This window comes from Lutra lutra, chromosome 16 (assembly GCF_902655055.1).
Source record: "Lutra lutra chromosome 16, mLutLut1.2, whole genome shotgun sequence".
Taxonomy (NCBI): Eukaryota; Metazoa; Chordata; class Mammalia; order Carnivora; family Mustelidae; genus Lutra; species Lutra lutra.
The window spans coordinates 22,301,077-22,357,728 of NC_062293.1; the positions used below are offsets into that span (position 1 = coordinate 22,301,077).

The following is a 56,652-nucleotide window of genomic DNA, read 5'->3' on the forward strand; positions in this document are numbered from 1 at the left end:
TCACTCTCTCGGTGACCCTGGACACTTCCATTTCCCTCTCCCGGCCTTAATTTTTCCCTGGAACTGGATCTCTGAAGTTCCTTCCAACGGAGACTAAGCCTAGCCTCAACCCCCAGGCTCCAGCCAGGCCTTTCCTCTAACTCCAGAAAGAAGAGGAGAGAAAGAGGGTCCTGTGCTCTCTCCCTTCTCTCCCCATCACACTCAGGCACTGAGGGAGGTGGGGCCCTGGAAGCAAGGGTTATGGCGGCCTATGATCTCCCCAAGTGGCCACGTTGTAAACCATTCTATGAAATTCCAATCCTGGCCCACAGGAGTCTGGGGGACGGGGTGGTGACAGTGGAATTGTGGCCTCCGAAAATGGGCACGGAGCCTGGGTCTTAACTCCCGGCCCTGGCCTCTCTTAGGTTCTCTGAATTCTGCGTGGACTCAGACACCAGATTCCCGGGTTGGGAGTGCCCAGGCGAGGATAGCGAAGGCCAGGCGCAGGGGGAAGGGGTGCGGTGCGAGGTGGGAGCTGAGGGGGGTGTGAGGGGAGGGGCAGCTGCACTTCTGAGAAACAGCTCGGAGTCTCAGCAGCCCGCAGCCTAACCCCCTGCCTGCGGCTTCACAGCTCGCTCCTCCTGCCGCCCACGCCGCTCGGGGCCTCTCCGGGGGTCGACAGCCCCCGCGGAGGCGGCTGCTGGGGAGGAGCGGCAGCTCCGGGGACAGCGTGGTGGAACCCGTGGGGTGGGGGTGGAGAATGCAGGGAGGCATGGGGCGCGTGACACCCGGGGGTAAAAAGCCATCCCCCCTCTGGGGTCCTGAGCGCCAGCCCTCCGCACGCCTGTGTGTCTCCCCCCAACCTCCACCCCCACCCCAGATGCTGTCCCTTCACACCGGGGTAGGATCCAGAAGTGAAACTGCTCCGGGTCACAGCCCAGCGCCGCCGCTGCGCCCCGCCCCGCCCTTCCGGGCACTGCAGCCCCGCAGGATCTCCCAGGGCTCAGGCGACTGCCGGGAGGAAACTGGGGGAGGGGAAGGGGAAGTGCCCCGCGGGGCTGTCTGCAGAGCGCGGCCTTCTCTCCTGGGGGTGCCCGCGCGTAACCACGAGTGGGAACCTCGAGAGGCGTCGACCTGCGCGGCGGGAGCCAAGGGGCGGCGCCTGCACTTCCCGCCACGGCCACTGGGTGTCACTGCCGCCACGCGGCTGAGAGGCTCGGGCGCCGTCAGGAGGCGGGGGCGCGGGTCCCGGGGAACCAGAGCGCCCGGCCCGCGGCGCCCACCAGGTCCTGCCCGGCCTTCGCCGTTGAGGCCCGGAGAAGCTTGGCTGCGGCGCTCAGGCCTCCCTCCCCGCCTGGCGTCCGGAGGCCCCCCACGCAGCCCACCAACTGGAGTGAAGAACAACCTAACTCCGTGCCCCGCGACGAACGGGCCCACGGCTGTGGCGCCACGCGAGCCTCCTTCCTTGGGGACCGGGGACCGAAGCGCGTACTCTGCGGCCCCCGAGCGCGCCCCCTGGAGAAGCGGGCCGGACTTACCCCGCGCCCTTAGCCCCTAGACGGCTCGGCGCCCTTCCGTCGAGCAACCGCGCGCAGGCCGCAGAGAGAAGGGAGCCCAGGGGCGGGCAGCGGGGGCAGGGCCAGTTCCGCACGTGCTGGGGGACCCGAGCGACGGCGGGATCCCCACTCCGACTCCTGCCTCGTCCGACTCAGGTCTCGCTTTACTCTCGCCTTACTCGTGCCGCTGCCCTTCCCACCACCACCGCCAGGTCATTCCTTAGCTATTGTGGGACGTGGTGGCTCAGCTGGGAGGAAGAGAACCAAAAGGTGGGAACCTGTATCGGGACTGATGGGTGTAAGAGGGCTGGGAGGGAGGAGATGCCCTGGCATCCTTTGAAAAATCGTTCTCGTGTCTGGTAGGAATACCAACTTCTATCACGTCCTGGATCTACCTCGGGGACGAGGTGTTCAAGTAAACGTAGAGGAATACGGCCTTCGCAGCAGTTCTGTGGAGGTGCAGGTGACCTCCCAGCCTCCCTCAGTCTCCCCTAAACCACTCCAAGATAAACCTGATCCAAGTAAAAGCAAACTTCCCACCATGAAAATGCAGCTCCAGCTAACACCCCTCCAGGTACCTAGCAGAGAAAAACCTGCCTCTTCCTCAGACCAGATGCAGCCCTCCTCCCATAGGGCGCTAGCTACCATCACAGCTCACCCCACAAGGGGCTGAATTTCAGACTTCCTTAAGGCCGGGTAGGGCACAATCCATCTCAGCCTAGATAGTACCCCCACTTCCCAACACCCCTACCCATATGGAGATCTTGGAGAACCCCTGGGGACCAGCCTCAGCCCCCAGGGACACCCATTCTGTGGCTCTAGACTCCAGTCTGCAACACCAACTTCCCCAAGATCCTGATGTCTTTTCCCTCCTTGCTCAACTCCCTGCCCCACCTGGAAGCTGAGAATCCTCTGTCCTAAGAAGTCACACTGTGCACCTCACTCCCTAGCCCCAAAGCTAAGGTTCTGCCAACAGCATGGGACAGGAAAGCAGACTCTGCCACAGACCCCACCTCTGTGTGATTGGGCCCTCTTTTCTGTCTGCTAGCCCAGTCCTATAGTCATGGAAACCTTTTTTCCAACTATACCATGAAGGCGAACTACCATATACAAAGGCAATGCTCTCCCCAACCCCACCCCAACCTGCCTCCCAACTCCTGCTGGAACCTTTGGACTACAGAAAGGCAGTAGAAAACTGCTTATGTAGACGTTTTGGAAGAAAGGATCCTTCTGAATAGCCTTGGTCTCTCTTGCCTATCTCCTTTTCTTCTTTCCTCCCTCCCTCCTCAGGGTGCCTGGCACTGGGCACAAGGAAGGAGCCAGGCAGGATCACTGACCCAATGTTGAACCCACCGCTGGCACCAGGATGCCCTCCACCCATGAACTTGGAGTCCGTGTAGATTTCACTGAACAGGATATCTGGGGATCAGTGAAAGCATCAATTGTCCAGAGCTTTGTCTGTCTGGATGTCCCACCTAGGGCATCCCGGGGGAGGTAGGCTTCCCTAGAATCATGCTCACCTGTTCTCAAAGTCCAGAAAGTTGCCAGCAGCCCTCCCTGCCCTCCACACTTGACCAGGCAGGGAGGTCAGCCCTGTGGCAGCGTCCTCCTACAGGCCCAGGGTGAGCCACATACCCCGGCTCTAGGCTCACACCAGTCATAATAGCCCTAAGAGCTGGTGTTCAGGATGTGCTACAGACCATTTCTGGCCAGCCCCTGGATAGGGACCCTGTGTCACCCCCTGTCAAAGCCTGGCTCCCCCTCAGGGAGATGACAGGGAATCTTCTTTTTTTTTTTTTTCCAAAGTCTTTTTCTGATTTCTGAAATGTTCTTTAATAAGTACATATACTTTTTGGGCGCTGGGGTGGCTCAGTGGGTTAAGCATTTGACTCTTGATTTTGGCTCAGGTCATGATCTCAGGGTCATGAGATCAAGCCCCGCGTTAGGCAGGCTCTGAACTCTGGGCTGAGTCTTCTTGAGATTCTCTCTCTCCCTCTCCCTCTGCCCCTCCCCCTGCTCTCTCTTTCAAATAAAATCTTTTTTTTTTTTTTTAAGATTTTGTTTATTTATTTGACAGACAGAGATCACAAGTAGGTAGAGAGGCAGGCAGAGAGAGAGAGGAAGGGAAGCAGGCTCCCCGTTGAGCAGAGAGCCTGATGCGGGGCTCAATCCCAGGACCCTGGGATCATGACCTGAGTCAAAGGCAGAGGCTTTAACCCACTGAGCCACCCAGGCAGCCCCCAACTAAAATCTTTAAAAAAAAAAATCACATACACTTTTTAAAATCAAAAACTTGATTTTAAATAACTTGATACCGAAAAGACAGTTTGTTAGGTGCTGGTCTGTACGTTCTCCACAAGGCCCCTGCTGCCCTCCCAGCAGCCCAGATTCCATCATATCCACAAGCCTCCACTAGCCACACTGTAGCTGTCCTTGGAAGTCCCTTCTGCCGTCTGGCCTCTGTGGGTCATGCTTCAGCCTCTTCGGCAGTAGAACAGCAGCCTTCCCATGTCTTCAGAGCTGGGGAGTCTTGTCCTGGGTCCCTCTGCAAGCTGATCTTGAGGGGCCCTTGTCCCCCACATTCTCAGTGGTTGCCTCTCCTCCAAGAAGTCAGAGATCTCGGCCACCCAGCAAGGACGTTCATCTGTTGATTGCCAGTGTGCCACTCAGGGTCAAGCCAGCTGCCACCTCAAACGGTCCGCAGTGGTCCAGGTCCTTCACAGTAGCCAGCACTAAGAACAGAGGTGGTAGGGGCACCTGGGTGGCTCAGTGGGCTAAGCCTCTGCCTTTGGCTCAGGTCATGACTTCAGGTTCCTGGGATCAAGCCCTGCATCTGGCTCTTTGCTCAGCAGAGAGCCTACTTCCCCCTCTCTCTCTGCCTGTGTCTCTGCCTACTTGTGATCTCTCTGTCAAATAAATAAATAAAATCTTAAAAAAAAAAAAAAAAGAACAGAGGGGGCAGAGAATGAAGGGCAGAGAAGGGCTACGTTCTACCACCTAAAGCTGGGCAGAGTCTGACCTCTGCCTCTAACTCCATATAAGACCTCAGATGGGTCACGCTTTTTGAGCCTCAGTTTCCTCTGCATGAAGTGAAAACGATATCTGTGCCACATACTCTAATTAGCTGATTGACATAGAAGGCCATTGTCCCCTGACTGGTGCCTCAGGCTATGAAGAGACACTGGGCTCTGTTTTTATACAGCTTAAATCTCTGGACATGACTCATTCTGGCCCCTTTTCTCCCACCCCAGCATGGACCCCTAGCACCCACACCTTAGAAGGGGACCTAGGCATCCCTGGCCAGTCACATAGCCAGTACCAGTCAGCTCAGGCCCAAGGAGGAGCTGGTGATGGGATGGTTCTGGAAACCATGGCAGGCAGCAGGCAACAGGTTGCTCTGGTCCCTGCTCCCTGAGGGAGTCCTGCTAACAAGAAACAAAACCTGTACCTCTCTCATGCCTGGCCGCAGTAATTTCTTCAAGGTAAGTCCCCAGAAGGTTCTAAGCTAGAGGGTGGATGAGGCCTATCTTCCCCTCTCTGTCTGACAGGCCTGGCTCCCCAGCCCCAAAGGTTGGGGGTGAGAAGCCTGGCCCAAGGGCTGCTGTGGTGGCTGGTCCTTCTCAGGGTCACCTCAGGACAACCCCCTCCCCCCCCAGCCAGAGACCAGGGCTACAGAGAAGGGAGGGGCTCTCCAAGGGAAAACACCCCCACCCCTCCTCCCCATCCCCACCCCCGGAGGCCACTTAGGAATTCCACCTGGAAGTCAGCCAGGCAGGGGCAGCAGAACAGCCCAGACCTGTATTGGGTGGAAATCCTGGCTCTCCCACTAACCGTAATTTGGGGCAGGTCTCGCTGAGCCATCAGGTTCCTCACCAACAAAACAGGATACCACCACCTCATGCCCAATCTCAAAGATTTGGGGAGAGATTTCTCCATTAAAAATTTTTCGTATTACAGAATTTTCAAGCTGACACAAATTTAAAGAATTTAACGAATCCCTATGTACCCATCACCCAGCTTCAACCATTATCAACTTACGGCAAGCCTATGACCATACTCACATCCCTAACCTTGGGGTTATTTTAAAGCAAAGCAAAGACATCATTTCACCTATAAATACCTCAGAATGAATCTCTCAAGGATGAAGACTTAAACACATACACACGCACACACAAATACCATTATCACCCCTTGAAAAGTTAACCATAATTCCTTAATATCATCAAATATCTCATCAGAGTTCGAATTTCCCCCGATTGCTCATAAATGTCTTTTACAGTTAGCTAGTTCAGATTTGAATCAAACAAGGTCAACACATTAAACGTATGGCTGAATTTCTTGAGATCTAGAGATTCCCCATCTTTTCTTGTAATTTTGTTGTCAAAGCTGGGTTCTCTGCTCTGTAGTTTCCTAGTCTGGATTTGGGTAATCGTATCCCCGTGTGTCATTTCACATGTTCCTCTGTCCATTTTTTTCTGATAAACTAGCTGCTAGATCCAAGGGATGAGACTGAGGTTCTATTTCTTAACAAAAATAATGCCTAGTTGGAGCTCACGTGTCTGGAGAGGTCTTCCTCTGTGATTTAAAGGTCAAATGGCAGGTCCACGTGTTGCCAGTTTGAGTCATTTTAAAGCTCTCCTGTCACCTAAGAGCAAAACCTGTAAAATGTTTTGACAGAACTCTTTTTAGACTGTAACAGACCAACATGGGCAGTGGGGAGAGTCCAGACCCTACAGGGTCCATCTGGGCTTGTATTTTGGAAAGATTACTCTGGATGTTGGAGGGTGGGTTGGAGAGGGAAGCAAGACTTAAGAGGGCTGAGTGTTGTGGGGTCCCATTTATATGGCCTTCTAGAGGGACCAAACTATAAGGACAAAAAGTAGGAGGGAGGGGCACCTGGGTTGCTCAGTCAGTTAAGTGTCTGCCTTCGGCTCTGGTCATGATCTCTGAGTCCCAGGATCGAGCCCCACATTGGGCTCCTAGCTCAGCGGAGTTTGCTTCTCCCTCTGCCCCTCACCCGGCTCTCGTGCTCTCTCTCACTCTCTAATTAAAAAAATAAAATCTTTGAAAAAAAAAAAGAAAGCAGGAGGGAGAGGGGTTGATGTGGGGGTCATGAGGACTTGGGAGAGGTATTGGGCCATGTATCCGGATAGGGGTGGGAGATTCCTAACTGCGTGTTTGTCAGGACTCATCTGAACAGTTGGCCCACAGGACTTCTTTTAGGGCCTGTCAGGAGATGGCACCTGGATGACAGTCCCTCATACATGCTTTCATTCACTGGAGACTCTGATGACCAAGACCACCCTGTCCTCAAGAAACGTCCAGGCTGGAGGACATGTGGCCCCCGCCATCTGACACATTTGCCAAGGCCTGGTGCCCCCCTCTACCACTCCCCTGCTCCACTCCACTAGCCAGGTCTTGCCAGACAGAACTCACGGATATATCAAAAAATAAGCTTTATTGTCACTCATACAAAACAAAGCAGATCAACTGGCCTCTCAGTCTGTACAAAGGGGGGGGGGGCTAAGACCACCTGGGCTGCCCCATTTCTCCCATAATGCCCTGCCCCAGGGCCGCACCCAGGAGCTCCATGGAGGGGAGCCCCCACCCCCAGTGCCTTTTCTTGAGAAGAGAGGTGGGGGGTGAGGCGGGGGCGCTTGCTGCCTGAGGGAGAGGCAACGGAGCAAAGCAGACCGCTCTCTCCAGGGGAGGGGAACCCTCCGGAGCTTCTGGGCCCTGGAGTCCGCTCCACACGCACCCGGGTGGCCAGAGGTGGGTCACAGCGCCACTCGGGTGCAGCAGTGACGGAGCACGCAGGGCAGGATGCCGCGGTTCAGCTGGTGGAACTCCACGAGCTGCAGCAGGTCGGTGAAGCGAGTCTGGCCGTCGTCCATGCTGAAGTAGAGGCGGCCCTCCTCCTCGCTCTGGGGGACAGCCAGAGGGGATAGCAGGTCGGGGGAGGTGCGGGGGCGCAGGCATCTCCCCGAGAGACCCCAGACACACGGTGGGGGCGGGGGGAGGAGCTGGGGAGCTACTCCAGGGGCTTGAGGAGGAGGACGGGGATGACTCACCGGGAGGATAAGATAATGTTTGACCTTTTGCAGGTGGCACAAGGAGAGGACAAAGCCCTGTGGGTTCCGCTGACTCTCTCGGACCAGGAACAGGCTGCCAGGAGACAGAGCAATGTCACCTGAAGACCCAGAGCTGCCACCCCGACACAGGGTCCCTCCTATCCCTGGGTCTGTTTTCCTGCTCAGGCCTGCCCCTTACCCGTCTACCAGGCCCTGCTGCCCGATGAGCCGCTGGCTCTCCTCTCGGGAAATGCGTCCGTGAAACCAGGGCTGGGTGCGGTGGATGGCTGGAGTTGGGGAACGCAGAAGGGCAGTCACTCTGGAGAGGAGACCCCCCCCAACCCTAGCCACCCCCACCAGGAATGCTCAAAGAAGCCACGGCAGCCCCCGCCCCTGAGGACACTGGGTGCTCACCCACCTGCACTGAGGCTCGTGCCCGAGCCTGGGGTGGGTAGGCTGAGACGGTGGTTCTTCTGTAGAGCAGTGGGGGACACAGGGGATCAGGGCGTGACTGGGGTATGACCCAGCACCTCGAGCATACAGAGCCCCTTTCTGCACCTGGGGACCTCCCTTACGCCCTTCTTCCTCCCATGCCACGGAAACCCACAAGGAGGGGGGCACCTGGGTGGCTCAGCCAGTTCAGCATCCAACTCTTGATTTCGGCTCAGGTCATGATCTCAGGGTAGTGAGATCCAGCCCTGAGTTGGGCTCCATGCTGACTATAGAGCTTGCTTAAGAGTCTCTCTCTCTCCTGCTTCCTCTGCCCCTCCCCCTTCTTACACACACACACACACACACACACACACACATACACACGGTCCCCAGGACAAACATGCAGATGGCTGTGGGCCCCTCACCCTCCAGGCCTGGGCCTCCTCCAGGGCTGCACTCAGAGCTTCCCGGGGGTTCTCGATGACACGCCCAGCATGGCCAGAGAAGTCCATGGCCACCAGGGTGTTATCAGAGACACTCCTCTGTAGATGGGACAGGATGTGGAGGAGTCAGAAGAGCGCCCATGTTTCCCCAGGATGGGGACTGGGTGCCCAGGCCCAGCTAATGCCCCCGTGCACACTCACCAAAGGTGGAGAACCCATACAGGACGGGCGCAGGTGGCGGGACTGGGCCTGCTGGTAATTCTTATACAGCTGTGCCCCATACTTCGGGGCAGAGGGAGAAAGAGAGCCTAAGGTCAAGCAGGTGCTGGGGACGGGGCTGTGAAACCCCCCTGCCACCAGAATGCCCCAAGAGCAAGATTATCTCTGCCATGGATAAGGAGCTTTCTGAGGCCAGAGCCAGGACTCAGCCTTGGCCCGGGCATACGGAGAGAGCAAGGCTACAGCGCTCCCTCGTTCCTGAGGGCAGAGCTACTCGTGCAAAAGGGATCCGGAGGGTGAGGCCCACCTTGAAGAGGCGGAAAGCTGCTAACCAGCAGCCACGGCTCTGCTCATCCTCACTGCAGAAGACCCGAAGCCCCTTGTGGCCATTTCGAAGCTTGTTGGGCTGTAGGAAGGGGAAACCAGCGGGTCCCATATCTGCCATTAGGACCAGATGTCTGTCTCGGAGGGGAAGGGCAGGGTGCAGGGAGAGGCGTCTGGGTGTCCCAGATGGAGCTCAGAAGCCCTAGGTGGGATCCTGGGGCCTGAGCAGCTCCCATTCCCTCCAAGGCCCAGCCGGAGTCTTTACCTTGATACAGAAGCCAAAGTCGGTGGGCATCCCATAGAGCTTGCGGCCCTGGGTCACCACATACACGTTGGACTCATTCACATCTGCTATATACTGCAGGTGCCTCGGATCCTAGGCAGCATGGGTAGGTGGGACCTGTTACAGGCAGCCCCAGTCCCCCTAACTGCTGTCCCCGTAAGCCAGCTGGGGAGATTTCTGAGAGGAGCAGAGAAGTGCCCTAGGTCACACAGCAAACAGAAGGAGAGCCAGGATTCAAACTCAGTCTTCACCTGCCTTTCCCACTACTACCTCCTGGGGTAGGTGAGCCAGGAGGGAAAGAGGAGCAGCGGAGGGTCTCTGGGCGCAGGGGGAGAAAGATCTAGGCGTTCCAGGAAGGGAAGAGACAGCTCCGGGAATGGGATATCCCAGGGGCTGAGGCTGTCAACCCTCAAGACCTCACCTTGGAGGGGCGCTTGGGTGGCGCAGTGGGTTAAAGCCTCTGCCTTCAGCTCAGGTCATGATCCCAGGATCCTGGGATGGAGCGCCACATCGGGCTCTCTGCTCAGCAGGGAGCCTGCTTCCCCCACCTCTGCCTGCCTCTCTGCCTACTTGTGATCTGTCTGTCAAATAAATAAATAAAATCTTAAAAAAAAAAAAAAAAGACTTCACCTTGGAGGTGCCCTTGGTGGAGTAGTAGAGGCCAGACCGGCGCAGGAAGCAGAAGAAGCGTTTCCAAAGCTTCCGTCCTGATCCCCGGAGCTGCAGGAAGCCCTGGATCTCTGGGAAGCTGCCTGCATTCAGGAAGTTCTGGGGCCGGAAGAGAGCAGGAAGAGGGTGAGAGGGTGAAAGGCCAAGAGGGACACACACACGCACACACACACACATGCACAGGCCTTCAGGAGAGAAGCCGTACAGCATACATTTATTGTCCCATTTCACAGACAAAGAAACTGACGGTCAGCCAGGAAAAGTGACTTGTCCAGTCACTGAGCACTGCGCTAGACTCTCCACCACACAGAGGGGAGGCAAAATGCTTAAGGGCCAAAAAACCAATAAGGGGGTCCTGGGCAATCATGAGTATGCCACGGGATGGGGGTGTCCCTTTACCTGGATGAGGTCTTCGTGGGATATGCCTGTGTGTGCGTCCACACAGCTGGAGACCATCTTTTCTGGGAACAGGGTGTGCTGGGGGGAAAGCAGTCAGGAGTCAGGGGTCAAGGAACCAGGGTGGGGATCGAGGTGTCCCAGTGCCCGGAGCCCCTTCCCACACACTCACTGGAGAGCTCTTGAACAGTTCATACTTGGCGAAGTTCTTCCGGAAAACAAAGCGGCTGTCTCCACCAATGGGCCAGGCAGCCTGCACTTCCACCACGGACTCGTGGTCCTCCAAGCCCCGCTCTGGGGTCAAGGGCAAACAGCAGGGGTCGGCGGAGACCAGGTGGGCACCTGCCTAGCCCAGGGTGCAAAGCATCGCCTCCCTGTCCAGACAGCCCCTGACACCCCAGCTCACCCAGTGCTAGGTGGGGGTGGCACTCCACCAGCCCCCAGTTTTCATCACTCAGGGCACGAGCTCGCTGCACCAGCATCTCACAGACATAGCGGGCTGTAGCGCCCGCCGCCACCTCCACAGACCGGCAGGCCCCATCCTCGCTGTACACCTTTACTACCTGCAACCCAGAAATCGCCAACGACTCGAGGAAGGGCGAGGGTGGTTCCTTCCCTTCCCCTGCCTGCTGTACCCACAGGGACCCCTGACCAAATCCGCCCACCTCTATGGGAGCGGCACCATATCCACCCCAGTCCCACAGCACCCCCATATCCCTGCCTTCTCTCTCCCAAGACAACTCACATGGGGGCAGCTGGCGTCTCGAGGGGGCAGGCCCCTGGCACTGGAGGACCCCCCAAGGATGGGGGTCTGTGAAGGAGGACTGCAGAGCTCAGGGAAGGGGTTGGGGATGGAGGGCAGAGAGGTTGCCCGCAGCTCCTCCTCTCGAAGAAGATTCCTGGGGCCCAAGGAAGGGGGGGCAGAGAATTTGCGGACTGCAAGCTTCTGCCTTACCCAGCACTGAACCCCCCCAACCCCGACCACCACCAGCCCCTCCTCAGCTTCATCCACCCATTGTACCTGGTCGGAATGGGCAAAGGCTGGGACCTCTTCACCTCCCCAGGAAGAGGGGCATCAGGAGGCGGGGGAGTCCCAGGAGGGGTCCCAGGGGCCAGGTACAGGTCTTCTGGGGAGCTGCTGAGCTGAGGTGGAGACAGACCCAGCTCCATAACATCTGAGGGAGAAGAGGGGGCTGAAAGCAGCCGCTCTTGTACCCTTGTCCCATAGAGAGTGGCCAAGAGGACCCAGCTGTCCTGACATCACACAGCTGCCAGGGTGTCCCTCGGAGCTGACACAGCACCTTATCGCTCCCCCTCTAACTGGAGTTTCCCGGGAGCTTTTGGGGAAGGGTAGTGTGAGCCCGTTTGCAAAAGGGGACACCAAGTTCCTGAGAAGGAAGCATTCTTGCCCCCGTCACAGATGAGTCAGGGAGTGGAACTCAGTGTTTGGACTCCAAATCCAGTGCTCTTCTGTCAGCGCCACGTTGCCCAGGGGAAGAGCTAAGAGGGTCCCCCCACCGCAAGCCCAGCAGCGGCAACAGACTCCGTGTGCCACAGACTGTGTGACTCTCAGTCTCTGAGCATGCCCTAAGCATGGGGCATTCACTCCTCTGGGCTCTGCCCCAGGTTTTTCCAGTGCTTCGTTGCCAGACCTAGTTGCCAGAGCCTGTTGTGGCAACGCCTGCCCAAGTGCTGAGTGAAGCGCAGAAGGGGAGAAGGAGGTGGGAAAGACAGGAACCAGGAGGGCAAGAGGCAGGCTCAGCTGCAGGGAGAAGGACAGGGCTAGCCTGGGAGGGGCCATCCCCCAGCAGCCCCCAAACTTTGGTTACCTTCTCCAGATTCCTCCTGCCCAGTTTTCTTAAAGCCCCAATGCCAAGGCCACCTCCTCCAAGCAGAATCCTGGATTTTCCACTTCCAGACGGAAGGGCTCCTGCTCTGTACTGTGCTGCGGCCTCTGCGCCAATTCCATGCACCTGTCTTATCCACCCACTGGTCTGGAGCCACCCAGCACCCCTAGGCAAGGCCAGGGTCCTACCCACATCCTATCGCCCACAGGTACTGCATAGGCACCTACAACAAGTAAGGACAGGAGAGCTGGGACAAAGATGCCCACTGGGGACAGAGGCAGCACAGGCCCCTCCTCCACAGGAAGCAGGACCCCTCCCCCTGGCTGGAACCTCGGAGGACCTGGGAGATCTGGAGACCTAGGCCAGTGCTGTTAGGCTGCCTGCAGCACCTGGCACTGAACCTCCAGGACGGGGCAGGCCCCTGACCATTAAGTGAGGGGATTTGGGGGACAGGTGAGTCAGGGTGGGGCGGGACACCACTGCCTGGGGCTCTCTATTCAACCTTGACTCATCTGCACGACTTCCTGACTTAGGAGAAACACAAACAGCCCTGCCTCTCTACCCACCTCTCTCCCCTCCCACCCTCAACCGACCAGGCTGGGAAGAACAGGGGGGAGGGGGAGGCACAAGGCAGGGATGGGCTAGGGGAGGAGAAGGAGGATGGTGGGCCCTGCAGCTCCTCTGACATCATTTTTGCCTCCCCACCCCTGGCCCACCTCCAGTCCAGGTGGGACCTGCAATCTGTCTTTCCGGGTCCCATAGTCACCTAGTCACCTCTCAGTCTGGGAGCCCCCTCACCCAAGGAGAGAAAAAGGCCTGGCCTGGCTTCAAAGGCCCAGCTGGAGCAGAGCCAACCTCCCAGCTATGCCCTCACTCACCCAAAAAAACCATGTAGTGCTCCCTATCCTGTCTGGGGCCCACTCCTAGCACCCAGGCCACAGTGGGCCCAGAGGACTCATCTACGTCAACTTGGGGGGGTGAGGTCCTCCCAATACACTCTCTGGGATGTCCCAGCCAGAGGGGTACTACCGGAGCAGAAGTAGCAAGACACCCAAGAGAAAGACACAGACAGGCAGATGAGGAAAAGGCCAGGAGGGTGAGGCAGGGAGGGGGCTTAGGGCGCTCAGGGTCCTGCAGGGGAGGGGGGGCGGGGAATGCAAGACACACCCAGCAGCAAACATCAACAAGTCTCCAGCACATCAACAAGGCACAATGTCCCAGCTCCCATCCCCTCTACCCTGGGGTCACCAACCCTGGTGACTTCACTCCAGGGAGACGGGGTGGGGGTGGGGGGGCGGTGATGGGACACCCAGAGAACAAAAGTGGGGTCCTACTCCATCCCAGAGGGAAAAGGAATCAGGGCAGTGTTTGGGCAAAGAAATGGGAGATTTAAATCAGAATCAGATTAGAATCTGGCCTCAGAGGTCTGGAGGACCGTGAAGACTTGGGTTTGGCCTTTTGATCCCACCTTGCCTTCCAGACCCTTCTAAGGCAAGAGAAGAGTGGGGCAGTTAGAACCAAACAGATGGGATGGGAGGAGAACAGGGTCCTAGCTCTGGGGCCCGGGGAACACTCTCCCAAGAGTCCTGACCCTTTCAAACGGGGGCCCTAGGAAAGCTTCTGTGGAAGGAACCGACCCCCAAGATCTCAGTCCCCTCAACACTAGGACTCCAAGTCCAGGCTTCCCCAACCGCCTCTCCTGCCCCGCGGCTCCAGCCCCACCCTCTTTCCCGCCCTCCCAGCCTCCTGCCTCCTTGTTTACTTCCTGAATCTCGCCCCACCTGGCTGGCCCCAAGGGCGGGTGGCAGGGCCCAGTATTAAGGGCCCTTGGAAAACAAGGCCACCTCCGTCGCTAGCCAGGGGAGGGGGGAGGGGCTGGCAAGGCCGAGGCCTAGGCGGGGGACTAGCAGGTGGCGGGAAGGCCCTGCTCCAGCCCAGCACTCCACGCCCGCCCCCATCGGGATTTATGGGGGCGGGGGCGGGGGAGGTGGCTGGAAGGTCCAACCTTGCGGGAGTTGTGAGATTGCAGGGCCCAGGTAAGGAGGCGGGAAACCCCTAGATGACCCGGAGTTGGGAGGAGGACCCAGGACGCTGAGGCCCCACCCACTCCCTAACTCTGGAAAAAAACGCCCAATGGGAAAGGTGGGGGGGGCGGGGGGGTAAGCTTTCTTAAAGTTTAATTTGGGAAGAATGCTAGATTGTGTCTGTGGAGTTAATCATTACAGGCTGCTTGCCTTCCTGGAGGGCTCCCCCAGCACTATCGGAGAGGGGAGGGGGCGGAGAGGGGAGAGCAGTCTAGGACAGGCCGACCAAGAGGGGCCATTCTTGAGGGGCAGTAGGGTTGGGAGACCTTCCAAGGGCGGACAGGTGCATTCTCCATCCCCGCGGTATCAGGGAGATCCAGACTCGGGTCTTTCTCCGAACACTGCCCCCTGCCCCCAAACACGCACACACACACTTTCCCTAGTCCCCGCTCCGCCACAGACCCCCAGCATCCAGACCTCTAGCCTCCCAGCCTTCATTCCGACGCCAGGAAGGACCCCGGGGCCTGCCCCGCCCCCACCTCCCCTTCCTAGGGCAGGGCCCTGTTTTCTGAGCAGGCAAACAATCCCGAGACCGAGCTCTAACAATTTAGGAGATCCCTCTCCTCGGCTGCCCTCCAAATTGGAGGGTGCCCCCGGCCCCTGCGCGGAGACGTCAGTCTTTGGTAGAGTCTTGGGAAAACCTCAAACGGGTAACCTCAGGCTGAGCCAGGAATGCCTCTAGGCAGCCCTGGGTGCTCAGGCCCCCTCCTAGCTCTTTTTCTGGGAAGGTGGGGAGGGACTAGTTTCAGCGGGAAAGCAGCGTCTCCCCGAGGAGAGGATCGGAGATCTTTCTTCCTCATCCCCATCAGCTGCTTTGTCCGGGCGCCGGACGGAGGCGGGCTACAGGGAGGAAAGGAAGGAATAAGGAAGACAGGAAATGAGAATAGGGAAAGACTGAGGACAGATGGTGAGGAAGGGGCGGGATATGGGCGATTGGAGAAAAAGAGAAAGCGAGGCGGCCAGAGCAACACAGCAGGAGGCTGAATCTTTAAACATTGACCCCCGGACCTGCCGCTGCTCCCACCCTCTAGACGAAGTGCCCGCTGGGTCCTTACCTGGACCCTGGGCGTTGGAACACTTGGCTGGGGCCACCGGTTTAGGGAGGGAGACGCCAGGCCCTTAACTACCTGTCCCCCTCCTGCCCCCGCCCTTGGCCTGATATCATTGGGTGGGGGGGAGGGAAGGGGGGAGTCGGGAGTCAGGCAGCCGCCGACCGCCCACCTGGGCAACCTGCCAGCTCCTGGCCCTGACACGGGCACAGCCTGGGGCGCTGGGGCGGCCGGGGGTGGGAGCAGGTTGTCGGCTGGGACCGATTTTGGTCACCTTACCTGGAGGGCCCCAGCAGAAGTGGCAGGACACCGGGTACAAAGTCTGGTTCTGTCTTGGGACCCCAGACACCTGGACTTGATTTCAAATCCACTCCTTCTTCTTTACAGGTGGCAGGAGGGTGTCCCGACTTTGGACGTAGAGTGAGGGTTGGGGGGAGGGAGAGCCCTGTGTGTCCAAGCTCCTGGCCCAAGGAAACTAAAATTATCTTGGGCAGGTGGGGGCGGGGCCTGGGGAAGAATCACGGGAGGAGGAACCAGAGGAGGAGGGGCGGGACTCCCTGACACTCCACGCTGGCTGGCCGGGATTGTTTTTGCCCTTCTTAGCCCGGCGGCGGCGGCAGGTGCCCGGGGAGAGGCGGGGAAGACGGTGGAGCTGAGCAGCCTCAGAGTGAAGATCCAGAGTCCTTGTGATGTGGGAGGGAGGGACTGGGGGCCCTTCCCCATACTCCTCACCAAATCAGGTCTGCTCATTGGCCAAGCCAGGGGGCCTGTCTGGGCCTCTGGGTCCCACCTGATGGGGGCAAAGAGCACTCAGCCAAAGAGGGAAGCCTGCCAGAAGGGTGTCCAGGAACAGGGGCTGCTCCTTGACCTCCAAACACAGTCTGGCCACCCAGCCTGCACCCTGGCCCTCAGAGGCACCCAGGGAGATGTTCTCCCTTCTTGACTTTTTTTTTTTTTTTTACAGTAACACAATGAGAGAGTGAACACAAGCAGGGGAGTGGGAGAAGGAGAAGCAGGCTTCCCGCCAAGCAGAGAGCCTGATGCGGGGCCCGATCCCAGGACCCTGGGTCCACGACCCTAGCCGAAGACACACGCTTAACAACTGAGCCACCCAGGCACCCCGAAGTTCTCCCTTCTTTGCAAAGTCCAGCAGGGTCTCAGCTTCTTCTGAAATCCAAGGGGTTATACAGGGTCTCATGGTAGGAGGAATGATCTAGGGAAAGCTCTGGCCAGGTGCCAGGGGACTCCCCTTTGAGGGATCACTTTAGCTCTCTCCTCCAGCATTAGGCAAACAGAAGGGTCAGGGAGAGGGCCTGGAAGGGCACAGATCAAAGGCAGTAGCCACCTCCCAGCCTCAAGTGGGTGACAGTTGGGTAAACAAACAGTCCTTAGAGTGATAAGCAGTCTGCCCTGAGGTACCGTCAAGGAGTGGCTCGAGCCTCAACTTTCCCCAAATGGGGTTTTCCTAGAAAAACCAGTATGAGTGAACTAAGCAAAGAAGTGGGGGAGGGGGCGAGGTCACCTGGGTCTTGGAGCAGCAGCTTGCGCAAAGCACAGTAGACGACTCACTCAAAGATTCCTTCCTTCATTCAGTAATATTTGTTAAGTACCTACTATAGGCAAACCTCATGCATGGTACTGGGGAAAAGCAGGGAGCAGCAAAAACAGACCCTGGCCTTACCCTCGTGCAGCCCAGTTGGGGAGACTGATGTTAACAGAAAAATCCCATAAGGGGCTCCTGGGTGATTCAGTCAGTTATGTGACTGACTCAGGTCATGATCTCAAGAGTTGTGAGATCGAGCCCTGTGTTGGGCTCCATGCTGGGTGTGGAGCCTGCTTAAGATCCTCTCATTCTCGGGACGCCTGGGTGGCTCAGTTGATAAGCGTCTGCCTTCAGCTTGGGTCAAGGTCCCACGGTCCTGGGATCAAGCCCCACATTGGGCTCCCCGCTCCAAGGGAATCTTGTTCTCCCTCTCTCACTGTGTCTCTCTCTCTGTCAAATAAATAAATAAAATCTTCAAAAAAAAAAGATTGTCTCATTCTCCCTCTCCTTCTGCCCCTCCCCCCCTCTAAAAAAAAAATCACACACAAATAAGAAATGACAGGTGACCAGTATGCTGGGAGAATGACTCACCCGATGAGTTGGGGAACCTTGTCTGTGGAAGTGACAAGTGAGCAGAGGGGAAACTGGAGCAGGGAGAAGGGTGGGTGGGATGGGGGGTGTTCCATTCACGATGAGAAAACAAGTGCCAAAGCCCTTATCGGGAGGGGACATGGCATGAAAAGGCACAGTGGGGTTGAGAAGGAAAGAGAGGAGGCCACACAGCTAAGCTCGGGCTGGTGAGGAGAAAGGCAAGTGCTTTGGACTCAGCTGTGTTTCTCAAAGTGTGGCCGGGGACCACCTGCCTCCACATCTCCTTAGGCTTGTGTAAAAAACAGATCCCTGGACCCCTCCCCATCTACTGAATCTCAGTCTCCAGGGCCAAGACCCAGGAATGTGTGGTATTGACAAGCCCTCAGGTGGTTAAACCAGGTTTAAGAGCCATCCATCCTGTCTGTCCAGACAGGCAGGAACTATGGGTCGAGGCCAGACCCTGCAGTGGCTCTTCAGGCACAGAAAGGCAGGCAGATTTATATTTTTAAAAGATCACGCTGGATGTTGAAGGATGGGGTTAGAGAGGAAAGCCGGACTCAGAAGGCTGAGTGCTGTAGGATTCTATTTATATGGCTTTTGGGAGGGGATGAGACTATAAGGACAGAAGAGAGATCTGGGGTCAGGGAGGAGGGAGACGGGTTGACAGCAAAGGGGAAGGGGACTTGTGAGGAGGTAATGGAGCTGTTCTATATCTTGGTCATGGTGGTAGGTACACAGCTCGGTTAGGACTCATAGAAAGGTACACTCAAGAGGACAAATTTTACTGTGTATAAGTTATATTTGAACTTTAAAAAAGATTTTATTTATTTTTTTGAGAGAGAGTGAGAGAGCATGAGAGAGAAAGATCACAAGCGGGGAGAGGGTTAGAGAGAAAAGCAGACAACCCGCTGAGCAGGGAGCCCCATGCGGGACTCGAATCCCAGGACCCCGGGGTCATGACCTGAGCCGAAGGCAGACGCCCAACAGCTGAGCCACCCAGTCACTCCAGATTAGTCTTTTCAATAAATGGTTCTGGGACAATCAGCTCTCCACCTGCCAGAAGATGAGCTTAGATCCTTACCTCACAATCTACAAAGATTAACTCAAGATAGATCATAGACTTAAATGTAAGAGCAAAAATAAAATGTCTGAAGAAACTATGGGAAAAAAACCTTCTTGACCTTAAGTTAGGCAGCGATCTTAGATACAAGAGCAAAAGCACAACTGACAAAAAAAATCAGCAAATTGGACGTCATCAAAATTTAAGTTTTTTGCACTTCAATAGACATCACTAAGAAAATTTAAAAAAAAAAAATTGTTGGGATGCCTGGGTGGCTCAGTTGGTTAAATGTCTGACTTCCGCTCAGGTCATGATCCCGGGGTTCTGGGATCGAGTTCTATATGGGGCTCCCCACTCAGCGTGGAGTCTGCTTCTCCATCTGCACATCCCCCCTGCTCGTGATCTCTCCCTCTCTCCTACGCACTCTCTTTCTCAAATAAATAAATAAAAATCTTTTTTAAAATGGCAAAAGAGGGCGCCTGGGTGACTCAGTTGATTAAGTGACTGCCTTCAGCTCACATCATGATCCCGGAGTCCCTGGATCGAGCTCCATGGGGAGTCTGCTTCTCCACTCTCATGCTCTCTCTCACTCTCTCAAATAAATAAAGAAAAAAAAATTTTTTTTTAAGATTTTACTTATTTATTTGAAAGAGAGAGAATGAGAGAGAGAGAGAGAGCATGAGAAGGGGCAGGGTCAGAGGGAGAAGCAGACTTCCTGCTGAGCAGGGAGCCCGATGTAGGACTCCATCCCAGGACTCCAGGGTCATGACCTGAACCGAAGCCCGTTGCTTAACCAATGGAGCCACCCAAGCACCTAATAAAGAAAATGTTTTAAAAAAATGTTTTAAAATGGGCAAAAGATTTGAATAGATGTTTTTCTAAATGAGAGCCTGGATGGCTAATAAGCATACGAAAAGATGCTCAACATCATTAGTCATTAGAGAAATGCAAATTAAAACCACAATGATATACCACCTCACACCCACCAAGATAGCTATAATCAGAGACAGACAATAAGTGTTGACAGGGATATGGGTAAACAAATCCTCATATATTGCTGGTGAGAATGTAAAATGGTACAGACATTTCGGAATAACAGTTTGGCCGTTTCTCAAAAAGTTAAACATAAACGTACCATGCAACCCAGCTATTCTACTCCTAGGGAAATGACAACACACATAACATACAAAGACACTTACATGAACGTTCATAGCAGCATTATCCGAAATAGCTAAGAACTGGAAACACAAATGACCATCAGCTGGTATCGAATAGATCAGCAAAAAAGATGGTATATCTGTACAATGGGATACTGTTCAGCAACCAAAGAGAGCAAACAGCCCCATTGCTACAGCGTGGATGAACCTCAAAAGGTTTAGAATGAATGAAAAAAGCCAGAAGCGAAAGACCACATATTATAGCATTTACATAAAATGTCCAGAAAAGGCAAATTTATGGACAGAAAGCAGACCGATGGTTGCCTAGGGTTGGAGCTGGATGCCGGACTGCAAACAAGCAGCAGGGACCTTTCTAGACTGAAGGAAAGGTTCCGGAACTGACTGTAGTGATGGTGGCACAACTCTGGAAATCACTGAATTTTTTTTAAATTGCATTTTTAAAAAAATGTATTTATTTATTTTAGGTGGGGAGGGGCAGAGAGAGAGTCTTAAGCAGACTCCTCGCGGAGCACGGGTCCTGCCGCCGCGCTCGATCTCAAGACCCTGAGATCAGGGCCCTGAGATCACAACCTGAGAGGAAAGCAAGAGTTGGTAGCTGAAATGACTGCGCCACCCAGGAGCCCCCCAAAATTCATGATTTGAAGGGATGGTAATAATGTAGGTGACCTGTTAGGATATTATGGTATATCCCAGGGACTCCTGGGAGAAAAAAGGCAACAAGACAGCCTCCATTTTCAGAGTTCCAAAAGAGAAAAATGCCAGCCCAGGCCAGGATGAGATGGGGGAGGTGTAGGAACCGGGCAGGTGTGACGGGAGTGCAGAGCCTAAGGAGTGGGAGCCCCAAAGCCTTAGCTTCCAGACTGCAGGGGAGAAGCAGTCACTGTCCCCGACTGTGCCTACAGCTTTGGAGGTTGAGTCTGAAGCACCTGAGTGTTGAACTATGGGGTGGTTTAAAACACCATCAGTATGTTAGCAAGAAAGAGCAACCATCCCATAACATCAGCCAACCCCAGGCCCTGGATCCACGTGCCCCATCACTTTCGCTTCCTTTTGTAAACTGGAAAGCACTTGCAGTCTAAGATATTTCATGAGATTATATGAACCCGTGACGTCCAGGGGACACGAGATGCCGGGCAAGTCCAGCGCTCTGAGAACCCGGGCCGGGTTAAGGTGGTCAGGATCAGTCCATCCAGCCCACAGCCCTCAAACTGGGGATAGGGTCAAAACGCAGCAGCAATCGCGGCCTGCAGGGGGCGCCCGGACGTAACGCGCGGTCCGCTCCGCCCAAAGGCCCCGCCCCGTCACGTGCTCGCGGCGTCGCGTCACACCCGGAAGCAGCGGCTGAAGCAGTCGGGAGCAATGAGCGGGGAGCCGGGGCCGCCGTCTGAAGCGCCCCCTCCCGAGGAAATTGAACCGGGTAGTGGGGTACGCATCGTGGTGGAGTACTGGTGAGCGTCTCCAGCCCGTGGGGTGTCCGGACCGAACGGGGGTGGGTCCACGGGAAGCCCCTCCTCCGAAACCCAGGCAGAGCCCAAGCATCTTGTCCCTAGTGAACCCTGCGGTTTTGAGGCGACCTACCTGGAGCTGGCGAGTGCCGTGAAGGAGCAGTATCCTGGCATTGAGATCGAGTCGCGCTTGGGGGGCACAGGTGAGGCCCGCAGAACACCTGCTGAGTCAGTGTTCTAAATCTCAACTCTCCCACTTTCTAGCCCTGGAACTGGCTGTTTTATATAGTGTCCAGCAGTGCCTGGCACAGAGTATAACGTCCAACCAACTCGAGGCCCCTTCCAAAGGTGAGGGCGGGGGACACAGATGAAGCCTGTAGGGAAAAACGGGGTGAGACTGCAGAAGTGTAGGGTTGGAGGGGAGGGAGCCCTTCTTTGAATTATGAACCTAGAGTTCAGAGGACACACAGGTAACTCCTCCCTGGGGCTCCTTTGGCTTGAGTCGGGGTGGGAGAGCCTCTCCTTACATGCCTGTTGTCAGCATACAGTTCATTCTTTTATTTAATACCAGGTGCCTTTGAGATCGAAATCAATGGACAGCTGGTGTTCTCCAAGCTGGAAAATGGGGGCTTCCCTTATGAGAAAGATGTGAGTATTTACAATGTCAGGAGGCCCCGGTTCACCCTTCCCCTGCAATGGATCATTCCATTCCACCTCTGCCCTCTAGCTCATTGAGGCCATCCGAAGAGCCAGTAACGGAGAACCCCTAGAAAAGATCACCAACAGCCGTCCTCCGTGCGTCATCCTGTAACTACACTTGATTGTGGGTTCCTGCTCAGTTTTGGGACCCAAGCCATGGTCTCCTGTCTGGTCCTGCTGAGGGCTCCCCACTGCCTCTTTCCCCTCACCTGGGTCCTGGTAAGCTAAAAGACTCTGGCCTCCACTTTGTCCCTTTGGATACCAAGAGGGAATAGAAGCTGTGGTGGTCTTGGGGATGGGAGAGAGACCTTCTCCATGGACATTTCCACAGCCGCCTTATACCCCCTTCCCAGGATCAGTGCCCAAGTCTGCTCCCCACTCCATCTCAGCTGTACCGGTCAAATGCCACCACAGTTCTAACTCTACCTTCCACTAGCCCTGGGCAATGTCAACTATTGGCAATAAAGTGGCACTGCAAACACCTGTACCAAACTAGTGTGTGTTTTTATGTTGGGGGGGGGCGGTTGGTAGCATAGAGGCCCGCCCAGCCTTTATACCACCAGGATGGCTCTGGGGAATGGGTGGGCTTTTTTGGGACAGTTACTTCTAGTTCAGTGATTTCCTCACTCATAGCCAAGGCAAGGAAAACAAGTCACACAGTACACATTGCCTCTCCCCTCCCCTCCCACCCAAGGGGAGGAAATAACCCCCATTCCGGTGCATGGCCTTAGGAATTCATTATTTCTAAACCAGAATGATCTGGTTGTCAAAGGGCTCTCAGATTAAAATCCCAACTTGAAGATTCCATCCCCCCAACCCAAAAGCCAGGAAACAGGAGGATAGGCTCCTCATTCAAGCTTTCTGGATTCCTAGCCACTCCCTCCAGAAAAGAGGACTTGAGTGTAAGTTAGGTGGGGCGTAAGGGTTGGCATAGAGCCACCCCAGACATAGGCTGATGGCCAGCTGTTTTCCAAAATATATTTGCAAATGGAGAGAGTGGGTGTGGAGAAAGGACACTCTTACCCCCACCCCAGGGTCCCACCCCTCTCCACAACACCCGCTCTCCTGGAGTCCTTATTTCATCTTTAAAAAAAAAGTAAAAACAAGAAAAGCACTCTGTACAAGGACTGATCTGGCGGCTTTGCTGCTCCCGTCTTCCAGGGCGCAGAGCTAGGTCTCAGGGACAGTCTCTGAATGGGCAGCTCTTGCTTAAGACTCTTCCTTAGAGCCTCCTCCCCTTCGAGGCCCAGCTTTCCCATGTCCTTCAATGTCAAAGATCTGGAATAAGTGAGCTGCTCCCTCAAGTGAGGAGACTGGCTGTGGCATCCATGGGACCGAAGAGTTGGCTGGGCAGGGCTCCAACGTCGCTCAAGACTCCCCAGTGCTGTCCCCTTGACCAACCAGGCTGAGCCCCTCTCTGGGATTTGGAGGAGGAAGTTTGGTTCCCAGTGCAGCAGGATGCCCTGGATTCAGGGCCAAGGGCCCATTTCCTGCCTCACCCCAACTTGGGCCAGAAGTCAGGCCTTCCCCACTCCCTGAGGGTTCAGCAGGGCCTCGGCAGACTTGGGACTTCTGGCTCACACTGGCACATCCAGGCCCAGGTACTCAGGGTTCTCTGCTGTAGGGGTCCCTTCAAAGGTGCTGGGTGGAGAGCCCCGCTCTGATGGGTCCTGGTCCCAGTAATAGAGGTTGTCAAAGGCTGGACTGAAGGCTGGAGGAGGGTGGGGCTGAGGGGCAGCCCTGCCCTGGGGTACCAAGTACTCAGGGTTCTCCACAGCACTCCCAAAGGCAAAAATGTCTTTGACAACCCCATTCTTGCCAGGGGAGAGAGTCTTGGGGGACAGAGTCTTGGGCCTTTCCAGAGTGGCACCGGCAGGTCGAGAAGGAGGCAGAGGGCCTTCTAGGGGCGAGGGGGGCTGCGGCCAAACCTCCGGCTGGTTCACGTATTCTGAAAGGGCAAGGCGAGGGGCGGGGGCTTGTTAGGGGAAGGAACCCATGAGTCCCTGTTGCTACCACTGCCCCCCACACTCCCAACTTCCTCCCGCACTTCCCTCCCAATCTCTCAGGTTGGGCCTGGATTCCATACCAGGCTGGGGGCTGCAGGTCAGGGGGACAACATAGCCATCAGTCTCTGGGGCCAGGGGTGCAGTAGGGTCCTCACTGTACCGCTGTAGAGGGCTGGGGTCCTGTGGGGGAAGGCTCTGCAGCCCCTTGGCTGCCCCCATTCCCAAGTCGCCATCAAACACGTCAGAGCCAGCCCCCTCTGAGGGTGCCCGTGGAGACTTTGGGGGCTCCTCCTCGGAGGGCTCCAGTCCCATTGTCAGCTCACCACCGCCACTCTGGAGACGAGAGGGGATTGTGATGGGGTTATTCATGGATATGGGATGGAGACTCCAAGGGAAGTGACAAGGTCATGGGAGATAAACAGGTCACCACTGGGGTTTGAAACAGTCACCGTGGAGAGAAAGAGGTCAAGGGCTGGAAGGCAGTAGGAGTCCTCAAGAATGGTGGGGTCTCCATGAGAGGTGATGGGGGGTGACATAGGAGAAAGGGACCCTAGTCCGTGGGGGAGGTAAGTACGCCCACCCACCACGGTGTGACCGAGCACACTGACCCTCGTGGACGAGCTGCGGTGCCTGCGGTGGGCCAGGCCCCCAGCACCTGGGGCAGGGTCGGGGCAGAAGAACCCCTGCCGGGGCACCAGGTACTCCTCAGCATCCACCAGGTCCCCCATGTCATCATCTTCCAGCAGCGAGCGGTAGAAGGTGCTGTCCAGTGGGCTGGCGGGGCCCAAGTCTTCATTCTGGGGAGGAGGGAGACAGCGTGGCGGCCTCTCCCTGGCCCCACGCACAGCCTCCCCGGGAAGGCTCGGGGAGGACAAGATCTGACAGATCCAGCAAGAGCTGGGCTCGGAGGCCTGGGACTGGAATCCTCTCCCTTCCCACCCTCTGCGGGTGAATGCTCTTCACTCACAGGCAGGGACTGAGGGGAAAGGCCCAGTACCTGGATGACCACGAAGCGCTGGGGGTCCCTGGCCATGCGGGAGAATTCGGCCACCAACTCCCGGAACCGTGGTCGACATTCAGAGTCTATCATCCAACCTGGGAGCAGCACGGAGCTCAGCATCTCAGTTCTGGCTGCAGCCTGTGTGCGGCCCAGCCCCACTCCCTCCCTCTCCAGTCTGATCTAGACACCCCCCACTTAGAGCCTGAGCCCTCGGGTGGTAGAGAAGAGGTCTCAGACTCAGGTCCTGAACTAGAGAATCCTCTGAGAATCTCTACTAGTTTCCCCTTTCTATGTTGCATGTAAGTCTCTAACTAGCTGGTCTTCTAGAGCTCCTCTGGCCTGGTACTGTAAAAGAGAAGCCCTTCCAAGGGCTCCTTTAACCATACTAGGGACCCTGCACTTGGTCCCCTCCCATCCCCCTTGGAGGCCCCTCCACCCAGGACCTCTCATCCCTCCTCCAGGCAGCTGGCACAGCTCAGCCACGCACATTTGACCATGATCATGTAGACGTCAATGGTGCAGATGGGGGGCTGGGGCAGCCGTTCCCCCTTTTCCAGCAGGTCAGGGATCTCCCGGGCTGGGATCCCATCGTAAGGTTTGGCCCCAAAAGTCATCAGTTCCCACACAGTCACACCTGGGGCAGAAATGGAGGTAGGGTTAGCGGTGGGGGGGCAGGAGGGCCTTTTAGTGCACTAAGCCCCAGAGGCTTTACCCAAGAGCCTAGCACCACGGGGGAAAGAAGGGAGGGGGGTACTGCCAAGGGGCAGAAGCCACCAAGCCTTTCCCTAGTCTCATCAAAGTGCATAGACCCTGGCAGCCCCCTTCTTCCCACCCACATTCATGCTAAGATGTCTCCATTCATTCTCCCATTGCTTCTCTCTTCCTCCCTCCATGCCCTCCACCCATGGGCCATGGATCCTTGTCCACCTCTCCTCCCAACCCTCCCGGCCACACACCATAGCTCCACACGTCACTCTGGTGGGTGAACCGCCGGCGGAGAATGGACTCCAGCGCCATCCACTTGATGGGCACCTGGGAGAGCAAAGAAGTTCTCAAACTAGGTGTGGTGGGGACATGGCTATTCTTAGAGTTCTCCCTAGGGCCAGACCCCACCCCACCTTGCCTCACTCTGCTCCCTCCTCTAACCTTGCCCCCATCCGCGTGGTACTCGGTCTCGTCAATGTCCAGCAACCGAGCCAGCCCAAAGTCTGTTATCTTGACATGGTTGGGACTCTTGACCAGCACGTTCCGGGCAGCCAGGTCCCTGTGCACCAGCCGAACGTCCTCCAAGTAGCTCATCCCCTGTGATCAGAGGCATCGCTGTGGACCCCACTTTGGCTTTGTATTCTCCCAAGAAACCTCCCCATCCTGGCCCTGTATGGAGAGAGAGGCTCGCCCTCAAAGACACCCGCAGAGCCCAGGCCCTCTAAGTGCGTACCTTAGCGATCTGCACACACCAGTTCAGCAGGTCCTGGGAGCCCAGGCGCCCACGGTGCTCTCGGACGTGGTCTAAGAGGCAGCCATAGGGCATAAGCTGTGTCACCAGCTGCACTGTGGATGTCAGGCAGATGCCCAGAAGGCGGGACACATATGGGGAGCCCACGCCAGCCATCACATATGCTTCCTGGTGGCAAGGATACACACTGAGAGGGGGTGGGAGACCACAGCCCCCCAACAACCACACACCCCTCTTGAGGGCCGAGGCATCACTGGGGACCCTCAGTCAATCCAGCCCCATCTGTCACAAACCAGAACCGTGGCCCACAGGCAGGAGGTTAAGAGTCGAGGTTTGGATGACCACAACATGTTTCCCCAAACCCCAGTGAACAGAGAGAGACCAGAGCCCAGACCTGCAGCCTGGGGTTCCCTCATGTACACCCGGCTGGAGAGGGTGGAGGGGCTTACGTCCAAGATTTCTTTGTTGGCTTTGGGAGATGTGTTTTCCCTCAACACTTTAATGGCCACTGGGATCTTCACATTTTCCCCATCAGGGATCCAGATGCCCTGCACAGAGAGAGGAGGACGTGAGAAGGAAGAGGGCACACCAGATCCAACCTGCAGTCATCCAGAAGGTCCTTACTTGTGTTCCCAATGCCCTCTCCACCCTGGGGCCAACCCCACTATTTAAATTCCGCCCTCCACTCCCTTTCCCCTTGTTCCAGCCTCCTACCAGACAGCAACCCTCCTCCACCCTGCTCTCCTGGCCACACCCCCACACAGCCGCTGGGACCACCCACCTCTGGGACCGCCCCCTCGGAACTTTGGCTCCACCCCTGACCTTGTAAACGGTGCCAAAGGCTCCGGATCCAAGCACTTTCACCTTCCTCAGTTCTGTCTCTTTCAGGATCCGCATCTGAGCCTGGTTGGGCATGGCTCCGCTAGGCGTCAGCGGCTCCACCAGCTGGGGTGAGGGTGGTGGCGCGTCAGTGACAGAGGCTGGACCGCAGACCCCAAGCCAACAGGGAGGCCCTCAGACAGCCTCACCTCGGTTTCCTGCAGCAGCCTTCGCATCGTGTACTTGCGGATCTTCTGCCGCCTTCGCTTGATTAGGATGCCGAGGACCAGCCCCACAAGCACGGCCAGCAGAATGCCCACCACAGCGGCAATAATGGACGTCACAGGGCTGAGGGCGGAAGCCAAGGATAGTGTTAGGGAGTGAGGAACAGGCTGGGCCGTGCAGAGATGATGGAGGGGAATTCTTCAAGGAGGGGTGAAGGAGATGCAGGTCACTAGTGTTTAGTAAGTAAGTCGGGGGGCACCAGGGAGGCTCAGGTCATGGTCTCAGGGTCCTGGGACCAAGCCCCCTGCCGGGCTCCAAGCTCAGTGTCAGGAATCAACTTGTTCCTCTACCTCTCTCCTGCTCATTCTCTCTCTCAAATAAATGAAAATCTTTTAAAAAGGCTGGGGAGGGGGCAGGGGGGGCCCCTGGGTGGCTCAGTGGGTTAAGCCTCTGCCTTCAGCTCAGGTCATGATCTCAGGGTCCTGGGATCAAGCCCTGCATCAGGCTCTCTGCTCAGCAGGAGCCTGCTTCCCTCTCTCTCTCTGTCTGCCTGCCTCTCTGCCTACTTGTGATCTCTCTGTCAAATAAATAAAAACCTTTAAAAAATAGATAAAAAATAAAAATAAAAAAGTGGGGGGAGTTGGAAGGACTACCCATGGACTCCATCCTCTCTTTCTCGCTTGGCTCCAACTGCCTTGGAGTGGTGGACACTTCTAGCCCTTTTTAACCCCATCTCCAAACTATGTGCCTGCCCATGGCTCTAGCCTAGGACTCTGAAACTTCCTGACAAAAATCATCAGAGAGCTGGTTAATGTGCCCAAGTCTGGAGCCCCACTGCCAGCAACTCTGACTGTGGTATGGGGCGGGGCCCAGGAATGCACACCCAGTGATTCTGGTGTTTGAGCCAAATTTTTCACCCATAGGTCTTGATTTTCCACACCCCCCAGCCTTGGTGCATTCCATTACTTCTGCCTGGACCACCATTTCTCCATAGGGTCATCGTTCCAGCCTCAGCTCATCCTGGGACAGATGAAGCTCCTGGGGGTTGACCCCCACCATCGCCACGCATGCCCCCCTCCCTTGTTTGGCCAAAGCCTGGCACACCACAGACCTCTCGCCAATGCTTGTTTCATGGACAAACAATTGCTGAGGACACACTCCGATCTGTTTTTGTCCCCAGAGTCTTTCCCAAAGCTCCCCACTGCCCAGAAATCAAGTCCAACCCTGTGGCCTAGTAGTGAAGGAAGGTCTATGCCCTAACCCGACTCAACTTCATCCCTTCCTCCCTTCTCTGTGCTCACTCAGTGGCCCACCATACCAGAACCTTCGAACTGAACACATCCTAGATGTTCCTGGCCCCTCCCCCACCGTGACACCTGATTGCCTTCTGCCTAATGCAAGTGACGTACCTGCCCCTGTTTCAAGGCGTGGCTCGAATGCCACCTCCTCCTTGAAGCCTCCCACCACCCGGTTACCCACCACCCGTTAAGACTTCATCATCCGCTCCGGGGCAGCTACACTCTCTTCTCAATCAACCTTTTATCCCAGGGGGTTGAATGCTGCCTGTGTCCCTTACGAGACATCTAGCTACTCAAGGGTAAGGAGATAGTGGCGGGGTCTTCGCCATCTTTTCCTGTTCCCCGCCCCCTAGGCATCCTAAGGAGGTCCTCCATCCACTCGTTGAAACAAACTGAAAGGAGAATCAACAGTGGGAGACTAGGCTAGGAAGGGACAGGTGTCAAGTCAGGAGACCCCCCCCCACAGCAGCAACCACCCACGGACTGGTAGGGGGTTGAGGGGCAGCATAGGGCGTGTCCCGGGGACTGGGCTGACCTGGCTCTCTGCTCGGCGGGGCAGCCCCTCTCGTCCAGATCCGCACAGCTGCAGGAGAGACAGTCCCATCAGCCAGGCTGGACACCACCTCCTGGGCTCACTCCAGCCTCACAACCATCCTGGGATGGCAGTGGCCAGGCCATTAACCCATCTGACAAAGGCAAAAACTGGACTCAAGGTCACCAGTGCTGTTCCTACCACCCCACAAGGAGATTCCCTCTCCGGCTTTGAACTCGAATTTCCTGCTCCCCTCCACCTCCCTGGAATTGGGAGGGTAGGAATTGAGGGGCACCCAAAGGAGCATCAAGTCCAAAAGTACGAGCACTTCTTCTGCAAAAGAATGCCAGGGGAGTGAACTGGCCCAACTTCTGCAGGGGACGGTTTGGTAACACCTAGGAAATCCTGTTTGTAACCCAGTGGTTCCACTTCTCGGGATAGACCCTAAATATGCCAACACCTGTACGCCAGGGGGCACGTGCAAGATGCTCACTGGTACACGGAGCTCAAGTGTAATAAACTACAATAGAAAGAAAAAGAAAAGAGCGAGCAAGACAAAAAAAGGAAAAAAACCAATAAATACTACTACATCTGTGCTGCAGATGTAGTAGTTAAAAAAAAAAATGGGGGGTAGACCTGTGTGCATTCACACGAAAGGACCCCAAGATACATAAACTGGGGGGGGCAGGAGGGAAGCAAAGTACAGAACAGTGTATAGAGCATGACCCCGTTTGCATTAACAGATGCGTGCACACAAACCTGACGGTGTAGCGAAGGAACTATATGAAACTGCGGTTCCTTGACCATTTCTGACCTACAAAAACAGCACTCTTACAGGACTCAACTACTATAAATGTAATATATATTTACGTGAATGTGTAGGGAAAAGCCTGGAAGGATGACAAACTGGAGTGAATCTGATGGTTCTTCCCGGGGGAGTGGAACAAAATGGCATGTTTGCTTTGCAGTATTTGTACTTTTATATTGCTGAACATGTTCAACGTAAGGATGTATTCATGGGTCTCACGTGTAACTAAAGAACTAAATGAAAAAAAATAGAATAGGGTAAATCACCATGTTAGGACATGGAAAAACATTGCAAGATTCTGTTAAGTGAAAAAAAAGCAGGGGCGGGACGTCTGGGTGGCTCAGTTGGTTGTAAGACTGCCTTCGGCTCAGGTCATGATCCCGGAGTTCCCGGATCGAGTCCCGCATAGGCTCCCAGCTCCACGGGGAGTCTGCTTCTCCCTCTGACCTTCTCCTTGCTCATGCTCTCTCTCATTGTCTCTTTCTCAAATAAATAAAATCTTTAAAAAAAAAAAAAAAAAAGGCAGGGGCACCTGGGTGGCTCAATCAGTTAAGCATCTGCCTTTGGCTCACATCATGATCCCAGGGTCCTGGGATCGAGCCCCGCATCGGGCTCTCTGCTGGACAGGGAGCCTGCTTCTCCCTCTCCCTCTGTCCTTTTGCATGTGCTCTCTCAAAAATAAAATAAATAAAAATCTTAAAAAAAAAAAAGAAAAGAGGGGCGCCTGGGTGGCTCAGTGGGTTAAAGCCTCTGCCTTCAGCTCAGGTCATGATCTCAGGGTCCTGGGATCAAGCCCTGCATCGGGCTCTCTGCTCGGCGGGGAGCCTGCTTCCTCCTCTCTCTCTGCCTGCCTCTATGCCTACCTGTGATCTCTATCTGTCAAATAAATAAATAAAATCTAAAAAAAAAAAAAAAAGAAAAGAAAAGAAAGTAATTTGCAAACAACATGTATGGTCTATGATCCCATTTTAGCAAAAAATAGTATGTTAGAATGTGCACAGATTAAAAACAGTAAGAGAATAATAATGTATATTAACAGTTTATCTATTATAATAACATGTTAGAATGTGAATAGATAAAAACAACTGAGAGTAATTATATATATTCAAACTCATTTAACATGGTATAATAGTAATTATGTTAGCATGTGCACAGGTAAAAACTGGAGAAAAACTATTACAAATTATTAACAGTGGGAATACAACTGCCAACAACATTCATTTATATTTCATGCTTTCATTAAAAAAATTTTTTTTAAAGATTTTATTCATTTATTTGACAGACAGAGATCACAAGTAGGCAGAGAGGCAGGCAGAGAGAGAGGAAGGGAAGCAGGCTCCCTGCTGAGCAGAGAGCCTGATGCGGGGCTCGATCCCAGGACTCCTGGATCATGACCTGAGCCGAAGGCAGAGGCTTTAACCCACTGAGCCACCCAGGCATGCCTCATTAAAAAATTTTTAACAGGGGCCCCGGGGGGCTCAGTCAGTTAAACATCTGCCTTCAGCTCAGGTCACGATCCCAGGGTCCTGGGATCGAGCCCCACATCGCATTCCTAGATCAGCAGGGAATCTCCTTCTCCCTCTGCCTCTCCCACCTGCTAGTACTCTCCTCTCTCTCTGTCTCTCTCTCTCAAATGAGTAAATAAAATCTTTAAAAAAAAATTTTTTTTTTTATAAGTGTTACTTTGGGGATTAGAAAAGAACAAAACAAAACAAAACAAAACAAAAAAAAAAAAGAAAAGAACAAAACAAACTAAGAGTCTCAGGATAAGCAAAGGCAGAGTTATCCCCCTTTTACAATAAGAGCCCCAGAAAGTCTCCTGGGACAAAGTGCTCCTTCCTGTAGAAAGGGCCTCAGACTCACGAGTGGGTGCAGTTGATGGGGCACGGCTGGCACGTGCCCTCCTCATCGGCGAACTTCCAAATGGGCATGAAGGAGAGGTCGGGTTTCACGCCACTGGGGCAGCGAGACACGCAGAAGGGATTGTCCTTGTAGTGGGCGCAGGCCACACACTGGTCAGCTTCCTGGGAGAGGAGGAAGGATTTGTAGGGGGCTGGCACCAACACCTCCTAGGGCAGCAGGACCTGGCCTATGTGTCCCCTTCATGCTTCCCACTCAACAGCATGTGCTCCCCCCCCCACCCCCTGCCCCGCTCCTGGGACAGCCCAGACCTGCTGCAGACCTGCTGGGTCTCCCGCCCCAGGTCTCAGGCTTCAGCCCCATAGGAGAGCCTATTACTAAGATAAAACAGCAAGTAACAGTAACTAATATGTAGCAAATCCTTCTGGTGCTTGAGCAGGGCACCAAGCCCTATTTTAAATTCATGCTTACTACTTTCCAGGGAGGTAGCTCCTCAAGTGATACTCATTTTACAAATGAAAAAACCAAGGCTGGAAGCAGGGCCTGCATCCAAATCCAGATAGTCTCACGCCTAAGCACATAGGTCTGACTGCCGTGGCACAACCACAGCCAAGCACATGGGCCTCCCTGGGCCACTTACGAGGTCCGAAGGGTCACGGGGTCTGCCACACAACTCCTGCAGTCCCCAGCGTCCCCAGCGTCCTCCACCCTGCCCTCATCCAGGTCTGAATTCCGAGCCCTCTCCTGGGACAGTTGAGCAGACTTGGCCTTGTTTCCCTCCTGTCCTCGCTTCCCTCCCCCTCAGCTCAAGCCCACTGGCAACTCACCGACCCAAAGCAGGTCACTGAGCCATTCTGCGGCCGACACTCGGAGTGGCACGGGAGACAGTACCTGTCCTTCACATACTCCCGGGGTAGCCTGACAGAGGGGGTGGCTGATAAGGGGGGTGTCTGGAAGGAGCCCCTGTGCCCTCTCCCTGGCCGCCCCCCTGCCCCGCCCCGCATACCCCTGCAGTACTCGGCATTCCTCCACGCACTCCTGGCCCCGAAGGAATTGGCTGCAGTTGACGCACTGGGTGGGCCCCGGACCCCAGCAGTGCCCATGGGCGCACAGCGGGTAGCAGGCCAGGCCCTCGCCCACTGCAGTGAGGAGGAAGGGGTCAGAGGGGACGCTCAAGGGAGGTTCCAGGTCCAAGTGACCCAGGGGAGGAGGCTGGGGGTGGTGGCCGTGACCCGGAGTGATGGGTACAGGTGCTGGGCAATGCAGGGGAGGGTGAGGGGACACAAAGAGCGGAGGTTCCAGGACCAGAGAGGAAAGGCAGGGACACCAAGGCGGTGTGGCAGGACCCAGCCAGAAGCCATGCCCAGGGGTCAAGCCAGCCAGAGCCGGTCAGGAATGGTGCGGCAGGGACAGGCAATCTGCACGAGCCCGAGATTGCTGCTGCTAGGCTCCCCCCCACCCGCCGGGGCACCCCTAGGTCCTGGCAGACGGGGAGCGCGCGGTGCCAGGCTCCCTGTCTTACCACACTCGGCCTCTGGCCGATTGGCGCTGTGGAGCAGGGCCTGGTGCGGGTTCCGGAAGAGCTGGTCCCAGGGCACCGTGTGTATGAAGCACAGGTGGGCGTTGCGGTGGATGAGGGCCAGCCCGCTGCCCAGTTCCCGCAGCGAGCGCAGCCCCAGCGAGCTGATGCCCAGCCCTCGCAGGGTCAGTGAGTAGGCGCCGCTGTGGGAGGACGGTTTGGCTGTACCACCGACCCTCCCTTGTCAGTAAGGGCTGCCCTCACCTCCCTCCTGTCCCCAGCACACTCGGCAAACTCCCGTGGAAGCTTTACTGCTGGAGTCCCCCGGGGAACGGGAGTGCCCACCACACCCACAGCCTCTCCTCGGGGCCCTGCTTCCCCGGTGCTCACTCATGCAGAACTCGTCCCCGGATGACTCGCAGGTTCTGGAAGAAACTGAGGTCAGGCAGGCTGTCTGGCCATGCTGAGATGTACAGGTAACCTGCAGGCACAAGGGGAGGCTAGGGGTGTGGGGACAGGAGGAGGACCCCCAACCCCATCCGAGCAGCATGCTGAGAGGCAAAGCCCACCTGTGATCTCCTCCAGAGCCTCAAACACTCTGAGCTGGTCAGGCTGGAGGGGGGCAGTGTTGGAGGCTGGGTCTCTAGAAGGAGGATTAGGAGAGGAGTCAGCACAGCCAGGAAGCAGGTGGGCATGACCCCCGGAGTTGGCCCAGCCCCCCCTCCCTTACCCCCCTCCATTAACGACTTCACTTAAACCCTTTGCCCATCAAGCCCGGCTGTTTTCATCCCAAGTTTCAAAGCCCAGGCCCTAGTTTGGCAGGGTCTGTCAAAACAGTATTTATATGCTTTGATCTAGAAATCCTACTTCTAGGAATGTGGCCTAGACAGACATTGGCTCCTGTTCCAGAGACACGTACAGCACAGAACTGTTTGTAAGAGCCAAAACTGAAAACGACCTAAATACCCATCAGGAAATACGGGAGCTGTTAAATATAAACCCCATCCACCCTGACTAGAGACGAAAACTAACATTTAAGAGCACTTAAAAAAAAAAAAAAGCACTTAGTATCTGCCAGGTACCGTTCTAACAGCACATGAATATTACTAACTCATTCACACGTTATAACCACCTTATGAGGGTGGGGCTATCCTTGCTCCCATTTTACAGATGAGAACATGAAGGTACAACAGACAAGTGATATGACCAGACTATGGGAGAGCCAGGTTCCAAACCCAGGCCACCTGGCTCCTCAGCCCCGGCTCTCGCCTGCACCTGGTCCCCAGGTGTCGAAAGCACGAGCCAGCCCAACACGAAGGGCCATGGCCAACTCTCCAGGGCAAGAGGCAGACAAGGCCCACAGTGAGCTTCCACTTTAAGTCAACCTCCTCAACAAAATTACTACAGCTATGTTTCTCTGCGTGTGTCCACAGATGGAGAACTGGTCTAGGAGAACCCACGCAAGCTGTCAGCAGTGGTTTCCTCTGGAACGGGGAACAGAGCTGCAGGAAGGGTTAAAGGGAATTTTTTTTTTCTCTTTTTTTAACACATATTCTTAAGGAAGTCTCATTCATATGTAATAAAATGCACAATTTTAATGTTCGCTTGGAGAAGTTCCAACAAATACATTCACTCATGTATCCACGACCCCAACTGATACACGGAATGCTGCCCATCACCCCAGAAATTTCTCTCCTGTCCCTTTTCCAGCACCCCCCCCAACCCTGGGGATGACCACCGTTCTGATTTCTATTATCACAGGGCGGTTCTGAGTATTCTAGAGCCTCACGTGAAGGGAATCGTGCCATGGGGCCTCTCTCTTGCCTGGCTTATTTTGCAGGACATAAGAGTCCTGAGGTCTGTCTATGCTGTCAAATCTACCAGTGTGTACTTTTGTCTCTTTTTATCACTGAGAATTCCAGTGTTTAGATATACCACCATCTATTAACTCCTTCACCTTCTGAGAGCCATTTGCATTATTCCCAGCTGGGGGCTATATGAATAAAGCCACTACAAACTCAAGGAGAATTTTACTTTGAATGGCTGGACGGCCATACAAGTGCATGTTTGCGGACAACACATCATTGATGAGAACAAGCCTCCCCCTCAACCCACCCACCACCACCCAGTCCCCGTACCCTCTGGCCTCCCACCTCTGTCTTGCAGCATCTCCCAGAGAGGCTGCCACTTCTGGGGGCTCAGGATTTGGTGACCGATCTCAGACCACTGGGCCTGCCCAGCACTTCGCAGATCCTTACCCCTCAAAGCTTTCTGGCAGAAACGCCAGGCTCCCAAAGATCTTCTTGCAGCCGGCAAACTCTTGGATGTTGGCGCTGGTGACCGCCCTCACCTCCCGCAAGTGCTCCATGCCCAGGCCATAGCACACTGTGAGGAGGGGCAGGGGTGAGGGGGGGCCATCCTGGCCCCCACACGGAGCATCAGGGCCTCTACCTGCGGGGCCCCGCCCACAGTCTGCACCCCACCCCCTGGCCCTGGGGCCACATACCCCCTCACACATTGACAGGAGATATGGGGGAACGTGTGGGGCTGATGCACAGAGGGCCAGGACAGAGGCAGTGGAAGGAAAGGACTGGGTCCCAAGAGGGTCTAAAGAGGGTCGGGATGGCGGGCAACACCGAGCTGGGTGTGCAGAGGGACAGGAAGTGCAGCCTGGCTCAGGGTATGGCCAGCAGTCACCTCGGGCACAGGGCTTGCTGCATTTCTCACACCGCTGCGTTCCGTCCTCAGCCGTCACCTCTTGGTTGTTCAGGGGACAGACCAAGGTGCAGGATCCCACATCCGTTGACAGGTAATTGTCTGAGGAGAGGGAGACCGTGGGTCCGGGTGCCCTGGCCCTTCATGCCGCACCATGAGCAATGTCCCCGTGCCCACAGAGTACACAGGATCGACCAATACTGAAATGCCCTTACTATGTGTCTGTGCACTTGACCTTCATTTACACCTCACAGCAACCCTATGTGATGGGCACTTAAGTAGACTCCCCTTTTGCCAAGAGGGAACCAAAGCAGTTTTATGTAAATTACTCAAGGTCTTCATGCTATATATACTAAGTGGAGAAGCCAGGACTTGAGCACAGTCCGGCTCTGCATTCACTCTGACCTACCAGGGCGAGGTCACGGCCAGGACACGAGAGCCCACTCCTGTCGCCCACGATGGGAAGAAAGAGGGCCCTACGTCCAAGGTCAGTCCCTGAATGCACATCAATAAATAGGGAAGCTTTTAAAAGAAACTCGGACCAATCTAGACTACTGAATAAAAATCAGCAGTTAGGAGTGCTTAGTATGTGCCAGGCCCTGTTGTAAGAGCTTTACAAATATTAACTTATTCAGGGGCGCCGGGTGGCTCAGTCAGTTAAGCGTCCAACTCTTCATTTGTGCTCAGGTCATGATCTCTGGGTCCTGAGACCAGCCCTTATTAGGCTCTGCACTCAATAAGGAGTCTACTTGAGATTCTCTCCCTCTGCCCCTCCCCCTGCAATCTCTCTCTCTCTAAAAATAAATAAATGAATCTTTTAAAAATATAAGAACTGGGGTGTCTGGGTGGCTCAGTGGATTAAAGCCTCTGCCTTCAGCTCAGGTCATGATCCCAGGGTACTGGGATCAAGCCCGCATCAGGCTCTCTGCTCAGCAGGGAGCCTGCTTCCCTTCCTCTCTCTGCCTGCCTCTCTGCCTACTTGTGATCTCTCTGTGTCAAATAAATAAATAAATAAAAATCTTAAAAAAAAAAAAATATATATATATATATAAGAACTGGGAGCCTGGGTGGCTCAGTGGGTTGGGCCTCTGCCTTTGGCTCGGGTCGTGATCTCAGAGTCCTGGGATCAGGCCCCACATCAGGCTCTCTGCTCAGCAGGGAGCCTGCTTCCCCCTCCCCCTCTTCCTGCCTCTCTGCCTACTTATGATCTCTCTTGCTGTCAAATAAATAAATAAAAATTTAAAAATAAATAAATAAATAAAAATAAAATCTTTTTAAAAAATAATAAAAATATAAGAACTCGTTCAAATGTTATAATCACCTTACAAGGGTGGGGCTATCATTCCCATTTCACAGATGAGAACACAAAGGTACAGTGGGCAGGTCACATGACTAGAATATGGGAGAGCTAGGTTTCAAACCCAGGCGGCCCGGCTCCTCAGCCTGGGCTTTTGGTTGCACCTGAGCTCCCACTTACATAAACCAGCAAACCAGCCCCCCTCCAAGCAAAATTACGAAATGACATTTCTCCCTGGCACTCACAGGGACAGGCGGTCACACAGCTGGCTCCGAAGGTGTACCGGCCCTCAGGGTTGGGCATGGATTCGAAGGTGTCTGTGTTGTAGGTGACCAGGGCTGGACAGTGCAGCTCACAGATGCCACTGTGGTTGAAGTGAAGGCAGGCCTGGGGGGGCGGGGGGTGGGTGAACAAGAGGGACAGGCAGCTGGTGGTCACTGGGCTGCTCTTCCCTGGTGTTCAAGGGGCAAAAGGGCCGCAGCCAGTGGGGCGCCCCTGGCCTTGCGCCCACCCTGGGCCCCCATGGGCACGTACCAGGCAGTCCGAGTGCTTGGGGCCCGTGCAGCCAGCTGCACACTGCTCGTGGCAGCAGTCCGTGGGTTTCGGGCCCTTGCATCGGGCACAGCCGCCAGCACAGACGGTTCGCGTCACTGTCAGACAAGGGGCAGGATGAGGCCTGGACAGTTCCCCACCGGGCACCAAACCCTCCCCAGCATCACGACCTCCCACTCCAGGGAAGACACTGAGGCCTGGTAGCCCCCGCCCCGCCCCATGTCCCCTTTCCTCCACTCAGCCCCCTGCCCCCCAGATTCTGGGCCTAAGACTCACAGCTCTGACAGTCCCCGGAACTTGCTCCCCAGCAGTGGGGGTCTTTACAAGCTGGAGAACAGGGCTGGCCTAGGGAGAGAAACAGAGAGACAGAGATCAGAAGATAAAATACACAACAAGGGAATGACTTGGCAGGAACCAAGGACCTGAGGCACACTCTAAAAGCAGAGGGAGGCAGGACAGAGAGCCACAGAGATGAAGAGACACGGAGAGACGGTAGGAGGGGAATGGGGCAGAACAAGGAAATGGGCAGTGTTAGCGCAGGGCTCGGATGGTGGGTGCAAGCCAGGAGTCTGGGGTCTCCGGGCTGCCCGAGAAAGAGCGGAAGTGTCAGGCAGGGAGGGAGGAGCATGGCTTACAGGCCCGAGAGCGGTTGGTGTCTATCAGCGTGAGGGCCAGCTGGTTGTTCTTGTGGAAGATGTCCTTCCACAGGATCGTGTCCTGGTGGCAGAGCTGTGGGTTCCGCTGAATCAAGACCCCGCCCTTCAGGATCTCTGCAGGGTGAGCGATGATTAGCACCTTCCTTTCCTGCCTGCCACCTTCTGCCTTCCCATGGGGCCCTCCTGGCTTCTTTAGAGGGGAGCAGGCCTCTTAAACCCGCCCCACAGAGAAGACACCAGCATCTTCTGGCTCTACCAGCCCCACCCCCACCCCTGCTCCACATACACATGAACAACCTGAGATCCAGGGAGGGGTGGGCTGTCCATGACCTGGTCCAGATGTCCACGTCACTCTCTCCCATCCTCCCACCTCTACCCCCTGGGCACACTGCTTCATGGTTAGGAGAGACTCTGGAGCCTGAAACCCAGCCACATCACTAACTAGCTATGTAACCTTGAGCAAGTCACCCATCCACTATAAACCTTTCTGTTTTCTCACCTGTAAAAAGAGCCTAATATTGATGCTTCCTTACAAGATAGCACCAAGATGGGATCCTGCGTGCAAAATAACCAGCCACAGAGTCTGGGATATTGTCAGCTCCAAGGCTGCCACATACAGTTACACAGGTTGGTCACTGCACGTGGTTACTTGGCCAAGAAGTGGAGAAACCCCAGCCTGTATCCTCATTACCAAACTGTGCAGGCTCATACAAGCCGTGACTTCCCGGAAGAAGGGAAACCTTTTTCTGATCTTCACCAAGGCACCTTCCTTAGCTCTACCTGCATCCATCCTGAAGGGATTCGAGTTCTAATTCACCCACAGCCTCCCATGGCTAGCAGTGGCCCCCACCAGCTCCCAACATCAATGAGAAGGTATTGGTGACAGTGATGACCACCTGTGAGGCTTCGAAGCTGCAGCTCCCGCAGCCCTTCTGGGGCAGCCCCTGCCACAGAGGGGCCCCCCTCGGGCGGATCTCCATTGTCCAGCACGGCCAGGGCATAGTGATCCTCAAAGAGCTGGGTGCCCCGCACGATTCGGAGCCTCTGCAGCGGGACCTGTCTCACTTGGCTGTGAGCGATGAGCACGTAGCCCTGCACCTCCTGGATATCCTGGGAGGGAAGAGGGTCACGGGGCTGAGGCAGGCCTGGGCCCTGGAACACTATCAGTCCCCCAAGACCCCCTCAGAGTTACCAAGGGCTTGGGATCTGGGGCCAAGCCCCCCTCCACTGAGAAGTCCAGTTCTCTCAGGCATAAAGACCAAGGCCCCTCTCCACCTCCCCAAGTCAGATTCTTGTAGGGTCAAGACGGTGCGTGGAGCACTTTTGAACTGAGAGCAAGTGTCCCACCCGCTCTGCATCTCAACTTCCTCGGCCATGAAAGGAAAAGACCTGCGTGAGAGGATGTCTGTGATTTGATCCCGCATCACGCACATGGCCCCAATCTAGGTCACAGTGGCCACAACCCAGCAGGCTGGTTCCCGCTCTCTCCCCTGTTCGTGACGCTTTCACACACATTTCCCATTTGATAGTTTCCCAGAGGGGAGTCTATGCCTCTTACTGCTTCCAAAGCCAAGGACCAAGACCACACTTGCATAGCTTGTCAGTAGCTGAACAGGGACCTAGAACACACATCTCCCAGCTGCCCGCTCGCCACTCCAGGCAGGGCAGGGACAGTGGCTGGGGCAGGGGGACAGGGGGAAGGGATCATGCTGGCAAGAGAGCAAAAAATTTTAGCACAGAAGCGAGTCCATTCCACCCCGAGATGTCCGTGGCCTGCCATGTCATAGAGAGGGAGTCAACCAGTCTTACAGCAGAAGAGACAGGGGGCAGACATCAGAAAGGACTTCCCAGTTAAGGAACCGCAACGAGAGCGGAAACAGACGGCACCCTCTTCTCCCAGCCACTTATTGGCATAGGGCTCCGCTCAGCTGGAAGCAGGGCCTGGCTGGGTCACCCAGGGGCCTTACCTGCAGGAAGGACAGGCTGGCATTGGCAGGCAGGTAGGTGAGCTCCAGGTTACCCTGCACCACTTGACAGGCCTGGTAGAGGTGGCGGAGCATATCCAGGTGGGTCTCGGGACTGGCTGGGAGCCGCAGCTTCATGTCTGTGCCGGTGCACACTGGCGGGAGGGAGGGCATCGGTCAGAAGGCGCTGCCCAGGGACTTCTGCAGCCTGGCCCCTCCTCCACACCCACCCCCCCCGACTCGTGCCATCTAGGACGGTGAGAAAGTACAAGCAAAGGATCCCTCTTCCCCATGTCCCTTGCACCTGCAGGAGGCACAACTGCAAAAGAAGGTTTGCAAGTTTGGGAAGAGGAGGGAAATCCAAGGAGAGACCCCTTCTAACGTGTCCCATCCAGAGGGGGCCCCCACTGTGCCAGGCCTGGGGAGCCTGCCTGCCTGATCCAGGGTGTTGGCTGGCAAAGAAAGCCTCCCTTTGTCCCAAAGGCCCGACCCATGGCCAAGGGGTAAAAATCCCCCTAGAGAGGCCATGATGAATCATGCATCTTCTGGGTACCCCCTGCCCCTCTCCCAAGCAAACAAACTCAGGGCACTCTCCGCACCCCATTCCAATACCACCCACATGCCAACCTCTTGGCAAGGGATATCCACCCCCACAATGCCACCCAGGAAGTCGGGTAGAGTCACAGCTGGGGCATGGGGACCCCTAGAGGCCTGGTCACTGCAGGGACCTCTGGAATTCCCCCAGCCAAAAAAAGGAGTATCAGACCCCCAACAATGGGCATCCGGACCCAGGCCACAGACCTTGGGCCTGGACGATGCCTCCTCTGACGGCTCCCGTGCTGGCACTTCACCCTTGCCACCTCCTCAGGGCAAGGCTCCAGAACCAGCTGGCAGAGTCTATGCCACGAAACGCCTGCCGCAAGGGCACTACGTCAGCCCTGCCTACCTGCCCGGTGCCAGCCACCAGCCAAGGGGCGTCGAGCCGAACTGCCTCCCCAGCCCCCCTGGGCCCCCCACAGGGTGTCCCTGAGCCCGGAAGGGCCTACGAAGCCCAGGGATCTAAAAGGAAAGCCACCCATGGTGAGGGGCTACTGTGGACAACCTCTGGCTGCGTGCCTGCCGGCAGGGGGGAGAGTAAAGTGCCCAGTTGAACTCGTTTTTCTGCTCTGGTGAGAAGATGAATCACCTAGCTCGTCTTGCCCAGGAGGGTGTGCCGGGGTTGGGGGCGAGGTGGGCGGAGGGCACCCCCAGAGACACAGCCCACAGGTGCCTGAGCCGCCTCAATTCCTGTGGGCCGCCACCCCACCTCCCCCAGCCTACAGGGGACAGTGGTGGCAGACTCCAAGGTCTGACAGCAGGGCTCCTGCTCTCCCAGCAACGTGGAGCCTGAAGTCCAGTCCTGGGGACCTGGGCGTAACAAAAGATCCCTCTGCCTCCCAAAAGCTGGGAAGAGGCTGGTGGGGCAAGCCCCTGGGGTTCCCGCCTGGGCCTGTGGGCCATGAGTCGACAGTCTACCAGTAAAAGCCAGTGTGATCTCTTCTCCCACCCCTGGGACAGAGAGGGAAGGAAGCAGAAGAAGGAGGAAGGGGAGGGCCCAGAAATAGAACTCAAGGGTCCCTCCCTCCAGACTCCCAAGAGAAACAGGAGCTGGGGATGGCAGAACAGGCCCAAAATAACGCCCGCTTTGAGGACCTCCCGGGGCCTCAGCAGCCTCAGCTGCTCTGTAGGCACAGCTGTCTTTCGGCCCAGACCCCAAAGCTCTGGCCCAAGCCCGGGACAGGGACAAACAGAGCTGGGGCAGAGGCTGTCTCCACCCCCTGAGGCCCTCTGCCACCTCTAAGGGACACCAACTGTGGCAACCAGGCAATAGGAAAACATCAACAATGGGAACACCCAGGGCAGGGACATTAACTGAGCACCTACTGTATGCGGGCAGGCCCTCTGGGCGGAGTTTCATAACATCCTCCAGAGGCTGGGACTGCAAACTCTATCTCCCGAAGAAAGCTGAGGCAGACAGGGCTAACTCTCCTGAGATCATCAAGCTTATAAGCAACAAAGGCAGGATTTGAACTTGAGTCTGACTTTAGATCCTACATTCTTCACTGGACACGGACAAATTCCCCCGCAATGCCCGGTGCAAAGGGAAAGACACACCAATTCAGTTGATGCCACTGATAAACACGATAGGCTCTGGGCAGGAAAGGGGGGCTGGGCTGAGCTGAGGACCAAAGAGTGGTAGCCCCGCCCCACTAGTGAGTTTGTTTGTGGCTGATTTGAGTCTAAGATTCTTTAAGTATTTGCAACAGGTGGTAAAATTGGTATGGAGACCTACTCTCTCCCAGGGAGCTGGAGGCTGGCGGGCAAGCTGACATGAAGCCAAGAAGGGGCTCTTGTCACCTCCCCTACCTCTCTGACTCCTTCCCCTTCACCAGGAAGCTCAGCCCCTCCCACCCACTCCCCTTCTCCTCACCAATCTCCTCCTCTCCAGTCCTCACCAGTCCCCATATCCACCCAGCCTCCACTGACTTTCTGGAGGAGGACGGTGGGAAGTCCTGTTCTACAGAGGGGCTCTGTGTCTCCAGGACACCTGACCTTCAGGAGCCCCGATCTCCAGCTCTCTGGTGCAGCACAATGAGGCAGGACCAGCCCAACACCAGGTAAGAGTTTGCTGGATGGACGACAGATGGATGGATGGGTGGGTGGAAGGAAGGAAGGAAGGAATCCAATCAAGAACTTCCAAACCAAAAGGATCAGTTGAAGCAGTAGTGTCCATCCCTCTGCTCAAAGGCCGTTCAGGGGGCACCTGGGTGGCTCAGTGGATTGAGCCGCTGCCTTCGGCTGGGGTCGTGATCTCAGGGTCCTGAGATCGAGTCCCGCATCGGGCTCTCTGCTCAGCGGGGAGCCTGCTTCCCTCTCTCTCTCTGCCTGCCTCTCTGTCTACTTGTGATCTCTCTCTGTCAAATAAGTAAATAAAATATTTAAAAAATAAATAAGTAAATAAATAAAAAATTTAAAAAGGCCGTTCAGGGTCCTTCATATCCCCTCCGGCTGGACCTCAGTGTCAAGGTTCGGTCCGCACCGTGGGGATGCTCTCAAGAGGGCTCTTTCCTCCCCACCACACTTCAGCCCCAGATGCTCACCAGCAAGAGATACTTCCTTTGGTTTCCATGACACTACCTGCACACCCAAAGCTCACCTCCCCCAGACCCAAAGGGTAAAAGCCCATTCTACAGATGCCCAGAACTCACCCACCACATACACCTGGTGTATCAAAGCCGGTATCAGACTAGGGCCTGGTCTCAGGGTCATTAAACCAGAACTCTAACTGGGCTGCTCGTGTGTGACCCTGAGCAAGTCCCTAGACCTCTGGGGCAGAGTCCACATCAGGTTCATCTCTAGGCCCAGCAGTGCCTGTGATTTTGCAGGCACTCTCAATGAATATTTAGTGACCTGAACTTGGCTGTAAGGATGGGATAATAAAACAATAACAACTCTTACTCTCTGCAGAGAAGTTAAATGAGAGTTAAATGAGATAATGAATCAAAAAGCAGTCTGTAAACACAACAAGGCTTTGTAAACAGAACTGTGTAGACAACACAAACATTGGCTATCATAATTCTCCCACTCCTGGAGAGCACACACCCCTCGTGCCCAGGGGTGGGGAAGAAAGGTGGCCCCAGCAGGAGATGGAGGTCTTCCCACGGGCAGAGACATTGTGGTGGTGGGGATCTCTTTCCAGATCATTTCAGCACCCGGGGGTGCGCACAACTACCTGGGACCTCCTCCAGCCGCCTCCCCCCCCAGCCCCTTACTGGCTCCTCATGCTTCCACTCCAGCTGTCCCATAACCCTGCAGGCCCCCCTGGCTTTTGCCCTGTCCCTGCTCTCAGCCCCTTGCCATGCCCGGGGGGCGCGAGAGGAAGGCAGGCATGGGCAGGACAGGGAGGGAGAGGACCTCGGTGGGGCCCAGCTAACTCCCCTTTCTATAGCCTAGATAAAGGACGTCTTCGCCAGAATTACAGAATAGCACCTCTACCCCAGTCTGGCTACCGGGCAGCCCCTGAGGCTTTACTCACCCCATTCCTGTGGAATAGGATAAAACTTCACCCAACTCTTTTTTTTTTTTTTAAGATTTTATTTATTTATTTGTCAGAGAGAGAGAGAGAGAGAGTGAGCACAGACAGAGTGGCAGGCAGAGGCAGAGGGAGAAGCAGGCTCCCCACAGAACAAGGAGCCCGATGTGGGACTCGATCCCAGGACGCTGGGATCATGACCTGAGCCGAAGGCAGCTGCTTAACCAACTGAGCCACCCAGGCGTCCCTTCACCCAACTCTTAATGCTTCCTCATTAGACATTATTATTGGGTCTAGACATGTTTGGGTCTCTCGGAAGCCATGGATAAGTCACTTCACTTTTTTTGAACCGTGTGCACCCACTTCATGGGATTGTTGCAGAGATTAAATGAAACGTGGAAAAGAACCTGGCACATAGGTAGCACACTGCACTTTTTCTTTTCTTTTTTTTTTTTTAATTTAAGGCAAGAGACGTTCATATAGCAGGAGTATGGGTAATTCCAAACCAAGAGAAAATAAAAGGTGCCTTTGTATTTGGTTGCCCTGTATTTTCCCTTTTTCCATTTTCCATTTCATTCTAGCTTTTCATTGTTTTTTTTTTTCTCCTTGAACACCTTAAAATGTAGTTACTTTCCCCAAGTATAGTAAAAAGGAAGTTGTTGGAAGAATCGTTTGGGAATTAAAAATACGAGCTCCGCAAGATAAGAAGTCTGTGTTTACTACACTTGACAAAACTTTGACCTCTAAGAATGAATCCTACAGGCACCTGAATGGCTCAGTCAGTCAAGTGCCTGACTCTTGATTTCTGCTCAGGTCAAGATCTCAGGGTTGTTAGACTGAGCCCTCACGTGGGGGGGCGGGGGGGGGTTGGCACTTAGCAGGGCGTCTGCTTGAGAGTCTCTCTCTCCCTCTCTGCCCCTCCCTCTCCCCACCCTTTCTCAGAAATAAATAAATATTTAGGAATGGATCCTGGCAAAATCCTGACCCTCCGGTCCTCTCCATCTCCTTTCCTTCAAATTCCTGCCCTAGCCCTCAGCCCTGCCGTACAACAGGAACACTGGAGGCAGCTGGGCACAGCTCTGCTGCCGCCACCATTTTCTGCCCGACACGCCCATCATCTGTCTTTGCACCCAGCAGCGCAGATGGAGGGGTGAGATCGACCTGAGGAGGCCCCAGTTGTCCGTGGGAGAACCGAGGCCTCAGATCAGTAGCAACCCAGGCCACCCCCACATGCTCAATGCACAGGCCCAGGGGAGGGAGGCAGCAGCTCGGTCTGACCACACAGCCCAGCCTCACCCATCCCAGCGGAAGGTCAGGGCTGAAGACACCCGCCTGGGAAACAGGGAGAAGGACGGGCTCCCAGGAAAGCGGAGCCTCCTCCCTGAGAGAGAAGGTGTGGGGCCACCTCTCCTTGTTTACAGCAGATCTGGCCCAGCACTGTGAGGGCAGAGTTCAGCTAAGTCCCCAAGCCAGCAGGGAGACTACTGTTTGGCAACACAAAAGCCCAGACACACAAACACACATGCCACACAACCCAGGAACACCCTGGGACAAAACCCCTCAGATAACACAGCAGTGCTCAGCGCCCCGGGGGCAACACACAGACAGGATGACACCCACCCCTTCTCCAGACTCCCTGACCAATGGAGACCACCCGCTACCCCACAACACTCTTATTTTGTTTCGCCTGCTGCAACCCAGGGATGCAGGGAGCAGTCTCCACCATTGTTCAAGGCTGACCGATACAGGGACTTCCAATGAGTGCTTGCGGGTCACACTGTCCGGGATCCAGTCTTGGACCCACCACTTCCTTGATGCTATTTAACCTCTTTAAGCCCGGGTTTTCACCTGGAAACCGGAATACCAGCAGGTCTCCTCTTGTAGGGTCGGTCTGAGGATTTAAAGGAAGGAATGCACGCCAACCGCCATGCACCACGCCTGGCATAAAGTGTCTTTCCAACCCACCTCAGCTTTACCTGTCAGTGCATCTAGACGGACAAAGTGGGGCAAAACCCACACTGCCCCCACCACCGCCCTTCCCCACACGCAGCATGAAGGACGACCCAGCACCGGGCTTACCCCCGTCTGGCTGTATTTCTTCAACTTTCCTTCTCCACCCCACCCCCCACAACTGCCCAGGAATCCCTCGCTTGGAACTCTAGCACTTTTGTGCCCCAGACCAGGAAACCCACCACCACCCGTCCGTGGTCCATGCTCTCCAAAAGTCACAAAGCCACAGTCCCTGAGCTGGCCCTAAAGAAACTCCCTCCAAACAAACGTCTCCCCCTCCCCCCACCTCAGACTCCAGCGTGAGGCAACCCTGCAGTCGGACCCGCCACCCTCTCCGGCCCGGCTCCTGCCGGACAGGTTGTTTTCCCTACCACCACCACCCCCCTCCACACCCCGATCCTGCCTGAAGCTGGAGCAACTAAACCCTACCCGCTGCGGGCAGGGGGCGGGGAGGGGGCAGGGGGAGGGGCAGCCGCAGGGACCCCCGAGGAATCCAGCCCAGTCCAGTCTGGAGGCGGAGGCTGCCAACTGGAAAGGCTTTGAGAAAGTTTGAAGGGGCTCCAGAAAGGGGAAAAACACACACACACATGCCCCATGCAGTACAACCCTTTGAGGGCAAACTTTCTGAACAATTTCAGAGAACTTTTCTGACAAGTTCCCAGAGCTTTGGCGGAGTCTGGAAAGCGCCAGGCTCTGGACCGGGACGTCCCTCGGGCGTCCTCGCCCCCTGCCCCACCTTCCCGGGGACCCCCCCTCCCCGCCCCCGCCGGCTGCCCGCCGCGCCGGGACCGTCCGAAACCGCCGATCGGCGAGTTCGCGTGGCCCCCCTCTGCCCCCCGCCTTGCCCGGAGACTTCGGCGTGGAGCCCCGGGCTGCAGGGTCGCGTCTCCGCTCCGCGCCCTCCCCTCACCAGACCCACCTTGGGTGCCCACGACTCCGGAGGGCAGGAGGGCGAGCAGGAGCCCCCAGCGGCACCAGGCCGCCAGCTCCATGGTGCTCACTGCGGCTCCGGCCCCATGGCTCGGGCTGGACCGGGCGGCGAAGGGCCGGGCGGCTGCCTGGGTCTCTGCTCGGCTCCCGGGGCTCGACGCAGGGCACTCTCAGCTCCACAACTTCATTCTTGTACTTCCTCAAGGCAGCCCTCCTCCTCCACCTCCTTCGCCTCCCGTGATTGGGAGCGAGCGCGCTCCCGGCTCGCCCCCCCACCCCCGCCACCGCATTCCAGCGAGTCCCTGGGAGTGGCAACTCCCAGCTTCACTTTCTCCCTCGGCGCGCAGGCCTGGGGTGCGCCCCTCCCGGCGCCCGGACGCCGGGGTCGCCTGCGCACTTCTCGCGCCTTCCCACGGAGAACCCTAAAGCGGGGGACGGCGATCGCCCCACCCCCCGACACACACTCCGGGGGGAGTCCAGGGCAAATGCTTCAGCCTGCCATCCTTAACGTTCCTTGAAGTCGCAGGTTTCACCGCAGACGTTCCCGGCAAGTTCGCATCCTACTCCATCCTGTGCCTATTTAAAAAAAATATATCCAATAATGGTTCTCCTACCACATCCTCAAATCAAATTGATAGTAAAGGGGATGGGTGGGTTGTGTTTAACTCGTGGCCTCCGGGACTCCCTGGCATACCTTCTCGAATCTTTTGGGCATCTCTTCTAGGCTGAAAAGCACAGTTTTAATACGGGGTCTACAAGTTTGGAGGAGAGTCAAATTGAGGCGCATCCAACTTAATCTTTCGAAGAACATTCCTCTGTTGGTTTTAGGGGGACACTGGGCACCCAATCCATGCAAAGTTCTTTTTCTGTCCTTTGCATTTTACTAGCGTGTCCAATTCTGCCTCCCCACTCTGCATTCCATCTGGAGCCCCAGATCCTGCTCTTAAGGCCCAGTGGGGGGTAGGATGGGTTGACAGAAGGAAGGTGTGTTTCCGTTGGGAATTCCAACCAAAAATGCATGGGACATACTTAATTAACACATTAATCATTGTTTAGCTGAAATTCAAATTTAACGGGGCATCCTTATTTTTTACTTCCTATGTCTGGCAACTCTAGTTGGAATGCCTCCGCCAAGAGCAGAGCATGCCTGTGCTGGTCAAAAGGGGATCAGAGGCATCTAGTGAGGACTGGAGAATGAAGGACACCAGCATTTCTTAGACTGTTTTCATATTCCTAGCAGTGTTATAGGCAGGGGTGGGGGTGGGGGTTGGGATCAGAACCACCTGGGTTCAAATCTCCAGATTGGCCACATATTAGCAGTATGACCTTAGGCAAGTGACCAAGTTTGCTCACTCGTAAAACAGCATCTGGCATACTGTCCCGGGGATTAAAGGAGACAGTGTTCGCAAAGTGCTCAGAACAGTATGGAGCACAAGGTAATTGCTCATTAAAGGCGCAGGTTTACTTATACTGGGAAAGATGTGGGTTTTGCGGTGCTTGAAGTTTGAAATTTGGGGGGCTCCCTTCAAGATAAAGAATACAAAGTTGTGAGCACAAAATTATATACATGTATACAAATAAGGGGCCTGGGGCTTACCCTTCTTTAACACCACGGGAACAGTCTACCTCTGGCTTGAACTAGCAATGTGCAAACTGCAGATTAAGTTCTCTTGGAAAGTCAGTCATCAAACCAATTTAGATGATCAATACAAGTCTTTTTTTTTTTTTTGTAAGAAATAGAATGGAATAGAAATGATTGTGCTCATCACATGTTAGTGTGGGTAAGGTTGTGTATATCCTGGGTGATGATACACAACAGATTTATTCCTTGGATAGTAGTCACAAACGTTTGAGAAATATTGCTGGGGTGGGGGGACACCATGGCGGTCCTTCAGGATGGGCTATTTTCTTTGTCCTTAGAGTTGGAGTTAATTAGTGTGAGGATGGGGTCAAGGAAAAAGATGCTCACATGAGTTAACCAATTTCCCCAGGAGCATCTGTCTTAGGGCTAATGAGGGAAAAGGGGAACAGCTAGCCCAAACCAGTCCATCACCTTCAGCCATCACAAACCCAAACCCAGGGTCCTGGTCAAGGTGTCTCTCAGCCCTGAAGGAGAGGAGACACTGGACCTAGCTCCAAGAGTCACTTGCTGATCACGCTCACACTTCATGGGGTGGTGTTAGGGTCAGTGTTAGAGCTTCTCCTCCAGGTCCTTCTCCCCCAGGTCCTACACTCTCCCCCAGGTCCTACACTCCCCTGCTCTGGTGTTAGGAGGGTCTGACCAGCCAGGAAAGCTGCTGTGGAACGTCCTTTACTGGACCCATCCTCCACGCCCCCAGCTGTCCTGGGAGCCACACTCCTCTCAGCACGCCGAGTCCTGGGATGTCAAATGAGGCACGTGGTATCTTTCCCCATTTTGCATGAAAGGAGCCTTGAAATTCCAAGGGAACTAAGGAAAACTGAACCAGAAGGCTTTAGCTTCATGCGTTCTGCTCCAGAGTCCCGAATGGAGGGTACCATGAACCCACCCTCCCCCAACACCCCCCCCCCGCCCCGCCCATAGCGGAGCTTGAGAAGGGCTCTCCAAGGTATCCTGGTAACTACCAGTCTTTCCTCCACAAAGATCCTATGTCCTCCTGCCTAACCCCCACCCAGGCAACAAGCACACCCTCTCCGCATCCCAGATCCCAGGAACCGCGCCCCCCGCCCCCACCACCGGGGACTGGAGACAATGCTCAGTCCCAGTGGGCTGCCCAGAGAAGGCGGGGCCAGCAGGAGCGGGGCGGCGGGAGTGGGGATGGGGGAGGAGCGGGGTCAGAACTCACGCCTGGGGAGGAGGCTCGAGAGGGGCCAGTCTTCCAAAGAGAATGAGCCCATTCAGAGCTGGGAAGGAAGGGGAAAACCTTGTCTGGTGTTTGACAAGAGGAGAGGAAGGGGGGCAGGGGTGGGCGCTGCTGATTCGTTTCTCCCCTCCACTGCCTCTCCAGCAGGGCCTGGCAGGAGAGCCAAGGAAAGAGGATGTCTAAGGGACAGTGGTTGAGGGGGCCTCAGCGGGGAGGGAGGAGGAGCCTGAGAGTTTGCCAGAAGGGTCCGGTGAGGGGCCTGTCGAGAGGGAGGAAGGAGGAGAGGGGCAACTGCAGGGGAGGGGAGAGGAGAGCCGGGGAGGGGCAGAGGGCAGATGCTTGACATCCCCCTGAGGAGGTACTGGGCCTGTGGGTGGTAGAGGTGTAGGCCAGACCAGTGGTACCAAAGAGGCAGGACGGGGCTCTGGCTTAAGGAGGTGACCTCTGAGGGTCAACAGGCTGGAGTCTGAATCCAGCAGCCTGTGAAATGCCAGTCAATCATTGACCAGCCTCTCAGACTGGGGGACACAGGAGACCGTGTGTGTGTGTGTGTGTGTGTGTGTGTGTGTGTGTGTGTGTGTGTCCTCCCTTCTGCCTACCTCACCAGCAGGAGACCATGGTGTGTGTGTGTGTGTGTGTGTGTGTGTGTCTCCTCCCTTCTGCCTACCTCACCAGCCAACCTGGGGTCAGAGGACTGAAAACAAACAGATAAAGGGAGGAGACAGTCCACAGTCCGAGGTCTGGGCCACAGACTGGGGCCTACTCCAGAGGGCCTTGAGTCTGGGGCAGGAGTTGCTGGGGAAGCATCTGTGTGAATTAGTTATATGGAAGGAGTCCCCCAAGAGTAGGCACAAGGCCTCCCTGGAGCCATAGGAGAGTGGAATTTGGAAGCTTCTGATCAGAAAATCCGCCTTTCTAGGAGTGCCTGGGTGGCTCAGGTTGTTAAGCGTCTGCCTTCTGCTCAGGTCATGATCTTGGGGTCCACGGGCTCCCTGCTTGGTGGAGAACCTGATTCTCCCTCTGCTGCTCCCCCTGCTTGTGCATTCTTTCTTTCTGTCAAATAAATAAGTAAAATTTGAAAAACAAAGAAGGAGAGAAAGAAAAAGAAAGAAAGAAAATCTGCCCTTCTGAAGGTGGCCTTTTAAGGAAACCTGCTACCCAGCCACCAGGAGGCTGCTCCCTGGGCCGGGGGTTAGCTTAGTCCCTAGGTAGCAAAGAGCAGAGCCCAAGCCAACATACCAGACATGCTGACCCCAGGCCTGCTGATCACCTCCCTTAGCCCTTCTCACCCCATCTCAGGAATGCAGGCCCAAGGCCTAGGGAGTTTTTTCTTTCTCTCTCCCTCTCTAGGCTGCTTTGCCAAGACAAAAGGCATTCCCAGCCTTACCTGGCTTTAACGCATGAAGTACACAGGGCTTCCCTCCTGGCCTGTACATGCAAGACTGTCGTGGTCTGTGTTCCTGTGTCCTGTGCTGAGTCTTTGGGCTGGCCATTTAACACGCACCCTCAGTTTATCTAGGGATCTCTCCTCAGACAGTAGCTGGGTTCTGTGACCTTGAACAAGGCTTCATTTTGCTGACTGAAATATGAGAGAACTGAATAGTTCCTGGTCGCTGTTTTAGACTTAAGTGTGGGAGCAGCGACTCCTTCAAACTCAGGCTTATCCCTTGAAAGCCCCACTGAGCCATCCCTCTGCCAGATTCCAAATTCTCTGTTTCACAAACACTGAGTTTACCTGCTCTACTCAGCCCTCAGGACTCCAGACTCCCCTGGCTTGCTGCTGAAGATGCAGACTCCTGGGATGTGAATGAGGACAGTCTTGCCTCTAGTTTTTAATCTGGGGAAGAGAAGGCTGGGAAGTTTCCAGAAGCATAAAACTGTGGCAATCACAAAGTCCTGATTTGGGGAGACAATTCTAGTTTCAGATGATTTCATTCACGGGACCCACGTTAATGATTCTTCTTCTGGCCTTTTACATCTGGTCGTTATCAGATCTACCGATTCCTCTTCTGATACATGTGCTTTTCCTCCCTCTACCACCAGCCCATCCAAGCCTCTGTCAGGTCTTCTCTGGGTGAAAGCACTATCCTCTGATCTCCTACGTGTCGCTCTTGCCCTCTTTCAATCCTACATCCCTTCTTTTCCTAAAACAGCCAAAGTAAATGTTTTGTTGTTATTGTTGTTTTTAAGGATTTTATTTATTTATTTGAGAGACAGACAGACAGACGAAGAACACAGAGGCAGAGAGAGAAGGAGAAGCAGACTCCCCACTGAGCAGGGACACCCCCCCCCCCAATGTAGGGCTCAATCCCAGGACCCTGAGATCATGACCTGAGCCGAAGGCAGACGCTTAACCAACTGATCCACCCAGGTGCCCCAAAGTAAATGTTTGAAACGTAAGTTTTATTTGTTTGAGTGCTAAAATATCTCACAATAACTTCCCATTGCCTAAACTCTTTTTTTTTTCTTCAAGATTTTATTTATTTGACAGACAGATACCACAAGTAGGCAGAGAGGCAGGCACAGAGAAGAGTGGGGAAGCATGCTCCCTGCTGAGCAGAGAGCCAGATGTGGGGCTCAATCTCAGGACCCTGAGATCATGACCTGAGCTGAAGGCAGAGGCTTAACCCACTGAGCCACCCAGGCGCCCTAAACTCTTAACTGTGACCCGAGACCTGACAGAATCTAGTCTCTGGCTGTCACTTCAAGCTCATAGCCTTCCAAACACACAAGCTTCTTTTCTGTTTTCCAAAGATGCCAGAGTTGTTCCTGCCTTAGGGCCTTTGCAAGGACTGTTCCTTCAGCCTAGAACAATCTTCCCCCAGGTGTTCACAGGACTGGTTCCTTTTGGTCACATAGGTTTCAGCTCAAATGTCACATTCTCCAAAAGGCCTTCTCAGACCACCCAATCCAAAGTAGCCTTCTCCTTCCTCCCCATTCCCTTACCCCCTCTCCCTATTTACATTATCCAATTATATAACTCCACATGTGTGACTACCTGAAATTGTTCTTTTTACATTTCCTGTTCCTTTTTATTTTTTTAAGATTTTATTTATTTATTTGACAGAAAGAGAGACATCGAGAGAGGGAACACAACCAGGGGGAGTGGGAGAGGGAGAAGCAGGCTCCCTGCTGAGCAAGGAGCTGGATTCCGGGCTTAATCCCAGGCCCCTGGGATCAGGAGCTGAGTCTCTAAGGCAGACTAAGCTACCCAGGCGCCCCTTCCCTTCCTTTTTAATGTTTGATGTAATATGTAATATAGGATGAAGCCTCTGAAATCAGAAATTTAAAGGTTTTAAAAGAACCCTATCTCTATCCCAGAGTTCTCTCAAAGAGAGAATCTGCTTTGTTAGGATTTTATCCTCTTTTATGCTAAATTTCTTCATTTTGGGGGGTAAGATTTTAATTATTTATTTAACAGAGAGAGAGAGATTACAAGTAGGCAGATAGGCAGGCAGAGAGAGAGGGGGAAGTAGGCTCCCTGCTGAGCAGAGTGCCCAATGTGGGACTTGATCCCAGGACTCTGAGATCATGACCTGAGCGGAAGGCAGAGGCTTAACCCACTGAACCACCCAGGCGCCCAATTTCTTCATTTTTTAGAAAGATTTTATTTTGGGGGTGCCTGTGGGGCTCAGTCAGTTAAGCCTCTGCCTTCCGCTCAGGTCATGATCCCACCGGCCTGGGATTGAGCCCCACCGTCTTGCTTCCTGCTCAGTGGGAGTCTGCTTCTCCCTCTGCCACTCCCCTTGCTTGCTCGCTCTCTCTCTCTCTTTCTCTGAAATAAACAAATAAAATCTTTTAAAAAAATTATTTTTAAGTAATCTCTATACCCAAAATGGAGCTCAAACTTACAACCCAGAGATCAAGACTGTAACTTCTGATCTCAGAGTTGTGAGTTCAAGACCAATGTTGGGTGTAGAGATTACTTAAGAATAAAATCTTAGAGGCACCTGGGTGACTCAGTTGGTTAAGTGGCTGCCTTCGGTTCAGGTCATGATTCCAGGGTCCTGGGATCCAGCCCTGCATCTGGCTCCCTGCTCAGCGGGGAACCTGCTTCTCCCTCTCCAGCTCCCCTGTGCTTGTGTTCCCTCTCTCCCTATCTCTCTTTGTCAATAGATAAATAATAAAATATTTTAAAAATAATAAAATAAGATCTTTGAGAGAGAGAGAGTTGTGAACTCTACCAACTGAGCCAGCCAGGCACCCTTAAGTTTCCTCATCTTTTTTTTTTTTAAAGATTTTATTTATTTATTTGACAGACAGAGATCACAAGCAGGCAGAGAGGCAGGCAGAGAGAGAGAGAGGAGGAAGCAGGCTCCCCGCTGAGCAGCGAGCCCGATGTGGGGCTTTATCCCAGGACACTGGGATCATGACCTGAGCAGAAAGCAGAGGCTTTAACCCACTGAGCCACCCAGGTGCCCCAATTTCCTCATCTTTAAGTGAAAATTCTCAATGGTGTTTTTGGGTGGCTCAGTCCGTTGAACATCTGTCTTCAGCTACCGTCATGAGCAGCGGCTCCCTGCTCAGTGAGGAGTCTGTTTCTCCCCTCTGCCTCCCCCGCCTCCCCGGCTTGTGCTCATGCTCTCTTTCTCTCTCTCTCAAATTAATCAATTAATTAATTAAATCTTTTTTAAAAATGAGGATGCTCGGGGCGCCTAGGTGGCTCAGTGGATTAAAGCCTCTGCCTTCGGCTCAGGTCTTGATCCCAGGGTCCTGGGATCGAGCCCCGCATCAGGCTCTCTGCTTAGCAGGGAGCCTGATTCCTCCTCTCTCTCTCTGCCTGCCTCTCTGTCTACTTGTGATCTCTGTCTGCCAAATAAATAAATAAAATCTTTAAAAAAAAATGAGGATGCTCATTAAAAATTTGATCCCAGGGGCGCCTGGATGGCTCAGTGGGTTAAAGTCTCTGCCTTCAGCTCAGGTCATGATCCCAGAGTTCTGGGATCGAGCCCCGCATCGGGCTCCCGGCTCAGCAGTGAACCTGCTTCTCCCTCTTGCTCTCCCTACTTGTGCTCTCTCTACCTCTCTGTCAAATAAATAAATAAATAAAAATCTCTTTTAAAATGTGAACCCAGCATTATAGTAAGGACAAAATGAAATAATGTAGTAGAAAAGGACTGATCTATCAGATGCAAAGTAGTATTAGCACTAGATTGCTTCTGGTCAGCTCCTGGAGGGCTGAGTGGTTGTTTTGTTCCTTTCAGCTTCCCAATCATTATCAACTGGGTGTTCAACTCCAGGGGATACTATTCAAATTATACTTAACTTGAAAAGGAACCATTCACAAAAAATACAGTGTGGATGGTGCACCCCTGAGCGCTATTCACAGAAAATACAATATGAATGAGGCCTCCTGGAGTTGTGTCTTGCCTAGCCTGGTGCTAGAGCTAAGTACTCAGGAAATGTTTGCTAAATGAGTAAGTAAATGGAATCCAATTTTACTTCTGGTTCATTCCACTTCTCAATATAAAAAGGAAAAGTTGACCCGGTTGGAGAGTGGGAGAGGAGGAAAGGCTGTCATTAATCTACACACACTAATTAGGCATCTAGCTACAAGGCTTCAATGCTTCAATGAGATGGGTATGTCTGTGTGTCCTGGTGGTGATGTCGGGAGGAAGGAATGGATATTAGAGCAAGTATCCTATCCCCAAAGTCCTCTTCTTGATTTTTTTTTTTTTTTTGAAATATTACATCTCAGTGTGGTCTGTATCACGTTGGTGATTTGACAGCCCTGGGTTTAGCACCCAAATTCTTACATTGAATTAACATTGTTTATTCGTTTAAAAAAAAGGAAGAAGAAAAAGAAAGAAAAAAAAAAAAAAAGAAAAGAAATGAGTTCTCAGCGCCTACCAGAGCCAAATTCTGTCCTAGAGCGGGACGTAGAGTGGTAAACAAGACAGCAGAGGTCCCCACCCCCCTTGGGGAAAACATACCACTTGTATCTCATATCACCCTGCAGGTGTTACCACTCTCAGAAATGGTGTTTAAATTGAGACTAGAAGAATAAGTAGGTGTGAGAGTATGAATGATAGAGACGAAGCAAAACCAGGAGGGTTGACAAACATGGCCCCTTGGGTCTAGCGCAGGGGCCAGATCATGCAGGACTTGTGGAGTTATGATTTTTATCCTAAGGTAATTAGGAGCTAGTAAAGCATTTAAGAAGAAAAGTCACACGGTCAATTTGAATTTGTTAACGGAACGCGGGAGTCGATGGGGTCAAAA

The 56,652-nt window shown here is 54.6% G+C and overlaps 3 protein-coding genes across 3 annotated transcripts; 1 reads left to right on the top strand and 2 right to left on the bottom strand.

The window, feature by feature from the left end:
• Positions 1 to 6,976: 6,976 nt before the first annotated feature.
• GRB7 (growth factor receptor bound protein 7) lies at positions 6,977 to 15,835 on the bottom strand. The gene is made up of 15 exons (XM_047707281.1): positions 15,632 to 15,835; positions 11,394 to 11,547; positions 11,118 to 11,271; positions 10,779 to 10,935; positions 10,545 to 10,666; positions 10,376 to 10,453; positions 9,938 to 10,075; positions 9,290 to 9,400; positions 9,008 to 9,106; positions 8,683 to 8,763; positions 8,464 to 8,580; positions 8,025 to 8,079; positions 7,806 to 7,893; positions 7,607 to 7,700; positions 6,977 to 7,459 (listed from the first exon to the last, which is right to left on the bottom strand). The coding sequence occupies exons 2-15, from the start codon at positions 11,540 to 11,542 to the stop codon at positions 7,313 to 7,315; spliced, it is 1,590 nt and encodes a 529-aa protein (XP_047563237.1). The 5' UTR covers positions 11,543 to 11,547; positions 15,632 to 15,835; the 3' UTR covers positions 6,977 to 7,312.
• A 5,184-nt stretch (positions 15,836 to 21,019) lies between these two features.
• MIEN1 (migration and invasion enhancer 1) lies at positions 21,020 to 22,355 on the top strand. The gene is made up of 4 exons (XM_047707282.1): positions 21,020 to 21,172; positions 21,275 to 21,372; positions 21,741 to 21,817; positions 21,897 to 22,355. Exons 1-4 carry the CDS (start codon positions 21,084 to 21,086, stop codon positions 21,978 to 21,980), a joined length of 348 nt encoding a protein of 115 aa, XP_047563238.1. The 5' UTR covers positions 21,020 to 21,083; the 3' UTR covers positions 21,981 to 22,355.
• A 601-nt stretch (positions 22,356 to 22,956) lies between these two features.
• ERBB2 (erb-b2 receptor tyrosine kinase 2) lies at positions 22,957 to 47,872 on the bottom strand. Its single transcript, XM_047707280.1, has 27 exons — positions 47,577 to 47,872; positions 40,579 to 40,730; positions 39,508 to 39,721; positions 38,591 to 38,725; positions 38,232 to 38,300; positions 37,938 to 38,053; positions 37,649 to 37,790; positions 36,089 to 36,208; positions 35,650 to 35,776; positions 33,961 to 34,034; positions 33,782 to 33,872; positions 33,395 to 33,594; positions 32,879 to 33,011; positions 32,700 to 32,790; positions 31,876 to 32,036; positions 29,208 to 29,255; positions 27,359 to 27,497; positions 27,153 to 27,275; positions 26,780 to 26,878; positions 26,313 to 26,498; positions 26,021 to 26,176; positions 25,831 to 25,906; positions 25,362 to 25,508; positions 24,872 to 24,969; positions 24,483 to 24,671; positions 23,955 to 24,207; positions 22,957 to 23,816 (listed from the first exon to the last, which is right to left on the bottom strand). The coding sequence occupies exons 1-27, from the start codon at positions 47,647 to 47,649 to the stop codon at positions 23,446 to 23,448; spliced, it is 3,783 nt and encodes a 1,260-aa protein (XP_047563236.1). The 5' UTR covers positions 47,650 to 47,872; the 3' UTR covers positions 22,957 to 23,445.
• Between the last annotated feature and the right edge of the window lie 8,780 nt (positions 47,873 to 56,652).

Bases quoted from the DNA above. Each gene is read 5' to 3' on its own strand.
- ERBB2 (XM_047707280.1), bottom strand. From the start codon at position 47,649: ATGGAGCTGGCGGCCTGGTGCCGCTGGGGGCTCCTGCTCGCCCTCCTG. The intron at 29,256-31,875 runs GTGAGTCTGAGG...TCTCTCCTGCAG, and splicing joins CCCATCAACTGCACCCACTC to CTGTGCGGATCTGGACGAGA. The intron at 23,817-23,954 runs GTATGGAATCCA...TTGCCCTTTCAG, and splicing joins GACCTGCAGCCCCCAGCCTG to AATACGTGAACCAGCCGGAG.
- MIEN1 (XM_047707282.1), top strand. From the start codon at position 21,084: ATGAGCGGGGAGCCGGGGCCGCCGTCTGAAGCGCCCCCTCCCGAGGAA. The intron at 21,173-21,274 runs GTGAGCGTCTCC...TCTTGTCCCTAG, and splicing joins CGCATCGTGGTGGAGTACTG to TGAACCCTGCGGTTTTGAGG. The intron at 21,818-21,896 runs GTGAGTATTTAC...TCTGCCCTCTAG, and splicing joins GCTTCCCTTATGAGAAAGAT to CTCATTGAGGCCATCCGAAG.
- GRB7 (XM_047707281.1), bottom strand. From the start codon at position 11,542: ATGGAGCTGGGTCTGTCTCCACCTCAGCTCAGCAGCTCCCCAGAAGAC. The intron at 11,272-11,393 runs GTACAATGGGTG...CTTGGGCCCCAG, and splicing joins CCTTTGCCCATTCCGACCAG to GAATCTTCTTCGAGAGGAGG. The intron at 10,936-11,117 runs GTGAGTTGTCTT...TCTGGGTTGCAG, and splicing joins GAGACGCCAGCTGCCCCCAT to GTAGTAAAGGTGTACAGCGA.